Below are 72,089 nucleotides of genomic sequence, written 5' to 3' on the forward strand. Positions count from 1 at the left end.
ATGAGTAAGGAAGTGAGTTATTTGATATGTGGTAAAAGTTAAGTACTAAATCGAAGGTTGCTAAAATTGCCATTTCTTAGCCGAATATGTGCTTGATCAATGAAGGAATTGTTGAAGAATATAGGTGAACTTGGTGAGAGCAATCGGCCTAGTGTATAAATGATATGAAGATTTTAGGAAATTGTTTTGGTTAGGTGTATGTATGATTAAGTATATTCGGCAATATACTTAAAATGGGTACATGATATTACATTATAATTATTGAGCTTAAGTATATGGATATGTGTATATGTGGTCATATAATGACATCTTGGTTTGAAAATTTAATGATGTGTGATTGCCGAATGTGATAAATAAATTCATGTTATTGAGTCAAATATTGAATACTCTTATTTGTATTATTTAAGCTCAAGAACCTAAAGGAAAGGCGTCCAACAAGGGGAAATCGAAGGTCATCGAGTAGCCGACTCGGAATTATTTTACCCAACATAAAGTAAGTCATTAAGCATGTAGTGGGTATTATTTCAAATGGTCATAATGTGTATGTATTGATGCTGATTGGAATGAATAAATATACATTTATATATATGCATGTACGTATGTGATGATGAAATTGTTGAATGAATGAAAAGAGGTAAGATGTACTGAGTTGTTGATCTCGGCACTAAATGTGCGGGATAACCATTTATGACCATGAGATTGGCGCTAAGTGCGCGGGATTAAATTGTACAGCACTAAGTGTGCGATTCGACTATGTTGCACTAAGTGTGCGAAATGAATATGATGCACTAAGTGTGCGAATTGACCATGCGGCACTAAGTGTGCGAGTCTGACTATGTAGCACTAAGTGTGCGATTTGATTACGTGGCACTAAGTGTGCGAGTTGATTATATAGCACTGAGTGTGCGGGCTCAATATACATTCGTGAATCATTATGGACACTATGTGTGCGACACTATTGAGTCGATCGCGGACAGCGGGTCGGGTAAGTGTCTTGAGTACGTGGCTAATAGGTGCTATGCTTATACTTGGTGTTGAGCTCGGTAAGTTCGAACCTATGTGACAAATATACTTGAAGTCACGTACATAAAATTTATCGTAGGATGGGTGAAAGGCCGTATAGTCGTTTGATTGTAACGAAAATAAATCGATTTATGAAATTGCTTCAATGTCCTATTGATGAGTATATAGAATGTGAATGCATGAATTGATATGAAATTGAATTGATAGGTTGGAGGAACTATGGTATGGTTCGGTATGGATGGAGTAAATTGTCTCGTTCCATTTTGTTTCCTCTTGTGATAATGTTGTTGATAGATGGTAGTGCATTGCTTATGACTTACTGAGTTATAAACTCACTCGATGTTTCCTTGTCACCCATTATAGGTTGCTTGGACTCATCTATTTTTGTGGGGTCGGGCCGTCATCGAAGTCATCACACCGGATAGCAAGTTTTGGTACTTTCTTCTTAGTGTGTTTAGAAGATCATTTTGGCATGTATAAGCTAGTACGTTGTGTTTGAATTATGGCATGTAAACTTTAAGCCATGCGAAAATGGCACGAATGTTCGATTGAATTGGATCAAGGGTAGGCATGAAATGGACCTAGTTACTTTCGTAACAGATGCTGGCAGCAGCAGTGTCATGAGATTGAAAAATCACTAAAAATAGTAGGAGTGGAATTAATTGATGAATAAATTATGTAATCGAAGCTTGATGAGTCTGCTTTCATGAGGAAGTAACGAAAAGATCATATGGGCAGTATATTAAGAGATAATCAGATTTTAGTGGGACAGGGCTAGAACGGTTTCTGGATTCCCTGCTCCGACTTTGGAAATTCATTATAAATTAACCAGAGATAATTAGGGGTCGTACCATATATGTACAGATTCCTCTCTGAGTCTAGTTTTCATAGAAACAAACGGCAACAGTATTGAAGCCCCGTGCAGGGAGATATCCAAGTCGTAATGGGTAAAGGTCAGTGTAGTCGACCCCTGCAACTTGGGGGACTTTGACTAATAAAATGTACTAATTGGCCCAACCAAAAATTCTAGAAAAAAATACATAGATGGGCACATGAGTCTAGTTTCTGGGAAAAATTACGAAACTGATTTTCGAGTTACGAAACTCAAGATATGATTTTTAAAACGACTAGTACACAGATTGGGCAGTGTCTGGAAAATAAATTTTGTAAGGGGTTAAAGCCAGTTAACACCTCGTGTTCGACTCCGGTGTCGGTTTCGGGTTCGGGGTGTTACATTTTATTGGTATCAGAGCTATGGTTTAGTCGGTTCTAGGACTACCATAGCACGTATGAGTCTAGCTATACATGCCATAATGTTAATGATTAAAAGGGTGATGACTTCTGACGGTTGAAATATTTTTGTCTTGATTTGTAAATGGATCCCGGTGAAGAAAGAACCCTAGCGGATGACGTTGAGAGCGTAGCGGCTGCTCCTGCACAAGGGACGCCGCCTGTTGAACCTCAGTCATCTGCGAATAATCAAGGTGAGGGGGCTAAACAAGCCTTCTTTACCATGATGAATGAGTGGGTCGCGCATTATGCCCGAGCCAACCCGGCTGTCCAACAATTCCCAAATTTGAATAATCCACCCCAAGAGCCTGTAAGGCCATCAGTCGCTGATCCTGTGAGGCTGAGTAAGCCACCTGTAGACTTGATTAGGAAGCGTGGGGCCGAGGAGTTCAAGGCCATAATAACTGATGATGCCGAAAGGGCCGAGTTCTGGCTTGATAACACCATTCGGGTGTTCGATGAATTGTCATGCACACCCGATGAATGTCTAAAATGTGCTGTATCTTTGTTGCGACACTCAGCCTACTATTGGTGGAGGACCTTGATTTCCATAGTCCCGAACGAGCGAGTAACTTGGGACTTCTTTCAAACGGAATTCCGGAAGAAATTTATTAGCCAACGGTTCATTGACCAGAAGCGTAAGGAGTTCTTGGAACTCAAGCAAGGCCGTATGACTGTATCTGAATACGAACATGAATTCGTAAGACTTAGTAGGTATGCCCGGGAGTGTGTAGCTGATGAGGTTGCTATGTGCAAAAGATTTGAGGAAGGATTGAATGAAGATTTAAAGCTACTAATGGGTATTTTGGAAATAAAGGAATTCGTAACACTAGTCGAACGAGCCTGCAAGGCGGAGGAACTTGGAAAGGAGAAGAGGAAGGCTGGATTTGAAGCTAGAGATTATCGTAAAAGATCGACGGGTAAAGCTCCGTTCTCAGCTGTGAAGAAGTTCAGGGAGGACATTAATAAGTCGAGGGCGACTGCGGGAATTTCCATCAGGGCAAGACCATCGATGGGCTCCCGAGCTACTTCGGTAGCTAGTGTGGGCAATAATCGTCACGAGAAACCTGAATGTCCCCAATGTGGAAGACGACACCTAGGTGAATGTTGGGGCAAGTCTACTAACAGGGCCTGTTACGGATGCGGTTCGAAGGACCACTTCATTAGAGATTGCACGGAGCTGGATGAGAAGAATAAGATTCAAGGTGCAAGACCTAGTGGAGTGACATCTAGAGGTGAACCACCGAGAATTTTAGGAGGCAGGGGTGGTAGTCAGAGGGGGGCCTCTGATACGGCCGATCACGCCGAGAACCGTACTCCTGCTAGAGCATATGCCATTCGCGCACGCGAGGAGGCATCCTCCCCCGACGTCATCACTGGTACCTTCACTCTCTTTGATACTAATGTGATTGCATTGATTGACCCTGGCTCTACTCATTCATATGTATGCGAAACCTTAGCATCCAGTAAGACTCTACCTGTTGAGTCTACTGAGCTAGTAATTCGAGTGTCAAACCCTTTGGGTCAATGCGTACTTGTTGATAAAGTGTGTAAGAGATGCCCTCTAATAATCCGAGAATCCTGTTTTCCGGCCGATTTGATGCTTTTGCCGTTCGACGAGTTTGATGTTATTCTTGGTTTGGATTGGTTAACCGCGCATGATGCGGTTGTGAATTGCAAAAGCAAGACTATCGATTTGAGGTGCGCGAATGACGAAATAATCCGAGTTGAGTCTGCGGACTTAAGGGGGTTGCCAGCTGTAATATCAGCAATGTTGGCCCAGAAATATGTAAGGAAAGGGTGCGAAGCATACCTCGCGTATGTACTTGATGACAAGGAGTTAGAAAAGAAACCCGAGTCGGTGCCGGTGGTTTGTGAATACTCGGATGTTTTTCCTGAAGAGTTACCGGGTTTGCCACCTGTTTGGGAAGTAGAGTTTGGAATTGAGCTTGTACCTGGAACTACGCCAATTTCGATCGCTCCATATCGTATGGCACTAACCGAGTTAAAAGAGTTGAAAGCTCAGTTGCAAGAATTGACGGATAGAGGCTTCGCTCGACCGAGTTTCTCACCTTGGGGTGCACCAGTATTGTTCGTGAAAAAGAAGGACGGAACCATGAGGTTGTGCATTGACTATCGTCAACTGAATAAAGTGACGATAAAGAATAAGTATCCGTTACCGCGTATTGATGATCTGTTCGATCAATTAAAGGGAGCATCGGTGTTTTCAAAGATAGATTTGAGATCGGGTTATTATCAGTTGCGGATTCGAGATTCGGACGTACCCAAAACTGCTTTCAGAACGAGGTACGGTCACTACGAGTTCTTAGTGATGCCGTTTGGGCTCACTAATGCCCCTGCGGTGTTTATGGATTTGATGAATCGGATCTTCAGGCCGTATTTGGATCGGTTTGTAGTTGTGTTTATTGATGACATCTTGGTCTATTCAAGAGATGAGACCGAACATGCTGAGCATCTGAGGCAAGTGTTGCAAATTTTGCGGGATAAGCAGTTATATGCTAAGTTCAGTAAGTCTGAGTTCTGGTTAAGAGAGGTTAGCTTCTTGGGTCATGTGGTATCCGCATCGGGTATTCGAGTTGACCCGAGCAAAATTTCAGCCATACTTAACTGGAAGCCTCCGAGAAATGTTACCGAAGTCCGGAGCTTTCTAGGGCTCGCCGGCTATTACCGACGATTTGTCAAAGGTTTCTCGATGATAGCCACACCAATGACGAAGCTACTTCAGAAGGATGTTAAGTTCGAATGGACGGAGAAATGTCAGAAAAGCTTCGATCAACTGAAAACTCATCTGACTGAAGCTCCAATTTTGGTGCAACCCGAATCGGGTAAAGAGTTTGTCGTTTATAGTGACGCATCCCTACTTGGGTTGGGTTGCGTATTGATGCAAGAAGGTCGAGTTGTGGCCTATGCGTCGAGACAATTGAAGCCACACGAGAGAAATTATCCGACCCATGATCTCGAACTAGCCGCCATTGTGTTTGCATTGAAAATATGGCGACATTATTTGTTTGGTGAGAAGTGCCATGTGTTTTCGGATCACAAAAGTCTCAAATATTTGATGACTCAACGAGACTTCAATCTGCGACAAAGACGTTGGCTTGAGTTGTTGAAAGATTACGAGCTTGTCATTGATTACCACCCGGGAAGGGCTAATGTGGTTGCGGACGCCTTAAGCCAGAAATCACTGTTTGCTTTGCGAGCGATGAATGTACACTTGTCTGTTCTACCTGACAATGTGTTAGTAGCTGAATTAAAAGCCAAACCATTATTGACTCATCAAATTCGTGAAGCTCAGAAAGTCGATGATGAATTGGTTGCAAAACGAGCTGAGTGTGTTCCGAACAAGGAATCGGAGTTTCAGATTGATGATGATGGTTGTTTGAGGTTTAGAAGTCGTTTGTGCGTTCCAAGGAATTCGGAACTCATTCCGATGATTCTGAACGAAGCCCATTGTAGCCGAATGTCAATTCACCCGGGGAGCACGAAAATGTACAACGACTTGAAACGTCGGTTTTGGTGGCATGGTATGAAGCGAGACATCTCCGACTTTGTTTCGAGATGTTTAATATGTCAACAAGTGAAAGCGGAACATCAAGTGCCTTCAGGGTTACTTCAGCCGATCATGATACCCGAGTGGAAATGGGACCGAGTCACAATGGACTTTGTGTCCGGACTGCCATTGTCCGCAAGTAAGAAGGATGCGATTTGGGTTGTTGTTGATAGGCTGACTAAGTCGGCTCACTTTATCCCCGTGCGTACGGATTTTTCATTGGATAAACTAGCCGAATTGTATGTTTCTCAGATTGTGAGATTACATGGAGTACCTATTTCTATCGTGTCGGATAGAGATCCGAGATTCACCTCGCAATTTTGGAAGAAATTGCAAGAAGCTTTGGGTACCCAGCTGCATTTTAGCACCGCTTTTCATCCCCAAACCGATGGTCAATCCGAGCGGATAATTCAGATACTCGAGGATATGCTGAGATGCTGCATCCTTGAGTTTAGTGGTTCATGGGAACGGTATGTACCTTTGATCGAATTCGCTTACAACAATAGTTTCCAATCAAGTATTAAGATGGCACCTTATGAGGCTTTGTACGGTCGTAAATGCCGTACACCATTGTTTTGGACCGAGCTCGGTGAAAGTAAAATTTTCGGAGTTGATTTGATTAAAGATGCCGAACAGAAAGTAAAGGTAATCCGTGAAAGTCTGAAGGTAGCCACAGATCGTCAAAAATCGTATGCGGATCTGAAACGGAAGGACATTGAATATCAGGTGGGAGATAAAGTGTTCCTCAAAGTTTCGCCTTGGAAAAAGGTACTCAGATTTGGCCGTAAAGGCAAGTTGAGCCCGAGATTCATTGGGCCGTAAGAAATTTCCGAACGAGTGGGGCCAGTTGCGTATAGATTGATTTTGCCCCCTGAGCTTGAAAAGATTCACGATGTCTTTCATGTTTCGATGCTTCGACGCTATCGATCTGATCCGTCGCATATAATTAGCCCATCAGAGGTTGAAATTCAGGCCGATATGAGTTATGAAGAAGAACCGATACGTATCCTAGCTCGTGAGGTGAAGGAGTTGCGAAACAAAAGGGTTCCGTTAGTGAAGGTGTTATGGCTCAAACATGGGATCGAGGAAGCTACTTGGGAAACCGAGAGTTCGATGAAAGAACGATACCCAAACCTACTTACTGGTAAGCTTTTCGAGGACGAAAATTTCTTAAGTGGGGGAGAGTTGTGACAGCCCTAATTCGACCCTAGTCGGAAAGTGGTTTCGGGACCGCTAAACCGAGTCACCGAAAGGTTTGAATGTGATGTTTATTGTCTAGAATATGTAATCATGAATGTGTAAAAATTTCAAGCTTCGATATGGTCGATTGCATGTGAATTTAGTCAATAGGACTTATATGAGAAAATTTTAAAATGTGATAGGTCAATGCATGAGGACCTATTAGTGCATGTGGAAGAAAAAGGGGACTTGCATGTCAAATTCCCCCTCCCTAATATGTAGTGGCCGGCCATGCTATGGGTGGAAACATGTCACCAACATGTTGTATTAGTGATGTATGGGAATAAAATATTAAGCATGATAATTAAATAATGAAAGGAAGGGTGATGGAAAAAAAATAATAATAATAATGGTCTCACCCCCTTGTTGCCGTGAATTGAAGAAAGAAAACAAAAAAAAGTGTTCATTCTTGAACATCCTTGGCCGAATAGAGGAAAGAAAGGAAGGGGGAAGAGCTTGAGAAAATCGGCTATGGTGGTTTGCTAGACTAAGGTATGTTTGATGTTGTCTTTGAGATGCATGCATGTTTTAAATAGCCCATGTTCAAACCTTGAATCTTGTTGATAACATGAGCAATCGGTCATGAGAAAGTGTTCAAGGAATGGTTGTTGTTCATGTTATTTGGATGAGAAATGGTGAGTTTTGTTGTTTCATGTTAAAGTTAGGTGAATGATGATAGAGGAGTGTTTGAACTATAAAAAGAATCGGCTACCTTGTTATGAGCTAGGGCCGAATGTGGGTTTGGTTGTGTTTGAATATTACATGCTTGGTAGAATGGTGGATGAAGGTGCCGAATGTATGTTGGATTGATAGAGTCTCCAAATTAATTTTATGTGTGTATGCATGACCGAATATACGTGGTCACATGAGTAAGGAAGTGAGTTATTTGATATGTGGTAAAAGTTAAGTACTAAATCGAAGGTTGCTAAAATTGTCATTTCTTAGCCGAATATGTGCTTGATCAATGAAGGAATTGTTGAAGAATATAGGTGAACTTGGTGAGAGCAATCGGCCTAGTGTATAAATGATATGAAGATTTTAGGAAATTGTTTTGGTTAGGTGTATGTATGATTAAGTATATTCGGCAATATACTTAAAGTGGGTACATGATATTACATTATAATTATTGAGCTTAAGTATATGGATATGTGTATATGTGGTCATATAATGACATCTTGGTTTGAAAATTTAATGATGTGTGATTGCCGAATGTGATAAATAAATTCATGTTATTGAGTCAAATATTGAATACTCTTATTTGTATTATTTAAGCTCAAGAACCTAAAGGAAAGGAGTCCAACAAGGGGAAATCGAAGGTCATCGAGTAGCCGACTCGGAATTATTTTACCCAACATAAAGTAAGTCATTAAGCATGTAGTGGGTATTATTTCAAATGGTCATAATGTGTATGTATTGATGCTGATTGGAATGAATAAATATACATATATATATATATATGCATGTACGTATGTGATGATGAAATTGTTGAATGAATGAAAAGAGGTAAGATGTACTGAGTTGTTGATCTCGGCACTAAACGTGCGGGATAACCATTTATGACCATGAGATTGGCGCTAAGTGCGCGGGATTAAATTGTACAGCACTAAGTGTGCGAAATGAATATGATGCACTAAGTGTGCGAGTCTGACTATGTAGCACTAAGTGTGCGATTTGATTACGTGGCACTAAGTGTGCGAGTTGATTATATAGCACTGAGTGTGCGGGCTCAATATACATTCGTGAATCATTATGGACACTATGTGTGCGACACTATTGAGTCGATCGCGGACAGCGGGTCGGGTAAGTGTCTTGAGTACGTGGCTAATAGGTGCTATGCTTATACTTGGTGTTGAGCTCGGTAAGTTCGAACCTATGTGACAAATATACTTGAAGTCACGTACATAAAATTTATCGTAGGATGGGTGAAAGGCCGTATAGTCGTTTGATTGTAACGAAAATAAATCGATTTATGAAATTGCTTCAATGTCCTATTGATGAGTATATAGAATGTGAATGCATGAATTGATATGAAATTGAATTGATAGGTTGGAGGAACTATGGTATGGTTCGGTATGGATGGAGTAAATTGTCTCGTTCCATTTTGTTTCCTCTTGTGATAATGTTGTTGATAGATGGTAGTGCATTGCTTATGACTTACTGAGTTATAAACTCACTCGATGTTTCCTTGTCACCCATTATAGGTTGCTTGGACTCATCTATTTTTGCGGGGTCGGGCCGTCATCGAAGTCATCACACCGGATAGCAAGTTTTGGTACTTTCTTCTTAGTGTGTTTAGAAGATCATTTTGGCATGTATAAGCTAGTACGTTGTGTTTGAATTATGGCATGTAAACTTTAAGCCATGCGAAAATGGCACGAATGTTCGATTGAATTGGATCAAGGGTAGGCATGAAATGGACCTAGTTACTTTCGTAACAGATGCTGGCAGCAGCAGTGTCATGAGATTGAAAAATCACTAAAAATAGTAGGAGTGGAATTAATTGATGAATAAATTATGTAATCGAAGCTCGATGAGTCTGCTTTCATGAGGAAGTAACGAAAAGATCATATGGGCAGTATATTAAGAGATAATCAGATTTTAGTGGGACAGGGCCAGAACGGTTTATGGATTCCCTGCTCCGACTTTGGAAATTCATTATAAATTAACCAGAGATAATTAGGGGTCGTACCATATATGTACAGATTCCTCTCTGAGTCTAGTTTTCATAGAAACAAACGGCAACAGTATTGAAGCCCCGTGCAGGGAGATATCCAAGTCGTAATGGGCAAAGGTCAGTGTAGTCGACCCCTGCAACTTGGGGGACTTTGACTAATAAACTATACTAATTGGCCCAACCAAAAATTCTAGAAAAAAATACATTGATGGGTAAATGAGTCTAGTTTCTGGGAAAAATTACGAAACTGATTTTCGAGTTACGAAACTCAAGATATGATTTTTAAAACGACTAGTACACAGATTGGGCAGTGTCTGGAAAATAAATTTTGTAAGGGGTTAAAGCCAGTTAACACCTCGTGTTCGACTCCGGTGTCGGTTTCGGGTTCGGGGTGTTACAGTTGCTATCTTCCTCTATGTCTAGAATAATGAAGTCAATGGGAAATATAAATTTATCAATTTTAACTAGCACATCTTCAATAATTACCCTAGGAAATCTTATAGTTTTATCTGCTAATTGAATGCTCATACTAGTCTATTTAGGTTTCCCAAGACCTAATTGTTTGAACATTTTGTAGGGCATGATGTTAATACTAGCCCCTAAATCAGCTAATGCATTATTAACATCTAAACTACCAATTAAGCAAGGAATAGTAAAACTCCCTGGATCTTTTAGTTTGTTGGGTAGTTTATTCTGTAGAATAGCTGAGCAAACTGCGTTTAGCTCCACATGCGACGCCTCGTCCAACTTCCGCTTATTTGCTAAAAGCTCCTTTAAAAATTTCATTGCGTTTGACATCTGCGATAGAGCTTCAATAAACGGTAAGTTAATATGTAATTTTTTTAAGAGTTTAAGGAATTTACCAAATTGTTCATCTGAGCGGTCTTTTTTTGTCGCATTGGGGTATGGCACACGAGGTTTATATTCGACATTCACTGATTTGTTTTTATTATGACCTACCTCACCTTGACCTCTGCTCACCACAGTTTGTTAACTCGGTTCTAGCTCAGGCTCAACGAATCCTTCTTCATCTTGAACATTAATCGCGTCGAGCTGTTCCCTTGGGTTGGGTTCAATATTACTTGGCAAGCTACCTTGTGGTCGTTCGGAGATTAGTTTGGGAAGCTGGCCTATCTGAGTTTCAAGCCCTTAGATTGACGCTTGTTGATTTTTAAGTGATGTTTCGGTGTTCTGGAAACGGGTTTCTGACACTAAGATAAATTTAGACAGCATCTCTTCAAGGTTCAGTTTCTTTTTTTGTTGATAGGGTGGTTGTTGAAAACCTGGAAGATGTTGTGGTCTTTGATTTCCTTGACCGCCCCACGAGAAATTGGGATGGTTCCTCCAACCTGTATTATAAGTGTTACTATATGGGTTATTTTGGGATCTAGAGTTATTGTTACTGTAATATCCTGAATTAGGGCTTAATCGGAATAGTGGTTTCGTGACCACAAATCCGAGATAGAAATAATTATTTTACAATGATTTTGATGTTTATGATATGATTGCATGATTGTGTGAAAATTTCATGATGAAATTCTATGCCTAAAGTGCTTAAATAGAAAGTAGGGACTAAATCGAATAAGTTGCAAAACTTGCATTCTAGATGTTTTTAGTATGAAATTGTTTTGGAATATTAATGAGGAGGTCTTAAATAGCAATTTGACCAATTTTAAGTTCATGGACAAAATTAAGACATGGAAGGAATTTTTGGAAAGTTTAGTAGTAAGGGTATTTTGGTCATTTAGTTATTAAAATGAATTAAAAACAAAATTAAAAGCCAATTTTTGTCCATCTTCTTCATTAGGCCGAAATTTCAAGGGTTCTCCATAGCTAGGGTTTGTTTGAAGCTTCCAAGTTCCATAGTAAGTGATTCCAAGCCCCGTTTTTAATGTTCTTTACGTTTTTGGAATCCCGGTAGCTCGATTAAGCTTGTGTTAGCAATAATTCAACCTAGGGTTTATATTTGGAAAAATACTCATAGGTGAAATTTGTGTATTTTGATGTTTTATGATAGAATATGGGGTTTTAAATTATGTTAGACAACTTGTGCTACTCGATTTTTAGTGAAAACGAGTAAAAGGGCTTAATCGATAAAAATACCTAATAGTCACAAGTATATGTTAGAGAGAGAATTTGATGTTTCTATAGAAGGGAAAAGTGATCAGCATGTTATAAAACATAAGAATAAGGAATAAAGTTTAATTCCCGAGCCTAGGGGCAAAAGTGTAATTATGCAAAAGTTTAGGGGCAAAAGTGTAATTTTTTAAAGTTCGTATTAAATGTTTTTTTGATGAATGTATGTATTAAATAAGATTAATTTGGTATTATAGATCAAGAAAAACGAGATTCAAGTCGTGATCGAGGAAAAGAAAAGATTGTGGACTAAATTGCAAAATCTTTATATTTTGGTACCAAGGTAAGTTCATGTGTAAATAATGTAGCATAAATGTTATTTTTAAGTTATTAATGTTAATTATATGATATGCTGATTTTTAATCATGAAATATTATGCTTTGTGGTTAATGTTGAGTAATATGCAAATTAAATATGAATTGCTACCGAGTATCGGTTCTGATATTCCATGGAAGACGGCAAATGTGAGATCGATGGAAAAAACCCGTTTGAACCTTAGGAATAGATTAGGATACAAGTGACATGTCACTAGGATGGTTGAGCATCCGAACTCGTTGAGTTGAGTCCGAGTTCGTGAAATGTAACTAGGCATCCGAACTCGTTGAGTTGAGTCCGAGTTCATTTATGGATGCGAACGCCCGAACTCGTTGAGTTGAGTCCGAGTTCACTTAGGGGCGGGTTACATGATTTCTTGATTACATATGTGGCACTTATGTGCAAATTATCCATGTATCCGAGTTATATTCCGATGTGTTCAACGGGTGAAATTTCTAGTTTAATGGAAGAGCACTTAAGATATAAGTGACGTTTTGGGTAAGTGTTGTGAAATGGACACTTTGGATAGGTATGTTCTTAACCCTCAGGTTGAAAATAGATACAACAACGATAAGGTGGTAAGATGATGAATGATGTTTAAAGATGTGATATATGTTTTGGTGGTACCATGCTAAAGTTGTTTGGTATATTTGTATTGTTATGTTACTTGTTATTTACATATGAACTTACTAAGCATTTATGCTTACTCCTTCCTTTTCATTCACTGTAGTTTTGAACAAGCCGGCTCAGGAATCGGGACAGGTCTAAAGTTCGATCACACTATCCAAAGGACTTTTATCTTGGTAAATGGCTTGTACAACTACTTAAGTATGGCATGTATAGCAATATACCTATTTTGTGTAAATAATCTTATGATATGACCATGTTTGGTTGAGAAAATGTTTGATATTGATAAGTCATGGTGATGGCTAATTTGGATCATGTTTGATATCATGGAAGTTTAACAGGTTATCTAGTTCATAAAAATTCATGGAAAGATGAAACTTGCCTTAAAACAGAATATTGCTGCAGCAATGATATGAATTTGAAAAATCACTAAAAATAGTATAAATGGAACTAAATGATGAGTAAGTTATGAAATTTAAGCTTAATGAGTCTATTTTCATGTGGATTGAACAAAACAGGCATATAAATTATATTTTATGAGATATTTAAACTTTTGTGAAACAGGGCCAGAGTGATTTCTAGATCCCCTGTTATGACTTTAAAAATTCATAATAAATTTTAAAAAACTAATTAGAAGTTTTTATTTATATGTACAGGTTCTTTATTGAGTCTAGTTTTAATAGAAACAAACCTCATAGTCATTTAATTTCTGTATAGAGAAATATTTGATTCGTAATACACAGAGGTCAGAGCAGTCAAACCCTGAAACAGGGGAGACTTTAACTAATAAACTGTACTAATTGGCCCAACCAAAAATTCTAGAAAAAAAATTAGTAAATAGATATATGAGTTTAGATTTAGGGAAAATTTACGGATCTATATTTCTAGTTTCGCAACTCGAGATATGATTTTTCTTGTAACTGTGACGCGGGTAGTTAGAAAGCTGTGAATGTAGAAATAAATGATTTGAAGTTCTTAATTTGATAAATATTGTTCGGTAACCCCTCAAGCTCGACTCCGGCGATGGTCTCGGGCGTGGGGGCGTTACATTTAATGGTATCAGAGTAGGTTTAGTCGGTTCTCGGACTACGTGTTGTATGTATGGATTTTTGCTATACATGCCATATGTATGAATTGTGATAGTGTGACGACTTCTGACCTTTTTAAATGATTTTTATATAGTAAATGGATCCCGATCCAGCTGTGGCAGATGAAGTAGAGAGTAATGCGCCAGCCCCGGCTGAAGGGGTAGTGCCGACTGAAAACCCACCTCCTACTGTTGGTCAGGGAGGAGGAGAAAGGGATCGGAAAGCCTTTCTCCAAATGATGAGTCCATGGTACACTGAGTTCGTTCATACGAACCCAAATGTACGACCTGCCCCACCTCCCCCAATTCCTCAACCTATGCCTCCAATGCCTCAAGGAGTGGATATGATAAAATTTCACAGAACCCCCGTTGATAGAATTCGTAAACAAGGGGCTGAAGAATTTAGAGCAAATATTGATGATGATGCATAGAAAGCAGAGTTCTGGCTTGAAAATTCTATCCGGGTATTTGATGAATTATCTTGTACACCTGAAGAATGTTTGAAATGTGCTACATCTTTGTTGAGAGATTCAGCCTATAATTGGTGGAAGACTTTGATTTCGGTGGTACCGAAAGAGAGGGTAACCTGAGAATTCTTTCAAGAAGAGTTTCGGAAGAAATATATTAGTGAAAGATTTATTGATCAGAAATGTAAAGAGTTTCTTGAGCTGAAGCAAGGTAATATGACAGTCTCAGAATATGAAAGAGAGTTTGTTCGATAGAGTAAGTATGCCAGGGAATATGTTCCTACAGAAGCCAAGATGTGCCGACGATTTGAAGACGGGCTTAACGAAGACATTAAAGTAATTGTCGGGATCCTTGAACTGAAAGAAATGGTAGTCCTAGTTGATCGAGCTTGTAAGGCTGAAGAACTACTTAAAGAGAAGAGGAAGGTAGAGGTTGAGACACGAAATTGGAAGAAAAGGCCAATGAGTAAGGCACCTTCACAGCAACCCGGAAAGTCAAGAAATATGAATCCTCGTTCCCAAGTTTCAGCTGGGCAATCATATGGAAATTTTAAGAAGCAGAATGTGGGTCCTAAATCTCAGAATACTTCTGCAGCCAGTGTAGGGAACTCGAGATTTGTTAAACCCGAGTGTCAGCGGTGTGGTAGAAATCATTTTGGTCCGTGCAGAGCAAATGAATGTTTTCGATGTGGTTCTCTGGATCATTTTATTAGAGACTGCCCAGAGAGAGCTGAGAAAGAAAAATTTCAGAGTGTAAAAGCTAGTGGTGCAAACTCGAGGGGAAGGTATCCGAGAAAAGCTGGAAGTGAAACAAGCAGTAAGAATGTAGCCAGGGATGCAGCAGTTAGATCTGAGGGAAGAGCTCCGGCTAGAACTTATGCTATTAAAGCACGTGAAGATGCTTCCTTACCCGATGTGATTACCGGTACATTTTCTCTTTATGATATTAATGTTATTGCTTTGATTGATCCTGGTTCTACTCATTCATACGTATGCATTAAACTGGTGTCTAGTATGAATATACCTGTTGAGAACATAGAATTTATGATTAGAGTGTCGAACCCGTTAGGCAAATGCGTGATAGTTGATAAAGTAAGCAAGAAATGCCCTTTAATGATTCAGGGTCATTACTTTTCGGCCGACTTGATGTTGTTGCCGTTTGATGAATTTGATGTTATTTTGGGTATGGATTGGTTGACATTGCATGATGCTATAATAAATTGCAAAGAAAAGGTTATAGAATTAAAGTGTGAAAGTGGTGAAATTCTGCGGGTTGAGCCAGACAAATCAGAGGCATTATCTAGTATGATTTCTTCGATGTCAGCTTAGAGATATTTGAGAAAGGGTTATAAAGCTTATTTGGCGTATGTAATTAATACAAAATAAGTTGAAAAGAAAGCTGAATCAGTGCCGGTTGTGTGTGAATTTGCGGACGTATTTCCAGAAGAATTGCCGGGTTTGCCTCCAGTCAGAGAAGTAGAATTTGGTATTGATTTAATACCGGGAACAGCTCCGATCTCGATTGCTCCATATAGAATGGCACCAACAGAGTTGAAAGAATTAAAGTCGCAGTTGCAAGAGTTGACTGATAAAGGCTTTGTGAGACCGAGTTTTTCACCTTGGGGTGCTCCCGTGTTATTTGTGAAAAAGAAGGATGGTTCTATGAGATTATGTGTTGGTTATCGACAGTTAAACAAGGTGACAATCAAAACCAAGTATCCGTTGCCGAGAATTGATGATTTGTTTGATCAGCTAAAAGGAGCGACATGGTTTTCAAAGATTGACTTGAGATCTGGGTATTATCAGCTGCGAGTAAAAGAGTCAGATGTGCCTAAAACTGCTTTTAGAACAAGGTACGGTCATTATGAATTTTTAGTTATGCCATTCGGGTTGACAAATGCTCCTGCTGTGTTTATGGATTTAATGAATCGCATATTTCAGCCATACTTGGACAGATTTGTTGTGGTGTTTATAGATGATATTTTAATTTATTCAAAAGATGAGACAGAGCATGCTGAGCATTTGAGGATAGTTTTGCAAACTTTGAGAGATAAGCAACTGTACGCTAAGTTTAGTAAAAGTGAATTTTGGCTCCGGGAAGTTGGATTTTTGGGTCATATTGTTTCAAGTGATGGTATACGGGTTGATCCTAGTAAAATTTTAGCCATTGTTGATTGGAAACCACCGAAAAACGTAACTGAAGCTAGAAGTTTCTTGGGGCTAGCTGGGTATTATCAGCGGTTCGTAAATGGATTTTCTATAATTGCTACTCCTATGACTAGACTACTCCGAAAGGATGTTAAATTTGAATGGACGGAAGAATGTCAACAGAGTTTCGAAGAATTGAAAAAGTTATTAACTGAAGCACCAGTGTTGATACAACCCGAATCAGGTAAAGAATTTGTGGTGTATAGTGATGCTTCTCTAAATGGTTTGGGGTGTGTACTCATGCAAGAAGGAAAAGTGGTGGCTTATGCTTCGAGACAGTTAAAACCTCATGAGAAGAATTATCCTACTCACGATTTGGAATTGGCTGCAGTGGTATTTGCTTTGAAGATTTGGCGACATTATTTGTATGGTGAAAAGTGCCGAGTATATACCGATCACAAAAGTCTTAAATACTTGATGTCACAAAAGACTTGAATTTGAGACAGCGAAGATGGTTAGAGTTATTGAAAGATTATGAGCTGGTTATCGATTATCATCCAGGAAAAGCGAATGTGGTTGCCAATGCTTTAAGCAGAAAGTTGTTGTTTGCTTTGAGAGTTATGAACTCTCAGTTGAAAATTTCAGATGACGGTTCGATTCTAGCAGAGTTAAGAGCAAGACCGATGTTTTTACAAGAGATTTCTGAAGCTCAAAAAAAATGATCAAGATTTGCCAGCCAAAAGAAAACAGTGTGAAGCTGATACGGGATCAGATTTTAGAATCGGTTCTGATGGTTGTTTGATGTTTAAAAATCAGATTTGTGTACCGAAAAATGATGAGTTGATTCAAAAGATTTTGCATGAAGCACATAATTGTTGTTTAGCGGTTCATCCGGGTAGTACGAAGATGTATAATGACTTGAAGAAAATGTACTGGTAGAGTGGAATGAAAAGAGATATTTCCGAGTTTGTATAAAAGTGCTTAGTTTATCAACAAGTGAAAGCTGAACACCAAGTACCTTCGGGATTACTCCAGCCTATTATGGTTCCTGAATGGAAATGGGATCGGATTACTATGGATTTTATATCAGGGTTGCCGTTAACTCCAGGGAAGAAAAATGCCATCTGGGCAATAGTTGACAGATTGACTAAATTGGCTCATTTTATTCCGGTACGTACAAATTATTCTCTTAATAAGTTAGCTGAATTGTATATTCGAGAGATTGTTAGACTTCATGGGATACCTTTGTCAATCATTTCGGATAGAGATCCGAGGTTTACTTCACGGTTTTGGCAAAAGTTGCAAGAAGCATTAGGTACAAAGTTAAATTTCAGCACTGCCTTTCATCCACAAACTAATGGACAATCAGAGAGAGTAATTCAGATTCTTGAAGACATGCTCAGATGTTGTGTATTGGAATTTCAAGGTAGTTGGGAAAAGTATTTACCGTTGGTAGAATTTGCTTATAATAATAGTTATCAGACAAGTTTGAAGATGGCACCTTATGAAGCATTATATGGTCATAAATGCCGGACGCCATTGTATTGGACTGAACTCAAGGAAAATCAGATTTATGGAGTTGATTTAATAAAAGAAACCGAAGAAAAGGTGAAAGTGATTCGAGATTGTTTGAAAGCTGCTTCAGATAGACAGAAATCTTATGCGGATTTGAAACGAAAGGAAATGGAGTTTCAAGTTGGTGATAAGGTATTTTTGAAAGTGTCTCCATGGAAGAAAGTCCTTAGATTTGGACGAAAGGGCAAATTAAGTCCGCGTTTTATTGGACCGTATGAAATAATTGAAAAAGTTGGACCGGTAGCATATCGGCTAGCGTTACCACCCGAATTAGAGAAGATTCATGATGTGTTTCACGTATCTATGTTACGTCGGTATCGTTCGGATCCTTCACATATAATTTCACTGACAGAAATTGAACTGCGACCGGATATGACTTATGAAGAAGAACCGATTAAGATTTTAGCTCGAGAAGTCAAACAACTAAGAAATAAAAGTGTTGCACTTGTGAAAGTGTTCTGAAAAAAGCATGGGGTAGAAGAGACTACATGGGAACCTGAAGAAACTATGAGAAACCAATACCCACACCTGTTTACCGGTAAGATTTTCGAGGACGAAAATCCTTAAAAGGGGGGGAGAGTTGTAATATCCTGAATTAGGGCTTAATCAGAATAGTGGTTTTGTGACCACAAATCCGAGATAGAAATAATTATTTTACAATGATTTTGATGTTTATGATATGATTGCATGATTGTGTGAAAATTTCGTGATGAAATTCTATGCCTAAAGTGCTTAAATAGAAAGTAGGGACTAAATCGAATAAGTTGCAAAACTTGCATTCTAGATGTTTTTAGTATGAAATTGTTTTGGAATATTAATGAGGAGGTCTTAAATAGCAATTTGACCAATTTTAAGTTCATGGACAAAATTAAGACATGGAAGGAATTTTTGGAAAGTTTAGTAGTAAGGGTATTTTGGTCATTTAGTTATTAAAATGAATTAAAAACAAAATTAAAAGCCAATTTTTGTCCATCTTCTTCATTAGGCCGAAATTTCAAGGGTTCTCCATATCTAGGGTTTGTTTCAAGCTTCCAAGCTCCATAGTAAGTGATTCCAAGCCCCGTTTTTAATGTTCTTTACGTTTTTGGAATCCCGGTAGCTCGATTAAGCTTATGTTAGCAATAATTCAACCTAGGGTTTATATTTAGAAAAATACCAATAGGTGAAATTTGTGTATTTTGATGTTTTATGATAGAATATGGGGTTTTAAATTATGTTAGACAACTTGTGCTACTCGATTTTTAGTGAAAACGAGTAAAAGGGCTTAATCGATAAAAATACCTAATAGTCACAAGTATATGTTAGAGAGAGAATTTGATGTTTCCATAGAAGGGAAAAGTGATCAGCATGTTATAAAACATAACAACGGATAGAGATCCAAGATTCACCTCGCGATTTTGGAAGAAATTGCAAGAAGCTTTGGGTACCAAGCTGCATTTTAGCACCGTTTTTCATCCACAAACCGATGGTCAATCCGAGCGGGTAATTCAGATACTTGAGGATATGTTGAGATGTTGCATCCTTGAGTTTAGTGGTTCATAGGAACGGTATTTACCATTGATTGAATTCGCTTACAACAATAGTTTTCAATTAAGTGTTAAGATGGCACCTTACGAGGCTTTGTACGGGCGTAAATGTCGTACACCATTGTTTTGGACCGAGCTCGGTGAAAGTAAAATTTTCGGAGTGGATTTGATTAAAGATGCTGAACAGAAGGTAAAAGTAATTCGTGAAAGTCTAAAGATAGCCTCAGATCGCCAGAAGTCGTACGCGGATCTGAAACGAAAAGACATTGAGTATCAGGTGGGAGATAAAATGTTTCTTAAAGTTTCACCTTGGAAAAAGATACTCAGATTTGGGCGTAAGGGCAAATTGAGTCCGAGGTTCATCGGGCCATACGAAATATCCGAACGAGTCGGTCCAGTTGCGTATCGATTGATTTTACCCCCTGAACTTGAAAAGATTCACGACGTCTTTCATGTTTCGATGCTTCGACGCTATAGATCTGATCCATCGCACATAATTAGCCCATCAGAGGTTGAAATTCAAGCCGATATGAGTTATGAAGAAGAACCGATGCGTATCCTAGCTCGTGAAGTGAAAGAGTTGCGAAACAAAAGGGTTCCGTTAGTAAAGGTGTTATGGCTCAAACACGGGATCGAGGAAGCTACTTGGGAAACCGAGAGCTCGATGAAAGAACGATACCCAAACCTATTTACCGGTAAGATTTTCGAGGACGAAAATTTCTTAAGTGGGGGAGAGTTGTGACAGCCCTAAAGTGACCCTAGTCGGAAAGCGGTCTCGGGACCGCTAGACCGAGTCACCAAATTATTTGAATGTGATAATTATTGCCTAAAATATGTGAATATAAATGTGTGAAAGTTTTAAGCTTCGATTTAGTTAATTGCATGTGAATTTAGTTGATAGGACTTATGTGAGAAAATTTAGAAATGTGCTAGGCAAATGCAAGTGGCCTAATAGTGCATGTAATCAAAGGGGTGGACTTGCATGTCAATTTCCCCCCATTTAAGTACTAGTGGCCGGCCATGACAAGGGATGATGAGAAAAACATGTCATGAAACATGTTGTGTTAATGGAAAAATAAAATAAGAAGCATGGGCAATAAACTAATAAGAAATTGAAGGAAGAAAACAAAGAAAAAAAATGAGTTCATCATTCTCATGCATGACCGAAAAAAAAAAGAACAAAAAGTCTTTCTCATTTTGTTCTTCTTGGCCGATTGTGAATAGGAAGTAGGGAGGGAGGCATTCGGTCATCCTAGGCTAATAGCAAGGTAAGAAGTTTATATTAGTTCATGAAATTTTGGTTAATCTTGAGTAAGATATCAAACTACTTTTGTAACCCATGTAGAAATTTTGATTTGTGTTATGGACTAGGGCTTTCGGCTATGGTATTTAACAATGGTGAATTTTGTTGTTCCATGTTAAATTTAGATGAGCAAAGATAGATGAGTGTTTGAACTATACAAATAATCATATGTGAGCAATGGGTGCTAAAGGGAAAGAAATCGGCTACCTTATTATGTACCAAGGCCGAATGTGTACTTGGTAAAGGAGGGGTTGTTATTGAACATTAGGTCATGTCCCTAGTGAATGGATGAATTGGTAACCATTGTGTATGAAGATTTGCTTTACTATGTTTCTGTTAGCAAGATGAGAAACGAGTTAAGATGGTCTTGTGTAATTGTCGAATGCATGTTTAAGGAATTGGTTAAGTACATTGTTATTAAATGCTTGTTGTTAAGGAGTTTTGAGTTGGTTATAAATTGGGTTTAGTGTTCGAAGAACATTGGTTTGGACACCTAGTGCCGAATGTGTTCAAACGCAACTTACCAAGTGCATAAATATGATAATGCTATGATGGTAGACTTAATTGGAATTCGGCATTGTAAGTGATGCTTTGGGCTCTTGTGTTGGTTAGGGACAAAATGTATGTTATGAGGAACTAAATGATGTATATGAATTCGAAAATGCAAGGTATTAAGCTAGTCCTATTATTCGGTGGTGCATGAGTAGAGCACATGTATAATGCTTGAATAACTAGTCAATAAAATTATTCGCACCTAATTGTATAATATGAATGTATTTAATCGAATAGTTAAATTGATAAATTATTAAATAAGCTCTATCTGTTTGAATTAAGCTCAAGAGCTTAGAGGACCAAAGTTGGATAAGGGGAAGGAAAAAGTGATCGAATAGTCGTCGAAACCGTTCGACAACATCCGAGGTAAGTCTTCGAGTAATGACCCTACTTGAATTATATTGAAATGATTAGTCATACTATGACGGATAGCCGAATGTGCATAGAGACTATGTTATAAAGCCAATTGAAATCATGCTCTTTGTGTGTGGCTATTGAGCCGAAATTGGAAAGGTTTAATAAATGTTTTGTGTTTGAGCCTTAGTAACGAAAATGAAATATGGATGTGTCATGATTATTGATATATGTGTGCATGAGCATTTGAATGATATCCGGGCTAAGTCCCGAAGGCATTTATGCTAGTGATTTTATCCGGGCTAAGACCCGAAGGCATTTGTGCGAGTTGATATATCCGAGCTAAGACCCGAAGGCATTTGTGCGAGTTGCTATACCCGGGTTAAGACCCGAAGGCAATTGTGCTTGTGGTTATATCCGGCTAAATTCTGAAGAAACTTTGGTTTGAAGGTGAGCGTTTTGTGCTGTAATAAATTCAATTAATACGCTCGAAAAACCCAAACGATAAGGTATGTTTGCATGTGCATCGGAAAAGTCGATTCGTTTTAAATAGTATTCGTTCAATCGACTAACGAACTTTCGGCTTTTAGATAGGTTGATACCTTGTGTGTGTATATGTTGATGAAGTGCGAAGTAAGTATGATTATGAGAATGTGTATTAATAAAGTGATTCATTTAGCTATGTGAATGTAATACTTTAGTCAAAGCCGATTTCATTACTTGAAACTTACTAAGCTTTAAAATGCTTACCCCGTTGCTTTGGCTCTCTGTTTTATAGATTTTGTTCGTTAGCTATCGGATTCGGGATCATCGAAGTCGAAGTCATCCACACTATCAAAGCCCTTTTGGTACTCTTTTAGTTGAACTCTGGATATGGCATGTATAGGACTACCCTTTGTTGTTTTTTTCAAGTACTTTTTGTGATGTATGTGTGTACAGCCATGCGAAAATGGCTCGTAGAAGTGGAGTATGGCATTAGACCATTTGTGTTTATGTATATATATATGGTTTCATGATGTGACTATGGACTGGAATGGAAGTGTTGGGCAAATGATCAGCCATTGGAATGGCTAAATATGATCATATGTGGACCTATGTATGACAAAACTCTAGTTGGTCCATGGTAACCACGAAATAGGTAAAGTTTACCTTGAAAACAGATGCTGACAGCAGCAGTGGTGTGGATTTGAAAAATCAGTAACATTTGTAGGAATGGAATTAAATAGTGAATAAATTATGTAATCGAACCTTGATAAATCTATTTTCATATGAAAGTAACTAAACGATCATATGAACAGTATATTAAGAGATATTAAAGTTCTTGTGAAACAGGGCCAGAACGGTTTCTGGATCTCCTGTTTCGACTTTGAAAATTTACCATAAATTATCTAGAGACAATTAGAAGTCATGCCTTATATGTATAGATTCCCCTTTGAGTCTAGTTTCATTAGAAACAAACGGCATGAGTATGGAAGCTCTGTACAGGGAGATATCCAAGTCGTAATATGTGAAGGTCAGAGTAGTCGAACCCAGAATCAGGGGAGACTTTAACTAATAAAATGTACCAATTGGCCTGACCAAAAATTCTAGAAATAAATCCACAGATGGATATATGAGTCTAATTTCCGGGAAAATTTACGGAATCAGTTTTCGAGTTTTGGAACTCGAGATATGATTTTTAAGGCGACAGTGACGCGGTTAGCCAGCCTGTCTGGAATTTTTTTTTAAATGGACTGTGAAAACAAAGTAATTAAGTCTGTTAGCACCTCGCGTTCGACTCCGGCAACGGTCTCAGGTACGGGGTGTTACACCACCAGTCTATTCAACTTTCTTTGCCTCTAGTTGGTCCAGATGGTATCTTGTCCAAGGAACCGATCTACATTTTGGATGGAAGAGTAATTCATTGTGGGAATCAGGCGGTTGCTGAAATGTTGGTGGAACGAACTAATACTATTCTTGAAGATGCTACATGGGAGGTCCTCCAACAGTTGCAGCAACAGTTTCCTCACTTTGATCCTTGAGGACAAGGATCCTTTCAACAGGGGGCAGTTAACAAAACACTACCCTTAACTGCGTTTGGTATTAAATAAAATGGCATGTTTTTAGGTTTAAGTAAAATAATGTGTTTTAATGTTTTTAAAATTTTAATAAAATGATGCGTTTCATTTGTTAGTTTTGACAGCTGGAGTCGTTTCTATTACAACGATCTGTTTTTTTTCTTATTTATGTTGGTTTTGGGGACGAAGGATGTCATGAAGAAATTTAATTGAATCTTCTTTTCTCTCTTATTCTGTCGTGTTATTTTGTGCTTTCTTTTCTCTTCTTTGTGTTGGAAACATATCATAATAGTGATTTTTTTATAACATATGTATTATAAGTACATGGAATTTTATTTTGCTGTTGTTTTTTTTTAAATTAATTAGATTTTAATTAACTGAGGAACTTTTAGTGCCACAATATATGGAATTTAAAATTAAATGATACAATAATTTTATTATTTTAAATTTTTACACTATAATTAATATAAAAATATAATAAAATATAAAAATTAACGTGATAAATTATATTTAGCATTATTATACATCTAGAAGTAAGTTTATATATTTAATTCTGATAAGTTCTAACATAAATATAATAAAAAACCAAAGCTTCTAATTTTAAAATGGTTTCACCCACCATCTCCAGTTACGTTAAAAAAGTAATTGTTCTTTTTCTTATGTAATTTAAAATAATACAAAATGTAATTTATAAAACAATATTTCATTCTAGAAAATAATAAAATTATTCACATAGTAAGTGTATAATTTATTTCTCTTTTTATATTTTAATTAAAAAATTACCAACTACTCCTTTATTTTATAAAATAAAAAATATAATTTTAAAGATATTTTTTTTATTTTTTTGATAAATTTAGAAAAATACATACAAAAATTTTTAAGATTTGAATTCAATACATAAAAGTTTTAACTTATTTCAACTTTATCATTTCAACCAAAATTATATTTAATTTTTATATCACTTTTTACTAAATTTATTATATAAACATTCATCTGCATCGTTGATGTCTCCTAATCTAATATAACTAAGGAGAGTAATTAAGTCGGGTAAGTTGGATGTAATGTGTGTATTTGTATTGTGTTTTGGTACGATAATAAATTATGTTGATGTTATGAAATAATGAAAGGAAAGAACAAACTAAAGAGAAAATATCAATACAAAGAAGTAATACAATAGAAGATAAACAAGAGAACTTTTTATTTCATTTATTGTGCATCTCTACAAGCCTTGTACTACCTCTATTTATAGACCTTCTAACATAATACAATCCCTTAAGTTATAAAGAATAAATAGAGATTTAATTACTATATAAAACCCTCATAATTCCATTGGGGGTTGCTACAATGGAGGTTACAACATTGAGAGTTATGGACATCCATAATAAAGTAATATTTATAACACTCCCCCTTGGATGTCCATTAGAGAAAACGGTGCCTCATTAAAACCCTTTATTAGGAAAAATCCTATGGGATAAAAACCTAATGAAGGAAAAAGAGTACACAATTTCTTATTACAAGTTGCCTCGTTAAAAACCTTTACTTGGAAAACCCAGTGGGACAAAACCTTAGTTAAAGGAAAAAAGTACAACGTGTTTTTGACTCCCCCTAATGGTGACATCACATTATATCTTTGAGTCGACGCATTCCAATCTTGTTTCATAGTCTTTCAAATGTTGAAGTTGGTAATGCCTTGGTAAAAAGATCTGCTAAATTATCACTAGAACGAATTTGTTTAACTTCTATGTCACCTTTCTTCTCAAGATCATGAGTGAAGAATAATTTTGGTGAAATATGTTTTGTTCTATCACCTTTGATATAACCACTCTTTAGTTGAGCTATACATGTTGCATTATCTTTGTATAAGATAGTCGGCATATTTTCCTGTAAAGGCAAATTACATATCTTCTGGATATGTTGGGTTAATAATAACATTAGCCAAACACACTCTCGGCTTGCCTCATGCATTGCAATTATTCCAGAATGATTTGAAGAGGCAGTAGCTAATGTTTGTTTTGCCGAACACCATGATATGACAACACCTCCATATGTAAATAAATATCCCATTTAAGATAGACCTTTATGTGGATCCGATAAATATCCAACATCAGCATAACCAACTAATAGGGATTTTGAATCGTTTGAATAAAATAACCCCATATCAATGGTCCCTCTAAGATATCTAAATACATGTTTAATTTCATTCCAATGTCTATGTGTTGGAGAAGAACTAAATCTTGCTAACAAGTTTACAGCAAAAGCTATATCAGGTATTGTGTTGTTTGCAAGATACATCAATGCTCCTATGCCACTTAGATATAGTACTTCAAGACCAAGAAACTCTTCATTATTCTCATAAGGACGAAATTGATCTTTATTCACATCTAACGATCGTACAACCATCGGGGTACTCAATGGATGTGCTTTATCCATATAAAATTTATGTAAGATCTTTTTTGTATAAGTTGACTGATGGACATGAATTCCATCTTTTAAATGCTCGATCTGTAGGCCAAGACAAAACTTTGTTTTTCCAAGATCTTTCATCTCAAATTCTTTTTTTAAATAATTTATTGCATTTTAAAGCTCTTCAAGAGTTCCAATAATATTTAGATCATCAACATAAATAGCAGTTATCATAAATTTTGATTCAGACCTTTTTATAAAAACACATGGGCAGATTGGATCTTTTTTATAACCTTTTCTTAACAAATATTCACTAAGGCGATTGTACCACATACGTCCAGATTGTTTTAATCCATATAAACTTTTCTTTAATCTGATTGAGCAATTTTCCCGGGAAACTCTATATCCTTCAGGGATTTTAAATCCTTTTGGGATTTTCATATAAATTTCACTATCAAGTGTACCATACAAATAGGCTGTAACAACATCCATTAGACGCATGTCAAGTTTTTCACATACTACCAGACTAATAAGGTATCTAAACGTAATTGCATCCACCACAGGAGAATATGTCTCTTCCTAATCAATACCGTGCCTTGCGAAATCCTTGTGCTACAAGTCGTGATTTATATCTTACGACTTTATTTTTCTCATTTCCTTTTTGCAAAAATATCCATTTATATCCTACCGGCTTTACATATTTAGGTGTTTGGACCATAGGTCCAAAAACCTCATGTTTAGAAATTCTGCTTGAATTGCGTATTTCCATTTTGGCTAAACTTTTCTATTTTTACATTCCTCTATAGATTTAGGCTCAGGATCCTCATTTTCTTTTGCTATTTCTATAGCAACATTATAAGAAAAATTGTTGTCGACAACTATATTTTTTCGGTTTCATCTTTTTCCTGAAGTAACATAACTTATTGAGATTTCTTCGTTATCACCATTTTCAAGTACCTGAACCTCTTCTGGGGTTTCTTGATTAGTTATATCTTTGGTCTCTTCTTGGGAACTTACCTCCACAATATTATCATTTTGAATAATTGCTCCTTTCCTTTTACGAGGATTTTTATCTTTGGAACAGGTTGGCCTTCCACGCTTCAGGCGTGGACATTAACAATTTGCCCTATTGGGATATCAATTCGTATTGGAGCATTTTCAGCTGGTATGTAAGATTTTGTAATTCTATTTAGGTCAGTAAATGAATCTGGCAGTTGATTGGCAATGTTTTGCGAATGTATGATCCTTTGAACTTCTTGTTCACATTGACTTATGCGATGATCTAATTGAGATAATGATGGTCCCTTCCATGTAATTTCTTTTACCAGTTGTATTTACTTTCCCCCTAATGTTGGGAATGTTGTTTCATTAAAATGACAATCAATGAATTGTGCAGTAAATAAATCTCCAGCTAATGGTTCAACATATTTAATTATAGAAGGAAATTGATAACCAACAAATATCCCCAACCTCCTTTGAAGACCCATCTTTGTGCTTTATGGTAGAGCAATTGAAACATATACTACACATTCAAAAATTCTAAGATGAGAAATATTTGGCTCCTGACCAAAAGCCAATTGTAATGAGGGTACTTATTATAACTTGTTGGCTTTAAGCGCACAAGTGTTGCTGCATGCAAAATAGCATATCCCCTAGCTGTAACAGGATTTTTGTTCTCATAAGCAATGGTCGAGCTATTAGTCGAAGGCGTTTGATAAATGATTCAGCTAAACCATTCTGTGTATGAACATGAGCTGCATGATGTTCAACTTTTATGAACATGAGCTACATGATGTTCAACTTTTATCCTAATTGACATACAATAATCATTAAAAGCTTGGGATGTAAACTCACTAGCATTATCAAGACGAATAGTTTTGATTGCATAATCTAGAAATTTTGCTCTTAATCAAATTATTTGAGCAAGTAGTCTCACAAACGCCAGGTTGCAAGTCGATAATAAACACACATGTGACCACCTACTAGATTCATCTATTAATACCATAAAATATTTGAATAGTCTACATGGTAGATGAATAGGCCCACATATAACACCTTGAATACGTTTCAGAAATGCAGGAGATTCAATCCCAACTTTAGCTGGTGATGGTCTAATAATCAATTTTCCTTGAGAACAAGCGACACAAGATAAATCCTTAAATTCAAGAATCTTTTGGTTCTTTAATGGGTGTCCAATTGAATTCTCGATGATTCTTCGCATCATAATAGATTCAAAATGGCCTAATCAGTCATGCCAAATAGTAAAAGTATGTGGTTCTCTAAACTTCTAGTTTGTAGTAACATGTGACTCAATTGCACTAATATGTGTATAATATAAACCTGATGAAAAAGCAGGTAGTCTTTCCAAAACGTATTTCTTTCCACATTTTACATTTGTAATATATAGATATTCAATATTTTTTTTACATTTGTAATATATAGATATTTAATATTTTTCTCATTCATAGTCTCAATATGATATCCATTAAGACGAATATCTTTAAAACTCAATAAATTTCTTTGAGACTTAGTGGAATATAAAGCATCATCAATGGAAAATTTTGTACCTTTAGGTAATAATATAATAGCTCTTCTAGAGCCTTCAATAAGTTTTGAACTACCCGATATTGTATTAACATGGGCATTACTCATTGTCAAATGAGAAAAATATTTTTTATCTTTGAGTATCGTATGTGTTGTAGCACTATTGCAAGACACACGTCTCTATTGATTTTGGGTCCATCGATATTTTGTTGAATATTCATATTCTTCATAAAAACAAACAAAATATAATATAAGAAACATTGCAAATGTTTATTAAATATATAAATTATTCTTTATACGAGAAAATAAAATATACTTAAAACAATATAAAAATGTCAAAATAACATCAATTTTTCTAATGATTCTTAAAGAAATCTGCCACATCTAGGTGAGTTATATTATTAAGGTCATTAAATTTATCACCCTCGTAGGCATGATCAGTTTTAGTATTATAGTGAATATCTTTATCTTTTGCCTCCATTTCATCATTTTGGGATATAAAATTCGTCTCCATATGGTTTCCCTTCTTTTTAATGGATGCTTGGTAAAGTTTCACTAAATGCTCAGACGTACGACAGGTACGTGACTAATGCCCATTCATACCACATCCGTAGCATATATTCTCAACAGTCTTTGAAGGATTATCTTGACCATTTCTTTCTTGTCTTTCATTGTTATTCTTTTTCTGGTTGTTGGAATTATCATTGTTATGACCACCATGATAATAATTACTAATACGTCCTCGACCATGTCCCCCACTACGTCCACGACCACGGCTACGACCTCTATATTTTCTATTTTCATAATTATTGTGTACTGCTACATTCACTTCAGGGAATGGTGCAGAACCAATGGGACTAATTTCATGATTTTTCATCAACAGCTCATTATTTTGTTCAGCCACCAAAAGGCATGAAATCAATTTAGAATATATTTTAAAACTTTTTTCACAGTATTGCTGCTGCATGAGCACAATAGTAGCACAAAAAGTTAAAAATATTTTCTCTAACAAGTCCTCATCAGTTATGATTTCTCTACATAATTTTAGTTGAGAACTAATTTTGAAAAGTTTTGAATTGTATTCACTTACAGGTGCATCCAATTATAACGAGCTTTAGGAAGTATCACCGTTTTCTGATGGTCAAATCTTTTTTTCAAATTTTTCCACAACTCAAGAGGGTCTTTCATAGTGAGATATTTCACTTTTAATCCTTCATGTAGATGATGATAGATGAAAATCATTGCTTTTTCTTGTCTTGATTAGATGTTTCTTTTTCTGCTAATATAGTATTTCCTAGACCTTTAGCATCTAGGTGAATTTCTGCATCTAATACCCACGGCAAATAATTCTTGCCTGAGATGTCTAAGGCCGCAAATTCAAGTTTGGCAAGATTTGACATTATAATCACTTGAATCAAAAAATAAAAAAAATATTAGTAAAATAATAAATATTCTCAATCGTAAAATAATTCAATTATATATACCAAATTTGCTAAATAATAATATGCATGTCAAATATTGGCATAGAGAGGAATAGTCATAATAATAACTTAACACAAATTACATTAATTGAATCTTTTTTTTTAAATATGTATATATAGTTATCATTATTAGGTTTTAGTTGTAAAAATAAATGTGCAAATGTTACCTAAACCAAATATTTCATCTAGAAAATAAAATAAAAGAATTATGAAAATACGTATACCGTATATAGTTTAATGGGAGTTATACGGGCAAATTATATAAAGTCGAAATGACGTAAACTTTACTATGAACTCGTAGAAGCTAGTGCTGATAACGTGTTATGAAATAATAAAAGGAAAGAACAAGCTAAAGAGAAAATATCTATACAAAGAAGTAATACATTATAAGATAAACAAGAGAACTTTTTATTTCATTTATTGTGTATCTCTACAAGCCTTATACATGCTTCTATTTATAGACCTTCTAACATAATACAATCCCTTAAGTTACAAAGAATAAATAGAGGCTTAATTAATATATAAAACCCTCATAATTCCATTGGGAGTTGCTACAATGGAGGTTACAACTTTGAGCGTTATAGAATCCATAATAAAGTAATATTTATAACAGTTGAATAAATTTGAACATTTTTGTGTATTTGTATTGAGTTATATTTGTATTGTGTTTTTGTTGTGTGTAATCATGTATTGTCCAACACAGACAACCCTACTTTACTCCATGCCCAATTTTTTTTCTTTCTCATAAATTATTTTTAATTTAATACTATAAAAATATATTACAATTAATTCATTAATATAATCTATTTTAAATAATCTTATTATAAGTTCTGGTCATATCTGACCTTTGTGACACAATGCCTAGAACTACCTATAGTCACTCCTTAACTTATAAATAGAAGGATAATGCGCTCTATTGCATTCGAACCCTCATCCTCCTACCTTGGCAATGTTCATGCCAATTGAACTAAAACTCAATCAGCTTAGATAATTCTTTAATGTCTATATATATAGCAAAAGTTTAAAAGATAAAATAGTAATTGTAAAAAGAAAAATGAGAGGAGTAAAGAAAACATTTACCAAAAGTCATTATGATTTATTTTGCTTCCAATTTTATAAAAAAATTATTTTAGTTGTTTATTTAATTTTTTGTCTTTTTTAGTTCTTAAACTTACATTATTTGTCAAATTACTCTAAAATGATGAAAAAGTTAAAGTTTATTCACTTTACTAACGTTGAATACAAGTGGACTTCACATCAGCGATTAAGTATTTTTTAAAAATTATTTAAAAATATTAAATTATAAAATTATAAAAAAATTATATTTTTAAATTTTTAAAAAATAATAAATTGCTAACATGGCATACACGTGGATTGCCACATGAATACCACATAAGTAAAGTTAACAAACGTTAAGTTTTTTATCTATTATAGAGTGATTTAACAAACAACAAGTTTAAAGGTTAAAAGAGATGAAAATAAAATTATAGACTAAAATATTTTTTTTTAAATTGAAGGATCAAATAATTTATTTTATGTTGCGAATACTCCACCTTCATTTATAAAACATCAAAAAACATACCCTCCCCTGCTCCAAAAGAAAAAAATTTCAAAAGAAAAATAGTTAAAATGTTTTACAAGATTATTATTTTATTTATCCGAGATGATATTTTACAGCTCATTATAATTTATATCTTTACATTGTTGAGATAATTCATAGCATCCACCATTTCCAAGTATGCGCTGCATAAATGTGGCATGCGATTATTATGGAGGGGCTTTAGCTGTGGATTAATTATAAAATAGGGGTTTAAGTGCAAAATAGTGACAGTCCTAAACTATCTTTGTCTTTGGGCTATCCGGCTTATGTCTTTTTATTTTTAGGCTAGTTGGATTTTATTTAAGGCCCAAGATGGTGAACCCCAGTTTAATTTAAAAAACACTTGCGGTGAGCGTGGATCGAACACGCGACCTTCAGATCTTCAGTCTGACGCTCTCCCAACTGAGCTATCCCCGCATTTGTTTTCTTAACTTACATATATTATACTTATAAAATATAGAAACATTTACATAAAAGCAGAATATTGGAAGTGGCTGATCATAATGGAAAGCTTCTTACAATTGCGAAAAGTTGTGTTTTGTAATTTTATATAACATAATTATTTAATGTATTATGTTTTCAGAAAAAAAAAAAAAAAAAGAGAAAGAATATCATTTTGGAAGAAGATGCAACATCTATTTTGAAGCGCCTTATATAGTCGATCGACTATTCTAAGCAAAAAATTTCATGCACTGCAGGATCAGCAGGATTAGAAGGGAAGCCAATAATGTTGCTCATCAGATGGTGAAAGCAGGTTTCAACAGCGCAAATATCCAGTTTTGGGTTGAGGAAGTACCTGATCGGGTGGTACCTGGGGTTGAAGAGGACAGGAATTGGATGGATCAACCGGGCTGACTTTGAACAGTGAGAAACTGGAAGATGGGAGATGATAGATCTCACCCATAACATGTTCGCATGTCGTGTCTCAGGTGCTTTACGATCTCTAAAATGCTTTCAGATGAAAGGGAAAGAGATTTCGAGGGTTTAGCTGAATGGCGTTAGTATTCCAGGTTTGATGTGAGAGTCTTTGGGAAAGGGGGCCTCTCAAGTCTCAATGCTTTACGATCTCTAAAATGCTTTCAGATGAAAGGGAAAGAGATTTCGAGGGTTTAGCTGAATGGCGTTAGTATTCCAGGTTTTATGTCTTCAATGCTTTGGTTTTCCAAGGCTGATGATGCCTTCATCTCTCTCTGTCGGTTTGTGCTGCCCCCACGGCACTATATTGAACCTTTTTTTCTCTCTCTAATATATTTGAACCAAACTGGATTTTATTCCAAAAATGTATTATAGATAAATAAACTAATGGAAATGATTGACATGATGAAACAGAAAGGTGAATTCTTCTCCAAACAGGAGCATATTTATATATTTATATAGATATAGATTTACTCACCTGGGTCATCACAAATAGGAGCAGTGGAAGAGCCAAGATATTAATTTTGGGTTAAATTAAAATTAAAAATGCTATGTAACAATCAATTTAAATATATAAATAATTGATTAAAAAAATAGTATTACAACATGGCAATCGATTTAAACATATAAAAATATATTCAAAAGAAGCAGTATTCCAACAATTAAGACGAAATAGCTATCGTTTGACTCGGTTAACTATTTTTCATTTTATTTTCACAGAAATGCTCATTACTTCACGAGCTATCATTTGACATAATTTTAAACAAAGTGACCAAAGTTTTCTTCCTCCTCTTCAATTTAGCCGAAATTTACTATAACATTATCTAAATATTTTTGTTTCATTTTTACACTTCTAGGAAGTTAGAATCCGTCTCCTTATCATTTTCCATCCAAAAATATACATATTTCACTTAATTTTATAAAGCTTACAAGTTTCATCAAATATCTTTTGATGGCAACTTTTAATATACTTGATAAAAAAAACTATTGGTACATATATGTAAAACAAGTTTCAAATATTCAAAATCTATGAAAAGTTAAGAAAAACATACCTTATACTTCAAATTTGGAAAAAAAATGATAAAGAATTTTTTTTTTCTTCTTTTCTTGTTAAGCACCAATATGAAGAAGAAAGATGATAAAAGTCTCTCCATCTTTTATATATATATTACTTATAAAATATTATTATGTTAAGTTAACTATTAAATAAATATCAATTTATTATTTAACAAAAATATCATTCAAAAGTCATCATGAGTAATTTAGTTTCTTCAAGAAGATTTTCTCTTTATTTTTCTCTTTATTTTTCTCAAGAATAAATTTGTTAATATTATTTTTAATCCTATAAAAATATTGGAGGGCATACTTATATTTTTAGGAGGATTATAATATATATACAAAGGGGAAAATTGCAAAAATCTTAAACCTTGAGGAGCCTACTTATATTTTTGGGAGGGCCATAGTGTAAATTTACAAAGGACTAAATTGAAAAAAATTAAACTTTGGGGGGGCCATGGCCCCCCTGGGTCTCAACGTGGCTCTACCACTGAACAGGAGCATGAGATAAGTAGAAAGAGAGGAAGTTGGAGAGGTTTCAAGACTGGCGGTTGATGGTGGAAAAGTAATTTGAGAAGCATAAATAAGAGCAGTTGTCAGAGAAATTTTAAGGGCTGGTGTCGGAGAAGGTGATTGTTGGGTCGAACCTGAATTATGCAACAAATATGAATGAAATTCAGGAAAATTGGACACAAATATTTACTTGGAAAACCCCCCTCCGAAAAGGATAAAAAAACCATGGGTAAAGAAAACTTCACTAAAACTGTTAAAAATCAAACAAGGAAGTACAAGATGGAGAAACAAATACACCTAAACCCAAAATATAAAGATTCCCCAAAATTCTCACAAACTCTCTCTTGATTTGTTGCTGTTATTCTAAAATATCTAGGGTTGCTAAGAGGCCTATTTATAGGCTAAATTTTATGTACAAATATGACTAAAACATCACTAAAATAATCAAAGTTAGACTGGGAAAATATAACAGTTTAATTAGAAGAGAAACCTAGTTAAGTAAGGAATACATCGCCATGTTGTGATGTGGCATGTTGCCTCATCGAAACACCCTTCATCATGTTGTTGGGACGTGACGAATCTTCTCGTCGTGATAACGGTGTCATGTCGTCGAGGCGTTGGCTATGCCTCGTTCTGATGTCAATCTCGTTTTGTCTGAAATGCGAGGCACACTCCACAAATCTCCACCTTGACTCATATTTTCGAAAAGCCTTTTTTGCCGAGCCTCGCTAGGGGCATAATCTTTGTCAAATGCTTACCAAGTCTAAGCAATGTTCGAACTTGGAAATTGGAAGACTTTTTGTCATAATGTCTGCTGGATTGTTCTCTGTGTCGATTTTATGAATCTGAACATATTGAGTGATCACCTTTCGAACAAAGTGGTACTGAATATCTATGTGTTTTTTTTCTTTCGTGAGACATATGACACTTTGAGTATCACAATATACGACAATTTTTTTCATTTTTATCAACCAACTCCCCAAATAGACCTCTCAATCAAATTGCTTCTTTCACAGCTTCTATGATTGCCATGTGCTCAGCTTTGGTAGTCAATAGAACCGTAGTGGCTTGAAGGGTGGTTTTCCAACTAATAATGCAATTTTCGAAGGTGAATAACTTGTGAGAGATCTTCTTTTTTCTAGGTCTCCAGAATAATCTAAATTTACATAGCCAGTCGACTAGACCTTCTATACATCTTCCAAATTCCAAAAAAGTAATTAAAGTCCCTCTTAAATAACTTAGAATCCAATTAATAGTTTTCCAGTGTAATTTTGAGAGTTTGGCCATAAATCTATTTACTACACTAACAACATATGAAATATCGGAACGTGTACAAAACATTGCATACATTAGGCTTCCAATTGTACTAGAACAAGAAACTGAGGAAATTTCCAATTGTACTAGAACAAGAAACTGAGGAAATTTCTCTTTCTTTGTCTTCGGTTTGTGGTGAATCTGAAGTCGAAAGTCTGAAGTGGGCAACTAAGGGAGTACTAATTGGTTTAGAATCTTCCATACTAAATTGCTCAAGAATCCTTTCAATGTATTTCTGTTGTGACAGAAATATCTATTTTGAGTGTCGATCTCTCGAAATTTTCGTCTCTAAAATTTTATTAGTTGTACCAAGATCCTTCATCTCAAACTTAGAGTTAAACATGGTTTTAAATCATTCAATTTCAAATGAATCTTTAGCCGCAATTAACATATCATCAACATGAAGCAACAAATAAATAAATGATCCATCATTTAAACTTTATAGATAAACACAATTGTCGTACTTACTTCAAAAGAAACTAATACCTACATGAAGGAACTGAACTTTTTGTACCACTGCCGAGGAAACTGCTTCAAGCCGTATAATGATTTTGAATAAGACACGCATGGTCTTCCTTTCCTTCAATTCTAGCCTTCAAGTTGCTACATGTAAATGTCCTCATCCAAATCTCCGTGAAGGAATACAATTTTCACATCTAACTACTTTAACTCGAGATTGGTTGATACAACAAGAGCTAATAGTGTCGGAATGGACATATGCTTTACATCTAGAGAGAGAACATCATGAAAATCAACTCCCTCCACTTGATTGTAAGCCTTTGCGACCAACCTCGCCTACTTTATAAACTGGGAGGGTTTAGGAAAAAAATTATAGGCCCAAAAAAATGATATTGGACAAAAAATAAGACTCGCTTTCTAATTGGGACCGATCTCGGGTAGGATTTTTTTGGCCTAGGGTTGGCCCAAACTAGCCCTTACTTTCTTTTCAACTATTGTTTGTTGCCATTTTGTTGTTGTTTTGTTGCCATTGTGCTGTTGTTTTGTTGTCATTGTTTGGATATTGTATATCTCTTATTTTGTTGTTAATTTTGTTACTATTTTAGATGCATTTGCTTGCTAATTAGTTACAACTATCTTAATGTTATTTAAGTATAAAGACATTTTAAATATTTTTTTGATTTGTTAGAAAACATTTATTTTAATATTTTTATTATATTTATGTATTATATTTTTAAAATTTATTTTTATATAAAAAATAATCTAAAAATTAATATGGACAAACCGAATTCGAATTTAAATTTTTAATTTAAATCGAATTTAGACAAAATTTTAAAATTTTTGAGTGGAAAAAACCCGCGACCTAAAAAACGGGTCTCAAAAATGCGTTCTAGACGAAAGTGAAATTGGGTTAGACGAATAATTCAAAATCGTTGGGTCTAGTTAGTGCATTGATTTTCGATCTCTAAAGGCTTAATACCTCCAAAAAGTCTAATTAAACCCGTAAACGAATTAGGCTCAAGTTGGATTTCGATTATAAGATTTTTGTTTTCTTTTGTAGTTTGAATAAACGTAACTTATTACATAAGTGAATAATAAAAATATTTTCTTTAAATATAATTACAAAAATATAAAAAAAATATTTTTACTTTTAATATTTAATTAAAAAAAAGGAGATTTAGACCAGCTGTAGATAAGTCTGCCATTGATCAATAACATAAAGGCACTAAATAAGGAAAATAAAAAAGCAAAGGACAAAAAAAATGTGCCAGCGTTTAATGAAGCATGGAAATAAAAAGAAAATTTTACTTTCAATATCGATGACCCTTTCCCTCCCAATAAATCCATCAATATCTCACACTTAAATCTCTCCTCTCCCACCCATTTTTAACCATATCCCCCTCCCTTTCTCTTTCTCTCACACATCTAACCACACCCTTATTTTCAGGCGTTTCTTCTCAATATATATACCCAAATAGCAATTCATCATCCCTTAGATTTTGTTCTAAAAATAATCTCATATTAGGGTTTTCAACATTTTCAAAGCAGCAACAACAACAACAACTTCCCATTTTGGCATATCAGGATATTTAGGGTTTACACAAGACCCAAGAAGTAATATGGGACGTGTTAAGCTGGAGATTAAGAGAATAGAAAACAACACCAATCGTCAGGTTACCTTCTCCAAGCGTAGGAATGGGTTGATTAAGAAAGCTTATGAACTTTCCATCCTATGTGACATTGATATTGCTCTTATCATGTTCTCTCCTTCCGGTCGGATTAGCCATTTTTCTGGCAGGAGAAGGTGCCACCATTTATTTCCTTACCAACATTTTTTGTAATGAACATTTTTTACATCTCATATTTATATACAAATATGTTTGAGATATGAATGCTTTAAGAACAATAACATTGATTTTTAGGGTTGAAAACAATCCAAGTCTACGTTAGGGCTACGTGCATGCAATAAAGAATTCATGCATGCAGGTGCTCATTAGCTTCGTTTTCACAAAACTTTTAAAATGTTAAAGTAAGCTTTTAACCAACAGTATTGTTATTATCTGAATTTGAAGTTTTAAATATATTTTAGCTCATGTTGCTTATTATCTTTCGTCTTTTTCATTTTATTTTTTGAACTATAAGCACGCATTTATTTAACCTTTTTTTTTCTATAAAAAACCAGGATCGAGGATGTCTTTATGCGTTACATTAATCTCCCTGATCGAGAAAGAGAGCAGTAACGCTTTTTAACCCTTTCATAATGTTAAATATTATTTTGCAGCTTATTTATATTTCATTTAACATGTTGATTTGGTAACATCTCAATTAATTTATCTGTTGCAGTGCTCTAATTTTCCCTGAACAAATCAGACATCCGTATGTCCTTAAACCCTTTTTTTGTTTTGTTTAATTTCTCCTTAAAACTTGGAATTCATATGTTAAAGCTAATGTTCTTTATTCTTATTTTTGATGTTGCAGTGATATCCAAAACAAAGAGGTAAGAAAATGGCACGGTTATCATAATTTTCTTTTTCATGAAAAATGAAAATTAATAAATCTCAATTCACTGAATCCTGCATTTTATGCAGTATATGCTAAGGATTCTCCAGCAGCTAAGAAGTGAAAATGATATTGCTCTTCAACTTGCCAAGTTTGTCCCCTTCTTCGCTCTCTATATTTCCAGTTAAACTTTTTTTTTTTTTTCATTTGCGTAATATTTTAATTAAAATAGCTTATGGAGAGTTTTTGTCTCTTCTTTTTCATGGAATTTTGCTGAAAACAGTCCAACATCTTTTAACTCTGATTTTAAGGTATCATAAACATTTCTGTCTCTCATAAACCTTGGTGTGTGTTTTCTTCTATGTTTCTTTTTATTTTTTAATTTTGTGTATTGTTTGTTATTGTTTTTATTACAGGAAATCCAACAGGAAATTGTAAGGTTACAACAACAACTTCAAATGGCCGAGGATCAGTTAAGGTATATATTAATGACCTGCAACTAAAAATAAAATAATATCATTCCGACCCAAACAGGGCATATGAATAAATACATTTATAATTATATCAATAAAAAATAAAATCGAAAAAAGTTTACATTTGAATTTTAAAGTTGAGGCTAATTAATTTATGGAATCTTCAAAAACAGGGCATATGAACCTGATCCTTTTAGGTTCACATCCATGGCGGAACTAGAATCCTGTGAGAAACATCTTGTCGAAACATTAGCAAATGTTGTGCAAAGAAAGGTCGGAATCTATTATTATTACTATTATAAGATCTTCAAAACTTTACTGCATCAATAAAATAATAAATAAAATAATAATGTTTCGAGAAATAAAATTAATATTATATATTTATCCATATTTAATATAATCTCTAATTCAATTTAAAAACAAATACTACTAATGGCTTTTTTCCCAGACATTCAAGGTTTTTTAATAATTTGAATTACTTATTTTTAAATGGTTTAACTAAAATAATATTGAATTAGAGAAATATATTAAATAAATTGAATTAGAAAATATATTAAATATTAATGAATGTACAATATTAATGAATGTACAATATTAATTTATCTCTTAAAAATTTAATAAGATGTTATTATTTTATTAATGCTTAAAAACTAAAATATTTAGGATCATCCTAATACAATTATTTCCTTATTATACCTTTTTTCTTTTTTAAGAAAAATTTAAATTTCGATGCCTTTGGTTTACAGGAATATATATTGAGCAACCATTTATCCTCTTATGATCCATCTCCTATACAGGTAATAAATATATATATATATATTATTTTGCAATAAAACAAATCAATGGTAACCTCGGCAACTTCAAAACTTTTCGGATTTGAAATCAACCTATTGAAAACTATGAATTTTTTTTTTTGTTTTGTTTTGTTTGGATTGGTGCAGCAAGGATTGCCTCCATCTTTCGAGAATGAGGTTGTCAATTGGCTGCCTGATAATGGTCAAAACCAATCCCAAATCTTTGATGCGTCAGCATCTCTAAATCCTCTCAGGTACTCGCCATTTTCAGTTCCAAAACTTAATCCTGCAAAAAAAAATTACTAAAAAAAATTTCGACCTCAATAATCTTTCATGAAAAAGAATGTTGATATTAAAATTCGAATTTTATATTTATTACTGGCTAACTTTTAAGAGTAATTGGATGATAAGAATAAGTTGTTCATACAATTTAGGGATCTTTCATCCACGGTCTACGATCCATTGTTGCAAGGAAGCATGTCAAATGTGGATCCTCACAACATAGGAGATCAATGCCACGTCTCAAATCCGAATACTGAAAATTTCGCACCATGGCCTCAGTCATTTGCTTCAACTGGGCTTCAGTCTAACTCCATGCCACCAACCTTGTATTCCCACGTTCAGGTTTTTTTTTTCCCTTCTAATTGCTAAGTTTTCCATAGTTTTTCTCTTTAATATATAAAAGGGTTTAATAATGTAATCATATGTGTTGGAAATAGCAGCATGGAATGGTGGATCATCAGGAAATGGCAGAAATGGTACCGAGTGATCAGCAAATGGAAATTCCTGGGAACTATAATTCACATGGTCAGATGGCAGACAATGAAGGTTCAAACTATGAGAACAGAGTTCATGAACACAATGGGCAATGACGTTGCAAGATTATTCAAAAACAACTTCAACTTCACCTTCACCTTCAATTGCTGTTGTAATATTCAAAAACCTAGGCCATGCTTCCTTGGGATAGAAGCACCCTAGTATAATTGTACCATGCCACACACCATTTTTTTTTCTAATCTATTTTGCAATACATTTTCTAGATATATAATTGAAAAAAAAAAGAAAAAGAGAATATCATTCATTAACATATGGTTTTGTTTCAACTGCATATTTATTAGTAGTACTTTTTCGTCTTAGTTTTTCAATTTTACTGCCAATGTGTGAGAGGTAATTGTAATACAATTATTAATATATCGAGGTTGTCAAATTTGGATACATGTACCTATCTAAACATTTCTACATATCTTAAAAGGGATAAATAGAAAAAAATACACATGGGTTTTCTTTTCTTTTCTTTTCTTTTTTTCTCAACCAAGAAGGCAGACTCAGCACATTACAATAAGCACTGAAGCTAATCATCCAGTACATCAAGAAAACCCCAACTCCATAACTTGATCCTCTGACCAAGTTCAGTTTTCATTGTTCAATACAGAAACTGCTTATTTGCCCTTTTCCAATTACACTTTTATGGCTTAAACGCCTCAAAAGACAAGAAAAATTGCTTTTACTAATTGTTTATTATAATTTATATTAGTGACATATTGTGCACAAACGCAGTGAACTAATACTTTTTTAGAACATAAAAGATTTAATATCTAAATTTCTAAACCACTTCCATCCTCATCTTTTCCTTGAGAGCCTGCATGACCTCACATAATGGCCTATGAAACACATTCAATCCCCACGTCATCTCTGCTACTAAGTTCTCCGGGGTATCTGCGACTCTGTTCCCTTCTCTACACATTTGCACCATCCTCATAACCTAACCCTACTGTCTCAACCCTAAAATCATCCGGGTTAACACACATGAGGCCCATCAGTCGTTCGATTACACAACTGCTGCACCACTATTTTACTATCCATTTCTAGAATAACATGTCGACATCCAAGTAACTAGGCTTGCACCAGTCCGTCATAAGTGCCCCACAACCCCGCTTCCATCATCGAACAGGATCCAATATTTTGCCCCAACCCAATCAACCAAAAAGACATTATGATCACAGTAACTTTTACATTTAATTTTTAAACCAAAATAAAAGTTACTTTTTTAATAACGAAAGTAACTTTTTATGTTCGTTGTAAATTCATTGATGAATGTTGATATAACTCGCAAAAGTTACAAAAATTTATTTTTTCTATAACCCGTGTTTTTATTTTTTTATTTTTTATGTTTTTGTAAGACCTACAATAAAAATCTAAATATAATATAATAATTAAATTAAGCCAATTATTTTATATAAACATAATTAAATATAGTCCAACATAATCAAAAACATAATCCAAATATAAATACATAGTAACAATAAAAAAGAAGAAGCCCAACTTGCATATCCATGGCTTTGTTTATAGTCTCCCTCATGGCCTCTTTCATCCAGGAGCTTCTCCTATTCTTGCTTCAACAATGAATTTTCATGTCGCTCTTGTATAGCTTGCAAATTGGCGCAACTCCATTAACACTGGCAAAGAAAAATGTTCAACCAATCAATTTTATGTATAGCACCAACCTTTGTCATTGTTTATAAAAGCAATATCAGAGGAATAAATCCAAAGTTAACAGTAGCAAGAAAGTTTATGAAACCAAGAGAATGTCAACATCTAAAAATCACAAAATATAGTTTATAAAACACAAAATTAAGAAAGGTTCGAAGCAGACGTAACACCACAAGAAACATGTACCTCTGGATTCTAACAATGAACAAAAGCTTAACTCCTGGATCGACATAGAAACCTCCTTTCCACTTTGCCTCCCGCTTCAATTGAATCAACTCTTTTTAAATATCCTACTAAATAGCCCATGCATCCTATTGGAAGCAAAAGGTAAAATTTTCAAATGACTCATAATCAAAGAAAACAAGATTGGACAATGATTATTCAAGGATCATTACATTTGTAGGAAGGGTTTTCTCAAAGAGATTCTTTGATGGTGGTGACCATGATAGGACCGGATAACCTATACAACAACTTATGAGTTCCAATAACAAGAATGATTTCAACAGTTATAGGGATAAAATATCCTTCTGAAGTTCTTATTAATCCAAAGCAGTAAGTCTAAGCAGTTCTGACCTTATTCTGTTCAAGGTCCCTGCATTTAACTTGCTTATCATCACAAGCAGAGAACATATGTTCGTGTTTACTACTGACAGTGAGTTCTGTGAATAGAATATAAATATCGAATTATTTGGAATCCATGATTGAAAATCATCCACAGCATGGTTAACCCGTAAAAACTATTCACACCTTAGAAATTTCTCAAAACAAACCTCGTACCTGATCAATGTGTCCAGTCAGTGTAAGCTTTAGCCTTCCCCTTTCTACATCCCATATCTAGCATGCCAAAATCAAGACGACAAAAAGACAATAGTCATTCTCAAAAAGTAATGAATGGATTTTCAAATAAGCATCCATTTTATAAACTCACTCTTAGGTTTTGGAGACATACAAAAATAAAACATACTTGAAAAATATAAAATTAATAGAAAGTGATAATTTCATATCTTTAATAAAAATAAAAAGGGAGTTTAAAATTAAAAACTAAATTTAAAATTAAAACAAAATAAAAGGAGATTGTAAAATAAAATAAAAAAATTAATAGGGAAAAATTTTAGCCAAAGGTAAAATCATTGTTTGATTCATAGATTCAATCCTTGACGCAATGATAACTTCAATGCTTTTAATAAATTAGCTCTAGTTTCTGACTCAACACTGGACAACTAATTTCTACTTACTTGTTCGGTAACCAAGAGACAACTCATTTAAAATTACTTCACTAATGTAACGACCCAGTTTCTAATGGTGTCGAAAAATATGGTTTTGAGACCTCATTTCTATAAATTGAGACGGTAAATATTAAATAGTGATATTTATGAAGTTATATTATTTTCGAATTGAAAAATGATTAAGTAATTTAGTTGAAATTGTGAGAAACTGAAGCTTAGGGACTAGATTATTAAAGTTTAATTGCTATAGATTTTTAATTAGATTAAGGCTTGGGGACTTAAATAGTAATTATCCAAAAGACTAAAATGAAAAGAGAACAAATTAAAATGGATATTGGTGGATGATGATGATGTAATATGTCATTAGCTTAATTAATTAAATAGTTATGTTTAATTAATCATAATTAATTTAATTAATTAAATTTAGTTAACAAATAAATTAAGTATATACATTTTTAGCGGAAAAATATGATAGGAATCATCTTATTCAACCCCTTACGTCGTCTACCATTGAACAAACCTGCAAATTTCACATTTCACATGTTTTATGCTACCCGATAAACATCATAAAAGAACTCAAAATACTGGTACGCTTCACATCAGAGGCTCATTTGAGCTAATCACGTACAGAGGTTTCAGGTTACCCATCAGGGCTAAACTTTTATCGACACAATAAAGCCTAGCCCAGGTTGTATATACATGCAAGGTTACAAATCCAAGCTAAACCTTTAAAATGACATCAAATTACCAGTTCAAGCTAAACTTGTGCTACATGTATCTTTGAGTCCGCAACAAATGTCGGATCTCTAAATCATCAAGAAATAACATGAAACCATGTGTATACGTCTATAAAGTTCAACGGGACACTTTTTATAACAACTCATTTTTAGTGGTGTCAGAAACAGTGATTTCAGGACCACAATTCCGACAAGGGAGTAAATATTTTAATATTTATTTAATGTCTATAGGGTTGTTTTAAGGTAGTATTAGATTTTCATTAAGAAATTTTTGATGTTTAAATGGTTAATTAGGTAAAAGGACTAAATTGAAAAAGGTGAAAAAGTTGAGTTCTATTAGTTAAGTGGATTAAAAAGCTTTAATAAGATGAATTAATGGATTTATATGGTAAATATACCACATTTAAGATAGTGAATTGTGATGGACAGGTTTTTGTGTGATTTTACTAGTTTTTAAAGGCTAGTTTAGTAATTTAATAATTAATGTTATGTTAACAAAACAAGAGTGAAAATTTGGTCATCATCTTCCCTATTTTTGCTTAGAAAAAAAATCGAATAGCCATTAAAAGAGGGGAGAAAGCTTCAATTTTGAATTTTCCTCATGCATGGTATGTATTTGAGCCCCATTTTTATTGATTTTTATGTTTTTGAGCTCGTTTTAGCTTAATTGGTTGTCACGTAAAGTTCTTTTGTTAGTGATTTTTGACAAATTTAGGGTTAAAGATTAATTTGCTAAATGTGTAAGATTCTTTGGAATTTATGTGAAATTTTGGGTAAATATAGGCTAATTAGGTACCCTAGAAGAATCGGTTACCACATGTTCTCTAAGAAAAATAGTGAATTTGCAAGTTATGGTTATAAGGACTAAGTTGTGGAAAAATTAAAATAGAAGGGGTAATTTTGTAATTTCATGATTATATGAATTATATATTGAATTGAATAATTTGGTTATTTGAAGTACTTAATTGAATTAAATTATCTATTTAGATCAAGATAAACCACAACCGAACTTAAATCGAGGAAAGGTAAAAGCTTTGGATTAGTCTCCAACTCTACTTTTGTGACTATAGTTATTGAGGTAAGTTCGTATGAATTATAATATTATTAATAATAGTTTGACTGATTATCTGTTATATTATATTAGTATAAATTGAATTGAATATATAAATAGATTGACATTTTGAGTAACTGACGGATAAATAATCCCGTTTGAACATTAAGAATTCTTAGGATACGAATGACATGTCATTAGGGATTTCATGTTTCAAGTGTTGGTTTTGAATGTCCTACTGATGGCTGAGGTCCTGCATTTGTTACAGATTCTCCACAGTTCGTGTGAGCAGGCCCATTTCACAACTCATGTAAGTATTATTGAAAAGGAAATGTTACAGTTATATGGAAAGGCATACTATGTGTGAGCATTCCCGAGCATCCATCGTAATTCTAGATGGTTCAACGAGTAAGTAAAGATAAATGGTAAGGCATGTATTCAAATGGATAATTGTTCATAATCTTATGAAATGTAAATTTGATGAATGTAAATGAATTGAAGGGAACTAAATGATTATGTGATGAATGGTATGTACATGGAAATTTACTTATGATATAGTTGCACATATATGGATTATATATGAACTTGCTAACTTGTGAGTTTGATGGTGTATATAGGAGTTTATTTAGCTTATGAGCATGGTAATGATATTATGCGTATTATATAAGTTGAGCTTAAGAAGGGTAAGTTATGTTTGAATTTATACGGGCTTACTAAGCATTAGTTATTTACGTAGTTATTTTCCTTCGTTTCGTAGATTATCGAAAGCTCGAACGGTTGGAAGCTTGTTGGAGTTCTATCACACTATCCAACAAATATTTTTGAGTTATTTTGGCCAAGATTATAAATGGCATGTATAGGACTTTATATAACGATAGTTCTTGAATGTGTTAATGATAAATTTGGTATGAATATGCCTTTGGAGTATATATTTTGTTTGATGGATTTATAGTGTTTTGGCAAATTTATGTTCTTTGGTCACTTTTAAGCACTTTGTAATATATGGTCATTTTGGTATGTTTATTATGAAAAATTAATTATTTATAATTGATGTCATTAGGTAGCTAAATTAAGTATGTTTTATGCTTGAGATGTGGCATTAGAGCCTTGTTTTGATTGAAATTGTTTTGGTATAAATATGGTGCCTTTGAATGGCATATTGGTTAGGTGAAATAGGTTGATTGAATTGGTATGTTTATATGTGTTTGAAAGATGTTTAGGTCTATTGAATGTATGCACAAATAGAGTGGATGATTGGGCAAGTTTTGGTCTTAAAATGGCTTGTTTATAAGGTCAAATTATGAGCACGCGACCTGGGACACGGGTTGTCACACGGCACATACGACCGTGTCATTTTTTATTTCAGGTATGAGTATCACACGTTTGTGTATATCAAGTCAGTGAGTTACACGGTCTAGCACACGGCTTGCGACACGACCGTATGACACAAGTCAGAGAGTTATACGTTCTGGCACATGGTCTACAACGCGGCCATGCGACCTTACTCAATGAGTTACACGGTTTAAGGCACGGGCTGGGGACATGGCCATGTGTCCTATTGTTTGAATACCACACGGTCTGGACTATGTCTGTAACACCCCTCACCCATATTCAAAGCCGAAATAGGGTTACGGAGCATTACCGAACTTTTAACGCAAATAAACATTCATTTCACATATTTTTTTCAATTTCGTATAATCATCATACAACATCATTCAGATCGTCCCTAAAACGAGCCTACGATGCCCAAAACATGCTTTAGGAGTAGTTCGGGACTAAACTGATAGCTCAAGAAATTTTTACAAAACTTAGAAAAATTTTCAAACTACAGGGGACACACGCCTGTGTGTCTCACACGACCAACGAAACACCCATCTCACAAGCCGTGTGGACATTCGAAATGAGAGCACATGGCAGTGTCCCAACCTGTGTCCAACCCCGTGTAACTCCCTGACTTGGGTCACACGGCCAACACACACATCTGTGTGACTAGCCCGTGTGCCATAGAAATGGCCACACACGCCTGTGTGCTAGGTCATGTGCTAGGCCGTGCCAAACCTGTAAGGTATACTGACTTATGCCACACGACCAAGTCACACGCATGTGTGCTTGGCCATATAGGGCACACTGATATGATTTAATTCAACACCAGGAGACACACGGATGTGCAACCCAACCGTGTGTCACATACAGCTGAGACACACTCCCGTGTCTCTACCCGTTTAGACAAAAATAGGCTATTTACCAAGCCATTTTGCCACCCAATTTGCATATGCCTGCACCAAACCAAATGGCATAAAAATAGGCTTTCTATTAACTTCATTCAAACATACTTCATACCATTTCAATCCCAACCAATATTAAACATATCAATACCACAATATGCCATTCAATATCATACCAAAACTCATAATCTCAAATTATCAATGTGAACACTTCCAATTTTGCATTATTTAGCTTAATATCACAAACAGACCAAATTCAATTCTCAACCATTTAGTATCCCTAATTACCAAATACCAACAAGCATAACATATCCACCATTAAACACATAACTAAAGCCATATGCACATATGTATACACAACCAAACCAACCAAATTAAACCAACTCTCATGGCTATATACAAAACCAAAACCAAAACATTAACATTTACAAGCCATTTCAATGACTAAATTCATTACCAAACTATATATCAAAATGACCAAACTTCTATACATGCCATATACTCAAAATACTTAAGTTCAAAAGTACCAAAGTGATAGTAAGATAGTGTGATGAAGTCTCCGAAGATTCCTGAATCCTAGCTAGCTTTGATTTCACTATAAAACAGGGAAAAATAAACAATGTAAGTTATAAAGCTTAGTAAGTTCATACAGCAATAAACTTAACTTACCAAATATGCACAATTTAAGCAATTTATACATATCATAACATATCTCATTTTAAACCATCAACCTACTAAAATTTTCATTCACAAGGTTAGATATACATTCATAATTTTCTTCGATTCATGCCTGTATGGTTTATGTAAATACCTGTGCCACCTCGTATCAAATACACACTCATCCACATCATTCATTTACCCATTGAATTATTCAGAATACTATCGGATACTTTGGAATCTCGTACCCTAAGTGTTACATATATAGCTAAATCTATCTCAATCCCGTATCACATATAATGCTTGCACTAGAGCTATCAATGGGTCTCTTCGTACAAGCTGACGGTCATGACGAAGCTACACGGTGCTGCTCACACAATCTAACGAGTATCCGCAACACATGCTGGATAACTCAGCCACCGGTAAGACATACGGACCAGCACCCAAATCACATAACCCCTAATGACATGTCATTCGTGTCCTAATCTATTCCTAGGGTTCAACCGGGATTTCTCACTTGCCGAATCATCGTCGAACATGTCCGTAGAGTCGTACTCACAATTTATGCAATATCAAAGTATTGAAAATACAATTTTAACAAAGCTTATTACATAAGAACTTACCTCGAATGTAAAAACGATGAAACGAGTCGATTAGTCCAATGCTTTGTTCTTTCCCAATCTAAATTCGTATTTCACTTTTCTTGATCTAAATGTAACCAAAATCAACTTATTTAATTATCACTTTATTCAATTTAGTCCAAAATACACATTAAGGTAATTTTACATTTTTGCCCCTAACATTTCAAAATTTTTACAATTTAGTCCTTATCTCATATAATTACAAATTCATGCAATCCAACCAGAATCCATGCTAGCCGAATTTCAATTAGGTCCCTAGCAGTCCATATTTTTCATTTATCAATTTAACCACAAAATATCAACATTTCACAATTCAATCCCTAATTGAATATTTTACCAAAAATCACTTAACAAATGTTGTTTATATAACAAAAAGTCAAAAACCATACATTTTCTATCATCAAACATCAAAATAAATCTATATTCATCAATGGTAAAACCCTAAACCTTTAAAATTTTTGCAAATTAGTCGCTGGGTTAACTAGATTAAGCTGCAACGATTTCAAAAACATAGAAATCATTAAAAACGGGACAAAAATGAACTTACATGCTCAAGGAAACTAGGGCAAATGTTTCAAGCTCTTTAATAGTGTTTCAAACCCTTAATTTCGGTGGTGGAAGCTAATTTGAGAAGATGATACAATGTTTTTATTATTTTACTTAAGTTATTTTGTAAATTACTATTTTATCCTTTAATAAAAACATTATAAATCATTTACTTTATGTCTATAATTGTCCCCTCATGCTATTAATGGTCTAATTACAACATGAACCTTTCAAAATTTTAATTTCATATCTATTAAACCCCTTTAGCATATAGAACTCAAGTTTTACACTTTACGCGATTTAGTCCTTTTTATCAAATTAAACACTCAAACGATAAAATTTCTTAACGAAATTTTCACACAATTACGTTATCATGCTGTAAACATTAAAATAATAATAAAATAATTATTTCATCTTCAGATTTGTGGTCCCAAAACCACAGTTTTGATTTGACTAAAAACGGGCTCTTACAACTCTCCTCCTTAGGGATTTTCGTCCCCGAAAATCTTACCAGAAAAGATGTTAGGGTACTGTTTTCTCATAGCTTCCTCAGGTTCCCACGTATCTTCTTCGATTCCGTGACGTTGCCACAAAACTTTCACCAAAGCTATGCTTTTATTTCTCAATTCTTTAACCTCTTGAGCTAAAATTCTGATCGATTCTTTGTTGTACGACATATTAGGTTGAATTTCAATCTCTGACGGAGAAATTACGTGTGATGAATCTGATCTATATCTATGTAACACCGACACATGAAACACATCGTAAATCTTTTCTAACTCTGACAGCAAAGCTAACCAATATGCTACCGGCCTTATTCTTTCAATAATCTTATACGGCCTGATAAATTGGAGACTCAATTTGCCTTTTCAACCAAATCAAAGAATTTTATTCCAGGGGATACTGTCAGAAATACTTTGTCACCGAACTGAAATCCAATGTCTTTTTGTTTTAAATTCGCGTACGATTTCTATCGATCTGAAGATGCTTTCAAATTGTCGCGAATTACTTTCACTTTATCTTCAGTCTCTCGGATCAAATCAACCCCGTGAATCTTTTTCTCACTAAGTTCAGTCCAGTTTAACGGAGTTCGGCATTTACGACCATATAACGCTTCATACAGTGTCATCTTCATGCTCGATTGAAAACTATTATTATATGCGAATTCAACCAACGAAAAATATATCCCCCAATTGCCTTTAAATTCTAAAATACAACAACGAAGCATATCTTCGAGAATCTGAATTATTCTCTCAGACTGACCATCAGTTTGCGGATGAAATGAGATACTAAAATTCAACCTCATACCTAGAGCTTATTGCAATTTCTTCCAAAATCGCAACGTAAACCTCGAATCTCTATCCGAGATAATAGAAATTGGTACGTACCCCTTACAATCTAACGATCTCTGAAATGTACAACTGTAATAGCCCAAAATTGGGTCTAGTTGGAACAGAGGTTTCGGGACCACAAAATCTGAGATAAAAATAATTATTTTATGATTATTTTGAGGTCTATTATATGATTGCATGATTGTGTGAAAATTTCGTGAAGAAATTCTATGCATAAAGTGCTAAATTTGAAGTTAAGGACTAAATTGAATAAGTTATAAAACTTGCATTCTAGAAGTTTCTAGTATGGAATTGCTTTGAAATATTAATTAGGAGGACTTAAATAGCAATTTGACCAATTTATAAGTGATGGAAAAAAATTGGACATGGATGGAATTTTTGAAAGTTTAGTAAGGAAGGGCATTTTGGTCATTTGGTAATTAAAAGAAATAAAAAGGGAAAATAAAGCCAAAATTTACTCATATTTTTCATGGAGGACGAAATTAGCATGGGGGAAACCATGGCTAGGGTTTTCAAGCTTTCCAAGCTCAATAGTAAGTCCATTCTAACCCCGTTTTTCAAGTTCTTTACGTTTTTAGAATCCTGGTAATTTGATTAAGCTTATTCTAGCAATAATTTAAGCTAGGGTTCATATTTGGAAAAATACCCATAGGTGAAATGTGTTTATTTTGCTATTTTATGATAGAATATGAGGTTTTAAGTTATGTTAGACAACTTGTGCTACTCGGTTTTGAGTGAAAACGAGTAAAATGGCTCAATCGGTAAAAATACCTAATAGTCATAAGTATATGTTAGAGTGAGAATTTGATGTTGCCATAGAAGGTAAAAGTGATCAGCATGTCATAAAACATAAGAATAAGGGATGAAGTTTAATTCCTGAGCCTAGGGGCAAAAGTGTAAATATGCAAAAGTTTAGGGGCAAAATTGTAATTTTTCCAAAGTTTGAGTTAAAGACTTTTTTGAATAGTACATTAATTAAATAAGTAAAATATGATGTCTTAGATCTAGGAAAATGAGATTTGAACCTAGAATGAGAGAAAAATCGAAAATTGGGAAAGTTGGTAAAATGATCGTTTTAGTATCGAGGTAAGTTCATATGTATAATAAGCATTAATTTATGCATGTTTCAATGTAAAATTGATATATTTATTATAATTTTCGAGGTGTTGAAAGTATGTAAGTTGGTATGATAATAATACAACAATAATGTTGTAATTTATATTTGAAAGTTAAATTTAGTGAATTAATTGAATTATGTTAAATTAAATGATTATGATGCCAAGTTTATGAATTGATTTAAAAATATGTATATGGTACATGAAGTGCATTGAATTATCATACATAAATGTGATTTCTATGGTTATGGATATTATGGGAAATTGTAAGTTCATATGATTTTTAATAAGGCAATGTGTAATTTAATGTTACTGCCTTGATATTAAATGAGATGTAAGTTTATATGTAAGTAATACATCAATATTATTTGTATTATGATATTTTATAATAATATTGGAAATATGTTTGTGGATAATTACTTGATTGGTGAAATTGTTGGAAAAGAGAGAGAAATCCCGGTTGAACTTTCAGAAAGATTGGATGATACAGATAGTATGTAGCTAGGTCACATGTATGGTGCTGAGTGCACATCATGTGTACAAGAGAGCTACAAGACATTATGATGTAGCTAGGTCGCATGGGTGATACTATGTGTACACCATGTAGACAAGAGAGCTACGGGATATATGTAGCTCGGTCGCATGCGTGGCTCCAGGTGAAGGACACCATGTAGACAAGAGAGCTACGAGATAAATTGGCTAGGTCACATGAGTGGTACTGAGTGTTCACCATGTGTACAAGAGAGCCGAACTCTATGATGGGTGGAGCTATGTGCTGAAACCACCAAGTATCGAGGATTGATCCGAAGTGTTCAACGGGAGACTCTCTATGTATTGCTTTGTGAGTTTTGTGATGAATAAGTGCATGAACTTGGTTATGTGAATGATGTGTTCATTAAGTGACCAAGATGTGGTAAGGTTATAAACAAGTAAGTTATACACGAGGATGATTTTATGGTGACCTTGTGATCATGGGCCTATACTTGTGATGTATGAAATGTGGTGAAAATGATTTGTGATATGTATGTTAAAATGAGGTTAATACAAAGAAAGTGTGAAAGAGTGAATTATCAATAAAACTGTTTTGGACAGTAGCAGTGACGTGATTTTGAAAAATCATCAAAAATAGTAAAAATTGAATAAGAGACTGAATGAGATATTAAATTAAAGCTTAATGAGTCTATTTTCATATAAAAGAAACAGAGCAAGAAAAGGAGTTCTATATATTGATATATTTATATTTTTGTGAGACTGGTTCAGAATGATTACGTGATCCCCTGTTCTGACTTTGGACAATCACAAAAATTTGGATAAAAATAATTAGAGGCTTAAAATTATATTTTTAAAATCCCTAATGAGTCTATTTTCAATATAAATCAACAAGAACATTATCTGATTTCTGTATTCTGAGATAATTAATTTTTAGTGAAGAGAGTTCAGAACTGTCAGAATATGAAACAGGGGAAATTTTAATGAATAAACTGTACTAATTGGCTAAACTAAAAATTATGAAAATTTTATGGTGAAAAGATATGTGAGTCTAGTTTCAGGGGAAATTTACAGATCTTAATTTGGATCTCTGTAGCTCGAATTATAAATAAGTAAGTGACTATGACTTGTGTGGACAGTTTGATGTGAGCATTTATTAGTAAATTGTGAAATCGTACTTACAAGAATGTTATATACATTAAGGATGTGGAATGGAGAGGAGGAGGAGGAAAATAAATATATGTGGAATACATGGAAACTATGGTATATGAAATATTGATATAATGAAATAAATTATATGTGTTTATAAGAAAACGGAAAGAGAATGATATGTATCATGACATGTATATATATATATGACTAGTCTCAATGTAATGCTTGTAGGGTATGGAGTTGAATTAAAATGTTTTAGGCAAACATGTTATTTGCGCATCTGAATTTTGGTATTTTATAAAGATATGATCTAGTTTTAAATATGAATACTTGATGATTAAGCTAAAGATATTTGGTAAGATGATAATCTTGGTATAAATGTATAAGTGGTACTATAATAAACAAGGTAAAATGAGTATGAGAGACACATGTATGATGATATACAAATGCTATATTTGTGGTTTAATTGAGAATATTTAATCATAAAATGAATACCATGTTATATGCTTTTGATGTTGTATAAGTGTGTAAGAGATTAAGGTTGACCAAAGCTTGGAAAATAGCCTAGGTATATTCCACACAGGCAGAGACACGACCATGTGTCTCAGCCGTGTATGGAACATGACTTTGGGACACGGGCGTGTGGAGCCTTAAAGCATGAAATTTCTAAGATTTTCGTAAGTTCTCGGTTTAGTCCCAAACCATTTCTAAAGTATGTTTTGGGCTTCGTAGACTCAAATAAGGGACTATGTGTAAGTGAATGAACGTTTTGAAATATGAATGAAATTTTATGGCCCGTATTTTAGTTTAATGTTTGTATGTTTGTCTGGTAACGCCTCGTACCTTATCCCGGCCTCAGGTACGGATAAGGGCTGTTACAACAACTCAGCCAATTTATCAAGTGAATAGTTTGTACTCACCGGAATGAAATGCGCCGATTTCACCAGTCGATCAACGATAACCCAAATAGCATCTTTCTTTTTCGGAGACAGTGGCAAACCCAATACAAAATCCATCGTAACTCTATCCCATTTCCACTCTAGTATCATCACTGGTTGTAGCAATCCCGGAGGCACTTGATGTTCAGCTTTAACCTGTTGAAAAACCAAACATCTTGATATACACTTTGAAATGTCTCGTTTTATACTCGACCACCAATACAACTGTTTCAAATCATTGTACATTTTAGTACTTACCGGGTGAGGAGATAAACAACCATTGTGTACTTCATGCAGAATTTTCTGAATAAGCTCGAAATTCTTTAGTACACAAATTCTACCTCAGAACATTAAGCAATTTTCAGATCCGATCTGATAGTCTGAATCAGTAGTCGACTCATATTGCACTCTTTTAGCTTGCAATTCATTATCACACTTCAGAGCTTCACAAATTTGCTAAATAAAAACCGATTTAGCTTTTAACTCTACTAAAATTGAACCATCGTCAGACAAAGATAACTGTGTATTCATCATTCGTAAAGCAAATAATAATTTTCTACACAGTACATCCACGACTACATTCGCTTTCCCCGGATGATAATCGATAACTAACTCATAGTCTTTCAACAACTCCAGCCATCTTCGTTGTCGCAAGTTCAAATCTTTCTGAGTCATTATATACTTCAAGCTCTTGTGATCAGTAAAGATATGGCACTTTTCACCGTATAAATGATGTCGCCAAAGTTTCAATGCAAATACTATAGCGGCCACTTCTAAATCGCGCGTCAGATAATTCCTTTCATGCAGTTTTAATTGTCTGGAGACATAAGCTATAACTTTTCCTTCTTACATCAAAACACAACCCAAACCATTTAATGACGCGTCACTGAAGATCGCAAACTCTTTACCTGACTCAGTTTGAACCAAAACTAGTGCCTTAGTTAACAATACTTTCAACTGTTCAAAACTCTATTGACATTTCTCGGACCACTCGAATTTCATATCTTTCTGTAGCAATCTAGTCATCAGTGTAGCAATCATAAAAAATCCTCTGACAAAATATCGATAGTAACCAGCTAATCCCAAAAAGCTTCTAACTTCGGATACATTTCTTAGTGGTTTCCAATCAACAACTGCAGAAATCTAGCTCGGATCAACTTGTATGCTTTCAGCCGAAACAATATGTCCCAAAAATCCAACTTCTCGGAGCCAAAACTCACATTTGCTAAATTTAGCGAACAATTGCTTATCTTGCTTATCTCTCAAGGTTTGTAGCACAATTCTCAAATGCTTGGCATGCTTAGACTCATCTTGTGAATAGATCAGAATGTCGTCAATGAATACAACCACAAATCTGTCTAAATACGGTCTGAAAATTTGATTCATCAAGTCCATAGAAACTGTAGGAGCATTAGTTAATCCGAAAGGCAAACAAGAAATTCATAATGCCCGTACCTTATTCTGAACGTATTTTTCGGCATATCCGAATATTTCACTCTCAACTGATAATAACCAAATTTGAAATCAATCTTCTAGGCCATTGTTGCCCTTTTCAACTGATCGAAAAAATCATCGATTCTCGACAAAGGATACTTGTTTTTTATCGTAACCTTATTGAGCTGACAATAATCAATAGAAAGTCTCATTGATCCGTCTTTCTTCTTTACAAACAGCACTAGCGCACCCCAGGGCAAAAAACTAGGTAAGGCGAAACCTCTATCGGTTAACTCTTGCAACTAAGATTTCAACTCTTTCAATTCTGTTGGAGCCATTTTGTTCGGAGCTATAAATATCAGTGATGTTTCTAGCACTAATTCAATGGCAAACTCGACCTCTCTGATCAGTGTTAACCCCAGTAACTCTTCTAGAAACACATCCAGATATTCACATACTACTGGTATTAATTCAATCTTTGATTCAAACACTTTTGTATCCAGTAACCTTTTCTCACACATTTCTGAGCTGACATAGACGAAATCAAAATAGGCAATTCACTCGACTTATCTGATTCAATTCGAAATTTCACTATTCTGGCATTTTAATTCAATAGTCTTTCATTTACAATTCAAAACAGCATCATGTAGCGTCAACCAATCTATACCCAGAATTACATCAAACTCATCAAACAGTAAAAGCATTAGATTTTTTGAAAAATAATAACCCCGAATTATCAAAGGACAACTCTTGCAAACTTTATCAACTAAAACATATTTACCTAAGGGGTTCGACACTTTAATCACAAATTCGATAGACCTAATAGGCAAACTCTTAATAGACACCAAATTCATACAAATATATGAATAAGTCGACCTAGGATCAATCAATGCAATAACATTAGTGTCATAGAGAGAAAATGTATCAGTGATAACATCAGGTGATGGCGCATCTTCACCAGCGCGAATCGCGTAAGCTCTAGCAGGTGCTCTGGGCTCAGATCTCACAGCAAAGTTTTTTGTCATTCCTCTACTACTAGTCACATTCCCTGCATTTCTTGGTGGCCTCCCTCTAGTAGCAATGTTGCTCGATCTTGCATTCTGGAATTTATCTTTCTCCGCTAACTTCAGGAAATCTCGAATAAAATGATCTTACAAGCCACATTTAAAACAATCTCTATTATTCATCTATCACTCACCAAAATGTCGTCAACCACACTGTTGATACTCGGGTTTATTATTTCTCATGTTGCCAACACTCGATACCAATGTAGCTTGTGTTTTAGGACTTGAATATTACTTTCCACGATCTCTGTTTGGATACCCGATTGAAGTATTCGAACGAGTGTACGAATCTCTTGATTTCTTTAATGAAGACTGATATGGTTTATTTGTCGATCTTTTTCTCGAATCTCTAGTTTCGAAATTTGCCTTTCTCTTTTCTTTGCCAAGTTCTTCGGCTTTACAGGCTCTGTCAACTAGCACCACAAATTCTTTCAATTCTAAAATCTCGACCAACAGTTTGATGTCTTCATTGAATCCATTTTCGAATCTTTTACACATAGTGGCTTCAGTGGAAATACATTCTCGAGCATACTTACTGAGTCTAACAAACTCTCACTCATATTCAGTCACAGATATACGGCCCTGTTTAAGCTCCAGAAACTCTTTGCGCTTCTGATCAATAAACCGTTGATTGATGTATTCTTTCTGAATTTAGCTTGAAAGAATTCCCAAGTGACCCTTTCTCTCGGCACCACTGATACTAGAGTATTCCACCACTGATACGCTGTGTCTTTCAGAAATGATACGGCACATTTTAAACACTCAACCGGTGTGCAAGAAAGCTCATCAAATACCCAAATCGTATTTTCAAGCCAAAACTCGACTATCTTAAAATTGTCATCAAAAGTAGCTCTAAACTATTTAGCTCTGTATTTCCGGATCTTATCAATTGGTGACTTATTTAATCGTAGAAGTTCCACACCTTGAAGAGCTACGAGAACTGGTTGGGGATTAGGTGGGTGTGGAGGTTGTTGAGCAGCCAGATTTGTTTGAATAAACTCCGTAAACCACTCATTCATCATCTGGAAGAAGGCTTCTTTAGCCTATCATCTCTAGCTACCCGATATGGGTCTCGACTCAGATTGTGCTACTCCATGAATGGAGGCAGATGCGTTACTTTCAACATCATCAGCTACAGCTCGATTGGGATCCATTTACTATACGAAAACATGATTTAAACTGTAAGGCGATATCACACTATCATAGGTTATATATGGCATATATAGTTAGACTCTCACATATGCTACGTTAGTCTGAGAATCGACTAAATCGTAGCTTTGATACCAATAAATATAACACCCCTATCATGTATTCAACGTCAGAATAAGGTTACGGAGCATTACTAGACTTATAATGCAAATAAACATACATTTCACATATATTTTTCAATTTCATATAATCATCATACAACATCATTCACATCATCCCTAAAACGAGCCTATGAGGCCCACGCTTTAGGAGTAGTTCGGGACTAAATCGATAGCTCAAGAAACTTTTACAAAACCTTAGAAAGTTTTTCAAAAAACATGGGACACACGCCTATGTGGCCCAGCCGTATGTCTCACACGGCCAAAGACACGCTCATGTCACAGGCCATGTGGGTATTCGAAAAGGAAGTACATGGCCATGTTCCAACCCGTGTAACTATCTAACTTGGGTTACACAGCCAACACACACACACCTGTGTGACTAGACCGTGTGCCCTAAAAATGACCACACACGCCTGTGTACTAGGCCGTGCCAAACCTGTAGGGTATACTAACTTATGCCACACGGCTAAGTCACACGCCCATTTGCTAGGACCTATGCGGCATACTGACTTGATTTAATTCAACACCAAGGGACATACGGTCATGCAACCCAACCGTGTGTCACCCACGGCTGAGACACACGCCGTGTCTCTACTCATGTGGAAAAAAATAGGCTATTTACCAAGCCATTTTGCCACCCAATTTGCATATACTTACACCAAACCAAATGGCATAAAAATAGGCATTCTATTAACTTAATTCAAACATAATTCATACCACTTCAATACCAACCAATACTAAACATATCAATACCACAATATGCCATTCAATATCATACCAAAACTCATAATCTCAAATTATCAATGTGAACACTTCCAATTTTGCATCATTTAGCTTAATATCACAAACATACCAAATTCAATTCTCAACCATTTAGTAACCCTAATTACCAAATACCAACAAGCATAACATATCCACCATTAAACACATAACCAAAGCCATATGCACATATGCACATATGTATACACAACTAAACCAACCAAATTAAGCCACATCTCATGGATATATACAAAACCCAAACATTAACATTTACAAGCCATTTCAAATGACTAAATTCATTACCAAACTATATTATACATGCCATATACTCAAAATACTTAAGTTTAAAAGTACCAAAATGATAGTAGGATAGTGTGATGAAGTCTCTGACGATTCCTGCATTCGAGCTAGCATTGATTTCATTATAAAATATGGAAAAATAAATAATATAAGCTATAAAGCTTAGCAAGTTCGTACAACAATAAAATTAAATTACCAAATATGCACAATTTAAGCAATTTATACATATCATAACATATCTCATTTTAAACCATCAACCTACCAAAATTTTCGTTCACAAGGTTAGATATACATTTCACAATTTTCTTCAATTTAGTGCTTGTATAGTTTATGTACATACCTGTGCCGCCTCGTATCAAATACACACTCATCCACATCATTTATTTACCCGTTGAATCAATCGGAATAATAGCAAATACTCAGGAATCTTGCACCCTAAGTGCTACATATATAGCCAAAGCTATCTCAATCTCGTATCACATAAAATGCTTACACTAGAGCTATCAACGGGTCCACTCACACAAGCTGACGGTCATGACGAAGCTACACGGTGCTGCTCACACAATCTAACGAGTATCCGCAACACTTGCCGGATAACTCAGCTACCGATAAGACGTATAGACGAACACCCAAATCACATATCCCCTGATGACATGTCATTCGTATCCTAATCTATTCCTAAGGTTCAACCAGGATTTTTCACTTGCCGAATCATCTTCGAACATGTCCGTAGAGTCGTATTCACAATTTATGCAATATCAAAGTATTTAAAATACAATTTTAACAAAGCTTATTACATACGAACTTACCTCGAATGTCAAAACGATGAAACGAGTCGATTAGTCCAATGCTTTGTTCTTTCCCTGATCTAAATTCGTATTTCACTTTTCTTGATCTAAATGTAACCAAAATTAACTTATTTAATTATCACTTTATTCAATTTAGTCCAAAATACACATTAAGGCAATTTTACATTTTTGCCCCTAACATTTCAACATTTTTACAATTTAGTCATTATCTCATAAAATTACAAATTCATGCAATCCAACAGAATCCATGCTAGCCGAATTTCAATTAGGTCCCTAGCAGTCCATATTTTTTATTTATTTCACAATTTAACCATAAAATATCAACATTTCAAAATTTAATCCCTAATTGAATATTTTACCAAAAATCACTTAACAAATGTTGTTTATATAACAAAAAGTCAAAAACCATACATTTTCTATCATCAAACATCAAAATAAATTTATATTCATCAATGGTAAAACCCTAAACCTTTAATTTGTTTTGCAAATTAGTCCCTAGGTTAAGTAGATTAAGCTGCAACGATCTCAAAAACATAGAAATCATTAAAAACGGGACAAAAATGAACTTACATGCTCAAGGAAACGAGACCGAATGTTTCAAGCTCTTTAATGGTGTTTCAAACCCTTAATTTCGGTGGTGGAAGCTAATTTAAGAAGATGATACAATGTTTTTATTATTTTACTTAAGTTCTTTTATAAATTGCTATTTTCTCCTTTAATAAAAACATTATAAATCATTTACTTTATGTCTATAATTGTCCACTCATGCTATTAATGGTCTAATTACAACATAAACCCTTCAAACATTTAATTTCATATCTATTAAACCCCTTTAGCATATAGAACTCAAGTTTTACACTTAACGCGATTTAGTCCTTTTTGTCAAATTAAACACTAAAACGATAAAATTTTTTAACAAAATTTTGACACAATTATGTTATCATGCTGTTAACATTAAAATAATAATAAAATAATTATTTTGACTTCAAATTTATGGTCCCGAAATTACTGTTCTGATTTGACTAAAAATAGGCTATTACAATGTCACACGGCCTGGCCATAGGGTCGTGTGACCCTGTTTTCAAAATTTTCAATTTTTTCCAAAATTTTCTAATTTGTTTTAAATTAGTCCAGTATTGTTCCCGAACTATCCCTGGGGCCACGAAGGCTCAATTTAATGCCTAAATGTGTATGTTTGCTAGGTTTGTAATGAGTTTTTGGTAATTAATATTGAATAGAATTATTAATCTATTTTGAAGTTAATTGTTCTAATTTTTACAATAATGCTCCAAAATCCTAATCTGGCGAAGAAGACGGGTTAGTGGTGTTACACTTTCATTCAGTAATTTCATTCATATTCTTTTGTAACATAATACAATAATTCTCGTAAAAAATTTTAACAAACTAAATCTAAATCATCAAATTTTCAATCATACGATTTAAGAACAAAAAGGAAAGAAAGTTTAATAATGTTCATTTGTATGAACTTACTTGGTGGAATGGTAACACACCACAATAGAATCTACTTAATAACTTTTCATTTCCCACGATCTTCTCTTGGCGAATTTAAATATTAATCTATAATATAATTTTAATTCAATTTTTTATTAACTAACATCATTCATCAGCTTATGAAACACATAAGTCAGATCATTTCCATCACTCCAGCATTCCCTTAAACCTAACATTTAAACAGTTAAGCTCCTTATAGCCATATTTCGAAATGTCTTCATTCTAGTTGTTATTCGACTAACAAATCCTCATTTTACCAAGTAAACCCCTTTTCTATAGCTTTTCATGTAATCTAAACATTTAACACCACAATTTCAAGCATTCAACAATGGTACTCTCAAGAAATCTTTAACAATTTTGGAAACAAACACCACTATTAGCTAGATTGAAGCACTACAAATTCAAAAAAATCAAATTTAAGAAAAACAGACTTGAATTAACCTACCATGCAATAGCACAAAGCTTGGCCAAGTTTTCCTTACTTAACAAATAAGAAAAACAATGATGGAGAGGGTGAAAAAAGAAAAATAATCTGCCTCTTTCCATCATGTAACACCCCTAACCTATATCCCTCGCCGGATTAGGGTTAAAGGTATTACCAGACAAATCAGAACATTTAACTTTCATTTCATAAACCTCAAAGCATCAGTGATCAACACACTATAGATTCCCTTATATAGGTCATCGAGACCATAAACATGCATTAGAAAAAGGTCGGGACTAAACGAAACACATACAAAATTTTTCCAAAACTTAAACATTTTTCAAACTCACATGTCCGTGTGAATAGGCCGTATACCTCACAGAGCATTAGACACTCCCGTGTGTCTAGGCCGTGTCAAAATAGGGCATACATACTGACTTACTCATACGCCCATAAGACACGCCCGTGTGCTTTGGCCGTGGTAGAGTCTGACTTGAGCCACACAGCTAGCCACACGCCCGTGTGCCTTGGCCATGCTCAAACCTGACTTACAATTGTAGGGTACCCCAGGGGACACACAGCTGTACAACATGACCGTGTGTCGCATAGGCTGAGACACACGCCCGTGTCTCTGTCCGTGTGGACAAAATAAGCCATTAGAAAAGCCAATTTGCCACTCATTTAAATCAAATCTACAAGCAATAAAAATCACAACATTTCTTAACGAATTCACATCCAATTCACAAACAAAACTTTAACCATTCATGTTATATCATTGCCAACCAATTCCATGCTTAATAACCTGACTATTTTATGCCAAAACATAAGACAAAAACATCTCAAAACATATGGTTTATAAACCTTAATACATACCACTCAATCTCATACTATGAACTTACCAAATACTTACTAGATTGACCATTTATTTTGGCCAAACAAGAACATGTCATAAACATAACTTCATCATATAACTTATACCACAACTCATTCATAAACATATCCATAATCAAGCCAAATCACATGGCTAGATATATATATACATTTCAAAACATATTCAAAGTACTTCTAGCCTATACATGTCATACTCCATTATTTACATTTCCAAAATGTACCGAAATGAAGTTCGATAGTGCGGTGATGGTCCACAATGATCCCCGAGCTTCCAATAGCTACGATATCTGCAATACAGTTAAAAGACACACAGAGTAAGCTTATAAAAGCTTAGTAAGCCATATACAAATAAACTTAACACATTAACATAATTCATTATCAAATTACATATACTTCAATTCATAAACTATTACAACTTCCATGTTCACGTATATTTCATATCTTCCAATTTCCATGGCACATATAGCATAATTTCTCATGCTTTTACCACATATCATCTTTTGTTCATTAAAGAATACATACTTACCTTTCACTATCAAATGTGATACTCATTTCGAACGTACTTGAATCGGATATGTATTTCACAAGTCATTTATTTTTCGGAATGCCCATTTGAACCATTTGGAAATGTAAGGATACGCAGAAAGCTCAGGAAGCATATACAATGCCAACGTGCCAAACGTAGTCTTACATGCAATCAAACATCGATGCCACTGTCCTAGATAGGGTCTTACACGAAATCAAATACGATGCCGATGTCCCAGACAAGGTCTTACACGTAAAACAGAAGTCGATGCCAAAGTTCATGACATATGTATCCTAACTATTCCTAAGGTTCATACGGGCCTTTTCGGACGTTGAAAATTTGTTGATACTTTCTCGGATGTCTCGTATTCAAAGCATAAAGCCATTCATCCTAGTTAAGTAACATAGAATCATAATTAAATCAATTCAAGTGCATTTATTTGTATATAGACTTACCTCGTACATATTCGGATGAATGAAATTGGTTACTCGACAACTTTCGACTTTCCTCGATCTAACTCCGCATTCTTTAATTCTTGATCTAACTAAATTCAAATTTAACTTATTCAAACACAAATTCATTCAAAACAATCCATAGATATATATTTAGGGCAATTTGCAAACTAGCCCTCACATTTTCATAATTTGACACTTTAGTCCCTAATTCACAAAATCACAAAATGCACATAATTTGCATATACACATGCTTAGCCGAATTCTCCTAGCACTCATACAAGTCCATACATTTCATTTGTTTCAAATTTTAGTCCCTCAAAATAATATTTTTACAATTTATCCCATTTTACTCAAAATCATCAAAAATCCAAAGACAAAATATATAAACCCAACATCAAACTTTCATATTTCATCATATAACAACATAAAGCTCATGAATTCATCCATTTTCCATTTCAAAATCATCATTAAAATTAGAAATTGAAGCATGGGCTTGATAGTATACGAAGCAACAATTACAAAAACGTAAAAATTATCAAAAATCGAAGCAAAAACATACCTAAAACAAAGCTTGCAAGTGCCGAACCCTATCAAAGCTTTTCTCTTTTCTTTTATTTTTATTTTCGGCAATGAAGAACACCAAATGACTTATTTTCATGTTTTGTTTTATTTTAATTACTATAATAAACATTTTACAATTTTATCCATGAATTATAACACTAATAAATCATGCATATCAAGGTCATATATGTCTATTAACCATGTAAATGGTATAATAACCACATAAGGACCTCTCAAATAATAAGCCAAATCAAATAGGCACTTTTAACAAACAACAGACAACTTTTATATTTTATGTGATTAGGTCCTTTTTCAAAATTAAGTACACAAACATTCAAATTTTCATACGAGACTTTCACACATGCTCATTAACATATCATAAACACGGAAAATAATATTTAAAATATTTTTTGCCTCGGATTTGTGGTCCCAAAACCACTATTCCAACTAGGGTCAAAACCGGACTGTTACAATTCTCCCCCTTAGAGATTTTTGTCCCCGAAAATCTTACCGTTAAACAGATTCAGATATTGTCATCTTATAGCATCTTCAGGCTCCTACGTGGCCTCTGCAATACCATGTCGATGCCACATCACTTTTACTAACAGAATTTTCTTATTTTGTATCTCTTTAACCTCTTGAGCTAAGATATGGATTGACTTTTCTTCGTAAGTCATATCAGACTAAATTTCAATTTCAGCGGGGAAATCACATGCGACGGATCAGATCTGTATAGTCAAAGCATCGATATGTGAAACACATCATGAATCTTTTCTAACTCTGGTGGTAACAGCAATTTATATGCTATCGACCCAATACGCTCGGTAATTTCATACGGCCCAATGAACTCAGGCTCAATTTGTCTTTTCTACCGAAACAAAGTAATTTCTTCCACAGAGACACCTTCAATAACACTCTGTAGTCGATCTCAAACTCAATATCTTTTCTTTTCAGATCTGTATAAGATTTCTGACGATCAGAAGCTGCTTTCAAACTATCTCGGATCACTTTTACTTTCTGTTCGGTTTCTTTTACCAAATCAATTCTGTGAATCTTATTTTCACTGAGCTCAGTCCAATACAAAGGTGTACGACATTTACAACCATATAAAGCTTCGTATGGTGCCATTTTAATACTCAATTGAAACCTATTATTATAAGCGAATTCAATCAAAGGCAAATACTGTTCCCACGTACCTTCAAACTCGAGAATGCGACATCTCAACATATCCTCAAGTATTTGAATGATTCGCTCAGACTGACCATCTGTTTGCGGATGGAAAGCAGTGCTAAAATGTAATTTAGTACCTAGCGCATCTTGCAGTTTCTTCCAAAACTGTGATGTAAATCTCGGATCTCTATCCAAAATAATAGAAATAGGCACAGTGTGCAATCTCACAATCTGAGAAACATATAACTCAGCAAGCTTGTCAAGCGAATAATCTGTACGAACCAGAACAAAGTGAGCTAATTTAGTCAATCTATCCACAATAACCTAGATTGTATTTTTCTTACTCGGTGTCAACGGTAGACCAAATACAAAATCCATTGTGACTTTGTCCCACTTCTACTCAGGTATCATGATCGATTGAAGCAACCCAAAAGGTACCTGATGCTTGGATTTTATTTGCTGACAGACTAAACATTTTGAAACAAAGTCAGAAATATCTCGTTTCATACCTTGCCACCAATAAAGCTATTTTAGATCATTCTACATTTTCGTACTACCCGGGTGAACAGATAATCAACTGTTACGAGCTTCATTCAAAATCATCTAAATTAACTCCGGATTTCTTGGAACACAAATTCTATCTCAAAATCTCAGATAATCATCTTTATCAACTCTTAATTCTGAATCAGACTCTATATTACACTAAGCTCGTTTAGCTAAAATCTCATTATCAATTTTCTGAGCTTCAATAATCTGCTGTAAGAACAAAGAACAAAACCAAACGAGCATTCATTGCACGCAAAGCAAACAATGAATTTCGACTCAAGGCATCAGCAACAACATTTGTTTTTCCCGGATGATAATCTATTACAAGTTCATAGTCTTTAAGCAATTCAAGCCACCTTCTCTGTCGTAGATTCAAATCTTTCTGAGTCATTAGATACTTCAAACTCTTATGATCAGAATATACGTGACATCTCTCACCGAACAGGTAATGACGCCAAATCTTTAGAGCAAACACAATCGCAGCTAACTCAAGATCGTCTGTCGGATAGTTCTTTTCATGCGGCTTTAACTGTCTTGAAGCATAAGCAATGACTTTGCCTTCTTGCATCAAAATACATCCTAGTCCAATCAACAAAGCATCACTGTAGATCACAAATTCTTTACCCGATTCAGGTTGTACCAATACCGGAGCTTCAGTCAACAAAGTTTTCAACTGATCAAAACTGTTCTGACACTTTTCAGACCATTCAAACTTCACATCTTTCTAAAGTAGCTTCGTTAACGGAGTTACAATCATAGAAAAGCCTTTTACGAACCTTTTGTAATAACCGACAAGTCTCAAAAAACTACGGACTTTAGAGATATTCCTCGGAGGTTTCCAATCCAAAATAGTCAAAATCTTGCTCGGATCAACTCGAATACTAGATGCTGATATAATATGACCCAGAAAACCAACTTCTCGCAACCAGAATTCACATTTACTGAACTTTGCATATAACTGTTTATCTTGTCGAATCTGTAGCACTGATCTCAAATGCTTGGCATGTTCGAATTCATCATGTGAATAAATTATGTCATCAATGAATACAACAACAAATTGATCTAGATACGGTATAAAAATTCTATTCATCAAATCCATAAAGATAGCAGGTGTGTTAGTTAATCTGAAAGGCATAACTAAGAATTCATAATGGCCATACCTCGTTCTGAAAGCAGTTTTCGGAATGACTGAATCTTTCACTCGTAACTGATAATAGCCTGATCTCAAATCTATCTTCGAAAACACAGAAGCTCATTTCAATTGATCAAATAGATCGTCAATTCGGGCCGAAGGATACTTATTCTTAATAGCCACTTTGTTCAACTGACAATAATCGATACACATTCTCATCATACCATCTTTCTTATTCACGAATAGAACCGGAGCACCCCAAGATGAGAAACTCGATCTAGCAAACCCTCTATCGGTTAATTCTTGCAATTGAGACTTTATTTCTTTTAGTTCAGTTAGAGCCATTCTATACGGAGCTATCGAAATCGGAGTAGTACCAAGTACTAATTCAATGCCAAATTCAACTTCTCTAACCGAAGGTAAACCCGGAAGTTCTTTAGGAAACACATCAAGGAACTCACAGACAGCAGGCACAGATTCAACTTTCTTTTCTGGCATTCTCGAATCAATCATATAAGTAAAATAGGCTTCACAACCCTTTCTCACAATATTCAAAGCTTTCATCAAAGATATTATAGCAGGTAATCCATTCAAATCACTAGATTCAATTCTGACTATTTCATCACTCTTGCATCTCAAATCAATAGTTTTCCGTTTGCAGTTCACAATAGCATCATGCAAAGTTAACCAATATATACCCAGAATTATATCAAATTCATCGAAAGGTAACAACATCAGATTAGCCAAAAAACAAATGTCTCGAAACATTAACGGACAATTCTTGTAGACTTTATCAACCAAAACACATCTGCCTAAGGGGTTTAAAACTTTAATTACAAATTTAGTAGACTCTACAGAGAAAGTCTTACTGTTCAATAAGTTCATGCATATATACGAATGTGTTGATCCAATCTATCAAAGCAATCACAGAAGTATCATAAAGAGTTAATGTACCCATAATCACATTTGGCGATGAAGCTTCCTCGCGAGCTCGGATAGTATAAGCTTTGGCAGGTGCACGAGCCTGGATCTAACAGCTGTATCCTTTGTCCCTCTCTGACTACCACTTACATTTCCCGTATTTCTTGGAGGTCTACCACGAGAAGCATTGCCACTCGGTCTCAAATTTTGCACACTTTCTTGCTCGACAGATTCAGGGCAATCACGGATAAAATGGTCTAACGATCCACATCTGAAACAAGCCCGATCATACAGTCTACAATTATTGAGATGTATTTTACCATAATGCTTGCACTTAGGGCGATCTGATTTAGCATTTCTGACACTAGCAACGAATGTAGCTGGAGTTTTGAAGTTCAACTGCGATTTAGCACAATCTCTATTCGAATGCCCCATATTAACCTTTGAACGACTATTATCATCTCTGAATTTCTATGATGCAGACTGAAATGATTTGCCCGATGATCTCTTTCATATCTCTCTAGCTTCAAAATTAGCTTTTCTTTTCTCTTTCCCAAGATCTTCAGCCTTACATTGTCATTCAACAAGCACAACAAAGTCTTTAATTTCAAGAATCCCGACTAACAAACGGATATCCTCGTTTAAGTCATCCTCGAATCTTTTGCACATTATTGCCTCATAGGATACACATTCACGAGCATATTGACTTAGCCTTACAAATTTCTGCTCGTATTCTGTGACAGACATACGGCCCTGTTTAAGCTCGAGAAACTCTTTAGTTTCTGATCGATGAATTTTTGACTAATGTATTTCTTTCAAAATTCAACTAAGAATTCCCAGGTGACTCGTTCACTCGGAACTATCAATATTAAAGTTTTCCACCAATGGTACACCGTATCTCTCAGAAGTGAAACGACACATTTTATACATTCCTCGATACTCAAAGACAATTCATCAAACACTCTTATCGTGTTCTCTAACCAGAACTTGGCTTTTTCAGCATCATCGCTCATTGTAGCTCGAAACTCTTCAACCCCATACTTTCTAATCTTATCTACCGGAGGCTTACATATCTGAACCGGGTTCACTCATGGCATAACAAGAGCTTGTGGCGAATTAACCGGGGGTGGAGGTTGTTGTACAGCCGGATTGGTTCAAATATATTGACAAAACCAATCGTTCATCATCTGATAGAAGGCTTGTCTAGCCTCTCCATCATGGCTACTCGTAGCCGGTCTAGAATTGGATGGCGCTGTCCCTTGCGTGGGAGCAGGTGTATTACTTTTGACATCGTCCACTATGGCTCGTTCGGGATCCATTTACTATATAAAAGCACATTTCTATGTTAGGATTCATCACATTATCGCAGTTCATAAATATGGCATGTCTAACTAGACTTACATACGCTATGGTAGTCCTAGAACCGACTAAACCATAGCTCTAATACCAACAAAATGTAACACCCCTAACCCGTATCCGTCGTTAAATTAGAGTTAAAGGCATTACTAGACAAATCAGAGCATTTAACTTTCATTTCATAAACATCAAAGCATCAGTGATCAACATCACTATAGAATCCCTTATATAGGTCATCGAGACCATAAACATCCATTAGAAAAGGGTCAGGACTAAATAGAACACATACAAAATTTTTCCAAAACTTAAACATTTTTCAAACAAGTACAGGTCACACGCCTGTGTGAATCAGCCATGTACCTCACACGGCATTAGACACGCCCTGTAACAGCCAAATTTTCAGTGGTGTCGGAAACAGTGATTCGAGATCACTAAATCTGACGAGTAAGTTTAGAAATTTTAATAAATAATAATTATGGGCCAAGCGCGAACTTAAAAGAATTTTTTTAATTAGTGAATTTTGCAATTTTAAAAGAATTAATCAGGTAAATTAGGTTGAAAATGAGGTATCGAGACCTCGAATTTATAAACCAAGCCATAAATATTTTATAAATATTTATGAAGTGTTATTAAGTTAGTATTAAAGTTTCGTTAGAAAATTTTAACGTTTGGTTAGTCAATTAATTAAAAAGGACTAAATTGAAAATAGTGCAAAATTTGTTAAATTGTGATTAAATAGTTTAAGTGATTAAAAAGGAGGGATTTAAAAGGAAATTGGACCCAAATTGTATGGGCTGGACGGTTGGGCAAGAAAATTAGCAAAAAGACAAGGAGAAACAAGGGCAAAATGGGAAATTTTGCAAATTAAACATATAAAACAAGACAAAATTGAAAAATCTAAAGATATCATCATTTTTCTTCAGAAAAAATGCCATGGGAGGTTTGAAAGTTGCTGGTTTTTCATAGTTTGACATATGTGAGCTCAATTCTTGCCCTTTTCTTTGAGATTTTTATGTTTTTGTGACTTTTACAATTAGGTCCAAGTGTTTAATTCATTAGTTTTTGATTTTATGGACAAAATTAAAAGCTACCATTGATAAGTGTTGGCTGTTTATGATGAAATAAAATGAATTTGAAGCTTTGATTTTGTTGTTTGATGATTTTATCAAGTAATTTCAATGGAAATTGATTTTAGGACCTAATTGTGAAAAAGTTGTGAATTAAGGTTTAGTGTTAAAATTCTGATCTTCAAAGGTTGTGTAATAGTTTAGAATGATGGAATAAAATATTAATTGAGAAAAATTAGCTTAATAGATGGGCTAATTGAGCAAGGACTGAATTGTTTGACCTATGAAATTTAGAGGAAAATGGTAATAAACATCTTGAACTAAAACAGTTTTGGATAGCAGCAGTAGGTTAACTTTGAAAAATCACCATAAATTGTAAAAATAAAATTAGAGGATGAAAAAAATATTGAATTAAAGCTTATTGAGTCTAGTTTCTCATAGAGAAACAATGTAAGCAATTGAATTGTAAATTATGAGATATAATGAATTTTGTGAGACAAGGTCAGAATAAATTCGGGTTCCCCTGTTTTGACTTTATAAAATCACCAAAATTTGGAGAAAATTTATTTGAGGCTCAAATTTATAATCTTAGAATCCTTAATGAGTCTATTTTCAATAGAAATCAACGGGAACATTATCCAAATTCTGTACTGTGATATAATTAATTTTTAGTGAAGAGAGGTCAGAACTGTCGGATAGTGAAACAGGGGAAACTTAAATGAATAAACTGTACTAATTGGCTAAACCAAAAATTCTAAAAATTTTATGGTGGAATGATATGTAAGTCTAGTTTCAGGGAAAATTTACAGATCTTAATTTGGATCTCTTTAGCTTAAATTATAAATAATTGAGTGACTATGACTCGTGTGAACAGCTTGATGTGAGCATTAATAAGTAAATTGTGAAATAGTACTTACAAGAATGTTATATACATTAAGGATATGGAATGGAGAAGAGGAGGAGGAAAATAAATGATATATGTTTATAAGAAAATAGTATGAGAATGATACATATCATGACATGTATATATATAAAGTTTCAATATGATGCTTGTTGGGTATGTAGTTGGATTGAAATGTCTCAGGCAAGTATTTTATTCTGCGCATCTGAAATGTGGTATTTTATGAAGATATGATCTAGCTTTAAATATGAATGCTTGATGATTAAGCTGAAAATATTTGGTAAGATGATAATCATGGTATAAAAGTATAAGTGGTACCATAATAGACAAGGTAAAA

The 72,089-nt window shown here is 34.6% G+C and overlaps 2 protein-coding genes and 1 non-coding gene across 4 annotated transcripts; 1 reads left to right on the plus strand and 2 right to left on the minus strand.

Annotated features, from left to right (window-relative positions):
- Nucleotides 1–32,316: 32,316 nt before the first annotated feature.
- Nucleotides 32,317–32,389, minus strand: TRNAF-GAA (transfer RNA phenylalanine (anticodon GAA)). The gene has a single exon. It is a non-coding gene; the product is annotated as a tRNA-Phe (tRNA).
- Nucleotides 32,390–37,743: 5,354 nt separating this feature from the next.
- On the plus strand, nucleotides 37,744–41,080 carry LOC107952569 (agamous-like MADS-box protein AGL104). 2 transcript variants are annotated; one of them, XM_041085449.1, is made up of 12 exons: nucleotides 37,744–38,033; nucleotides 38,412–38,465; nucleotides 38,573–38,605; nucleotides 38,708–38,726; nucleotides 38,818–38,879; nucleotides 39,012–39,039; nucleotides 39,145–39,206; nucleotides 39,375–39,474; nucleotides 39,948–39,998; nucleotides 40,143–40,249; nucleotides 40,430–40,619; nucleotides 40,715–41,080. In XM_041085449.1, the coding sequence occupies exons 1-12, from the start codon at nucleotides 37,849–37,851 to the stop codon at nucleotides 40,865–40,867; spliced, it is 1,044 nt and encodes a 347-aa protein (XP_040941383.1). In that variant the 5' UTR covers nucleotides 37,744–37,848; the 3' UTR covers nucleotides 40,868–41,080. The 2 variants fall into 2 exon arrangements, with proteins under 2 accessions (XP_040941383.1, XP_016743275.1); XM_016887786.2 differs by having other exon boundaries at nucleotides 40,718–41,080.
- Nucleotides 41,081–43,043: 1,963 nt separating this feature from the next.
- LOC121211104 (pre-mRNA-splicing factor prp46-like) lies at nucleotides 43,044–57,610 on the minus strand. Its single transcript, XM_041083394.1, has 6 exons — nucleotides 57,479–57,610; nucleotides 56,984–57,172; nucleotides 54,873–54,935; nucleotides 54,597–54,770; nucleotides 43,256–43,319; nucleotides 43,044–43,144 (listed from the first exon to the last, which is right to left on the minus strand). The coding sequence occupies exons 1-6, from the start codon at nucleotides 57,608–57,610 to the stop codon at nucleotides 43,044–43,046; spliced, it is 723 nt and encodes a 240-aa protein (XP_040939328.1).
- Between the last annotated feature and the right edge of the window lie 14,479 nt (nucleotides 57,611–72,089).

Source organism: Gossypium hirsutum, chromosome A02, assembly GCF_007990345.1.
Source record: "Gossypium hirsutum isolate 1008001.06 chromosome A02, Gossypium_hirsutum_v2.1, whole genome shotgun sequence".
Taxonomy (NCBI): Eukaryota; Viridiplantae; Streptophyta; class Magnoliopsida; order Malvales; family Malvaceae; genus Gossypium; species Gossypium hirsutum.

Excerpts from the sequence above, each read along its gene's own strand:
- LOC107952569 (XM_041085449.1), top strand. The coding sequence starts at position 37,849 with ATGGGACGTGTTAAGCTGGAGATTAAGAGAATAGAAAACAACACCAAT. Across the intron at positions 39,207-39,374 it reads ATGGCCGAGGATCAGTTAAG|GGCATATGAACCTGATCCTT; the intron begins GTATATATTAAT and ends CTTCAAAAACAG. Across the intron at positions 39,999-40,142 it reads ATGATCCATCTCCTATACAG|CAAGGATTGCCTCCATCTTT; the intron begins GTAATAAATATA and ends GGATTGGTGCAG.
- LOC121211104 (XM_041083394.1), bottom strand. The coding sequence starts at position 57,610 with ATGTGTAAAAGATTCGAAAATGGATTCAATGAAGACATCAAACTGTTG. Across the intron at positions 54,771-54,872 it reads GTTGTTTATCTCCTCACCCG|GTTAAAGCTGAACATCAAGT; the intron begins GTAAGTACTAAA and ends GTTTTTCAACAG. Across the intron at positions 43,145-43,255 it reads ACACATTGATCAGGTACGAG|AACTCACTGTCAGTAGTAAA; the intron begins GTTTGTTTTGAG and ends TTCTATTCACAG.